Source organism: Colius striatus, chromosome 8 (genome assembly GCF_028858725.1).
Source record: "Colius striatus isolate bColStr4 chromosome 8, bColStr4.1.hap1, whole genome shotgun sequence".
NCBI classification, from domain to species: domain Eukaryota; kingdom Metazoa; phylum Chordata; class Aves; order Coliiformes; family Coliidae; genus Colius; species Colius striatus.
In genome coordinates, this window is record NC_084766.1 from 6447959 (window position 1) to 6509436 (window position 61478).

The window sequence follows — 61478 nt, forward strand, 5'->3', positions numbered from 1 at the left end:
GGAGGTTGATGAAAGGACAGAGAGACAGAAACAGCGTTATGCTGGCTTAAACAAACACATCTGCAGTCATAATGCCTATTTGCAAGAGAGTAATGCATTTTATTTTTGCTTTACAGCTTCAGAGTCTTGACATGGAGGAAATCGTGCTGGAAACAATCCTGGCCCCGTGGGAAATACTGCTGGTCATTGTTGCTGCAGTGCTGATAATGAGCTTTCTGATGTTTCTGCCCCCAGCTGCATTGGTGATCTGGAGAATGAAGCACATGCCACAGATCTCTCTGCATGGCTCAGTGTGAGCCAACCATGGTACAAGGTGTGATACCACCCATCCTTTTAAAGCATGGTTCAGCATGAGAACATCTCTCAGGATCACTCTTACTGCCCAAGATCCATCCAAAGGCAATGGGTTTCACAGACTAGTGCTGCCAAGTTCCTGTGAAAAGAAAATGTGCACAATTTTGCCTTCATGTACTATAGTTCTCAGCACTTTGCCTTTCATTTTTTTGGGCTATGTTGTAATTACTGGTATTGGCTCAGTTTCTAGACTGACTTCTCTTGCATTATGATGGACTGAAAGCAAGACAGAAAGAGAAGCAAGCATAATGCAATTCCCTAAACTAACATCAGGAAAGCCTCCCTTTATAGTTACACTGTAAATATTACCAAGCCTTTAGCTGATATGACTGACAGTTATGCAAGTGGACATCATATCAAAAGCATGCACTATAATTGGGGGATGGGGTGGGGATGGGTAGTGGTTTAGTCTGGTCGTACTGTGAAACCTCAAAAAGAACCACCCAACAGAGAGTGGTACAATAAGTAAACATTTTGTGCTCCTTTTGTGTGATCTTCATTGTCCTAAAATGTTTTTCATTTGTTTCCTTCTATGAGAATTTTCCTCTCTTGGCAAATCCAGAGTACCAGAACACAAAACCCTCCCAGAGTTAGAGCAGAAGCATGAGGGATGGCCTGATGTTCAGACATGCCTGTCCAGACGCTGAATCCAATTTAATGCAAACACAACAACTATTTGCCTGAATTATATGATGCAAATTTACTCTGCAAAATAATGTTGTTGTTATTTTTGTTTTAGTTTTTAACTGTATCATACAGACTTACATTACAGACATACAGTTTCACTTCCCTTTATATATATATATATATATATATGTATAGTAACTTGGATGGTGGGAATAGAACATAACTGCTTCTTTACAAGTTTATGTTAAGAAAACCCCCAATGACCCAGTCTCCAGCTTGATATCCAATTCACGCCACATCAAATTAAAGCTTTCCAGCCTAATTCTTCTACATTAGTAGACAGCCATCAGCAGCACTTCTGATGCACAGATTTAACAGTTTCTGTTAGTTTACAAGAACAATGGGTTTGATTTCCTCATGAAATCCAACACCGGGTTTCTTCTCTTTTGGTGATTAGGTTGGAAAGTCACTAGAATAGGTTAACATAACTCAGAGACAAATCTTTTAGCACCAGTAGGAAAATGATGCTGGCAAGTGCTCAGTGCTTCAGATATTTTATTGAATCTTCAGCAGATAATGAATTGTCTGGAAATGAAAGACTCAAAGACATTATCATTTCATTTGACAGAGGTTATCTTTTTTTGCCAGAAAGAAACAAACCCACCAGTAACTGGAAAAGCATTGCTTTTCTTTAATACTACAGCACTTTTGTCTCCAACACAATGACTGAAGTTACTGCCTCATAGTTTATAAGCAGCCAGCTTATCCCTTTGTTGGGGTAATTGTCTGCTACACTCACAGTCATATGACTGTCTGGTTCTGGGCCCAAAAGCAACTGATGGGATTTTATTGCTTGTAATGACTGGATTCTGAGTCTGAAAGATAGTATGGAATTTTATATATCTGAGGCATTTAGCTCATATAGGTAATTTAACTCAATAAGGTAAAAAACAATTACACATCACAGTCAGTGTCTGAGAGACCCAGGAACAGGGTAAAGGTAAAGAGAAAGGAATCACAAACAGATGAGCTGGCTGTCTTCAGTGTCTGCTCAACAGAAGAAAATGAAAACAAAACCTCAAACATGGATTCCACTGAAAGCCAAGCAAGCAGTAACTAAGCTTTTTGTTTAGATGTTGTAATAATTCACATACACATCTGTTCTACAGCTACAGCTCCACAAATAAACTGGATCATTAGCACTAAGCTGTCTTTTGTCTTCACTCACACTGAGTGCCAGGTAGACAATGGCACAGGTTTTCTGCTCTCCACACTTCTCACTCTGTGCCTTTGGTTTGCCAGATCTTTTCAGATGACATGCCAACTGGCAACATCCAAACCTGCCCCAGCTTAGACCAGGATTAGAAATAGAATGAAGAGAGGAAAAAGTAGGGAGGATAACTACTCAAAACCTGTGGAAATACTGGGCTAGAACCAGCACTGCCCTAGCACTCTTGTGCTGAGACCAAAGCATCTCAGGGCTCAGCCCAGAGCCCTCGAGCTCTACCCTAAATATGGCACATCTCAACTCTATTACCAACCAGACCTATTTGCTTTTGTCCTATTCTTTTGTGGTAACCACAGATCTATTTGCCACATATGCCCAGGATTACAAAGAAGGGTGAACACAGATGAGTACTTGCAGGCCTGGATCCCACAGAGTGGGCATAGCTGTTTTTAGAGCAAAGCAAATATCAATAGGACATTATTTCCAGAACCACCATGGTTTTTCTCCCCAGGGGCTGAACAGAGGAGACTTAAGCTGTTCCCTGGTGTACAACCTAAAGAGCTTCTTGTGCATACTCCTCAATACCCTCCCCTCCTTCCTGGTTTTGGCAGAGAAGACATGACACAAATACCTGCTAGTTTAGGGCAATCCCAGTTCTCACACTTTGCACTGGACCTAGATGTTATATTTCTCCTGCAATTTTGCCTCCTTTCAGCGAGCATACGTGACACTTTCTGACTCCTAGAAGAGCACTGAAGTCTTCCCAAGAGGTGTCCTCAAGATGATAAATACAGGACAAACCTTTGAGGTATCTCACTGCAGCAAGCTGCAGTGCTCCAAGTTTATAGCTCACACAAACCACAATACTCTAAGCAGCTGTAGGTACAGCCTAATTTAACCCCTAGTCAAGTAGGCACATGTGTAAAGAATTATACCCCTACAACCAGTAACTGTTGTGACTTACATTGCTTTAATGGTCACCAGAGCAACAACAGTGATTAATTACCAGCTGTTAAAACAGCTAAAAGTATGTCCTTTTCTCAGTGAAGACAATTTATTATAACAATTATTGTGTTCAAATCTGATGACTGCATCCATTAAACAACTCTAATTCTTTATTTGCAGGTACCAAATTAAAGTCATAAAAATGCTCTGTTTCCTTTGAAACACCTCTGTCATGAGCTGTGTGATTAAGTTGAGCCTATATGTCAGTACCCAAAAGCTGAGGTCAAGTGATAACTGTGATCTCTAGTCATTTAATTAAATAAAAGCTGTATGTTTATGTGTCAGCAATGATTTCACTGCTCCACTTGTTAAAATACTCAGGTCAAATTGCAGGTGGATCGTTGGTCTGTGGCACAAGGCTTCTGGTGCTAGTAACCACAGATGATACAATCAGCCTCCTCATCGTGGTTGGAGATGTCAATGCCTTGCTCGCCAAGCTCTTTGAGGAAGAGGTTCAGCTGCTCTCTCTCAGTCTGGGTGAAGGCTAATGTGTGCAGGCAGGTGCTGTTGGTAGGGAAGTAGGCAGATTTAGCTCCACCAATGGCCATCTCAGAGGCTGGAAAGATCAAAGATGACAACAACAACAAAAAAAAAGCAAATGAAATCACTTCATTTAGATTTGTCCTGATCTTTAAACAAGCACCAGCAATTCCCATTTTGCAGGCTAAAAACTCCAACTTGGAATAAAAGTATCTAGGTGATTGCTTTTGGTTAACCTTGGGAAACAACTGCCCTAGAAACCAAGCACTGTCAATAATAAAATACTTCCCATTAACCACAGGAGAGAGAGGCTGGCCCTTTTGTGTACATGTACACACATTTATTTTTAAACTAAGGCAGTAACAATGGAGTCATCCTGCTTCAGGTCACAGATTACTCACTGAGTGCAATGGAAGCAGTCTTAAACCCTTGGGCTGCCCCATGAAAAAGGCAGCATTGCTGGCTGGGAACCAGCTGCTGGGGTTTACTGTATCATCTGTATTGTGAATAGCACAGGTAGTGGTCAATTTTGCAGAGGTTCTTCAAGTACTGTTAAAAGATAAGCAGCAGTTTTACGTTCAACTGCTGTCTGTCCAGTGGATCACACATCCCTCATGCAACACTGTGTTAAGATGATACCTATTTACTCTTTTACAAAAAACCCACCCCCTTCATCTTCCTACAGACATTACATACCATGTATTTGCTCACCCTGGCTGAAACAGCTTTAAAGCTGACATGGTTTCTGGTTCAGCAGTTTGTCTGCTCTCACAATGTCACACATGCTGAGAAAAGAGAAACTTTTCTTTCCTCCTTCTTTCCCCCCCCCAAACAGATGGAGCCTCCTGACACTGTGACCAGATCTGTGTGAGAAATACTCACGGTTACAAACAGCCAGTGTCCTTCCCCCAACAAACTGCGTTGTCCAGGAAAACCCGGTGGCATTGCCACACACTTCATACAATCTGCTGCTTCGGAGGAACTGAAAGTCATAACCCTTGGGAAACAAAGATCAGGGAGAAAAAAAACAGACAGCGTCTTAGGCTATATCATGATAACCATAAGACAAAGAAACACTCAGCCAGTGAAGATCAAGACAAACACTACAACCTCTCCCAGCCCTAAGGGAGAACAAAAAAAAAAAAGTATAACAAGGAAAATGATGCATGACAATGACACAATAAACACTTTTAAATGAATGAATACATCCAGCAATATAGTAGCAGGAAGCCATGAGTGTTACCTTGTTGCACATGGGTTTGCAGTACTGAGCATTGTCAATGGTGACACACACCAGCCCACCATTTCTAGGGGCTAGTGGGAGTGGGCAGGGAGGCAGCTGCCTGCAAACTTTTGAGTGGATTAAAAAGGAAAAAAAAGAGAGAGCACAAAAACAACATTAGAGTGAGAGTGAGTGTACAAGTGTCCCCCCCTTCCCAAGAAAACCAGAGACACGCTCCTTTACCTGAGTATGAGTGATAACTGCCCCCACTAACTGACTTTTTGTCAAAGTAAGCATTTCTGTTTACTTAAAACCTTTTTGCTGTCTTTTTTGTCAACAACCAGTTTTTGCATCATTTGTTAGCGTGACAGCAAAGTCCGTGTCAGCCCAAGTTACACTTGGAAGTGCCTCAAAGTGCTGTTAACACTCACAGCACTGACCTTCAATACTATCGTGGCCAAAACTATCCAAACGTTTCTTGGAAAAAACACAGCTGATGTGCCCAATCTCCAGCAGTAATGAGGCTCTTGGTGAAGGGCACAGCAACCTTGCTGGCTCTGAGACTCATACTGCTGCTCAGCATGGGAAAGTGGGCTGCAGGAATGGTGGGACGCATTGGTCCTGCCATAGCAGTGCTGGGCTTAAGCACCTTTACTTCTTGGCTTGTTTCCGAGATGCCTTTTATTTCCCTTCCCCCCACTAAGAATTGCAGATATTTAGCTCAGTCTGACTGTAGGCTAAAACCTTTCTTAGTGCTTCCCTCTTGCTACTCTGTTCAACACCCAGCAAAGAGGAGCACAGGGTCAGGAGGGGCCTCACATTTCTCTTGAGCAGGTCGCAGGATGTCCAGTGTTTCTTGCAGTGTCCAGACAACGAAATTGATTGAAGCTTTTTCACCTTTGGCTATCATTTCAGGAAGGCATTTTGAATATTTCTATGGTGGTAAGGGAGAAAAAGGCTGAGCCGAAGAGAAAAGACCTTGGAAGTAATTTATCAAAGCAGTCAAATATTTTTTTCACTATTTTAAAATACAGAACAAAAACCACCTTGAAAATTCCACAGCTTGAAGTAGCACAATGTTACTGATTTCCCCACAATGTTTTTGGAGGAAATCTGGTAACTTTTGTTGAAAGTAGTGGCTAAATAGGGTTTTTCCATTATATTGAGTTCAAGAGAGGGGATTGGTATGAGTTGGGGGTTTGGGGTTTTTTTCTGTGTATGAAAAGCTGCCTTTATAAACAACTGTATGGATCTTCTTATACAAAACATTGTTATTCTTAGCTTCTGAATATTGGCATCTTGCAGACCTCTGTCTATGTGGTGTATGTAAAAAACTATCAATTTATGAGTATGTGTTAACAAAGAAGCTCCTCTGTTTCTCTAGCTATTGCTCTATACCCATTTAAATAGCATTCAATCCTATGCATATATATGAATAGTGCAGAGCTCTGGTAAACTCCACAACCAAAACACAAGTGTGTACAAAGAAAAGAGTATAATTCATATCTCTGGGGAGAAAAAAAACAACCCTTCAAACTCCCAAGAGAATGCCTCCTAAGCAAGTGCTGACCTCAGCTTTTTATTCCCCCCTTTCTGTGTGATCAGAAGGATTTTCCAGGCAGAAGCTCACAGTATGTACTGGTATATGTACCCAACTCCAGTTATTAGTCCCATGGCATTGTTTTAGAGAGGGATATCCTGACAGTGTGTGAAGAAAAAAAAAAAATAGGGTCTGCCCTGGCATTTCTTTTCTGTTTCTGCCATATTCAGAGGTCACAGTCTGACCACTCCCTTACGCTGTGCTTAGCCCATAGAAGACAGGGGCACTAACTCATAAAACATGGACTTGCAGCTGACTGTCTTTACTGGTATTTAAAATACTTCTTTCAAATACTTAGCACTTTATATTTGAAAGTGGAGTTGAAAACAACACTCTGCATGGAAGGCAAAACATAAGTAGTTATGCTTAAGTTCAAGACACTCTATATACCTGGAGCAAAGCAAAACTGGAAAACATAACTACAAGGACTTATTTTTGATCAGCAGTTATCAGGGCCACAACACAATGGGTCAATTGACACTAATTTTCTTCTGCCTCTTCCATCCTTCTCCCTTCCCCAGCATGTACTTCTGTTTTGAGCCAGGTGTTGCCAAAGCAACAGGTAATGCTTGGCCAGCTTGTGCTTTGTGACACAGCCCTGCTCCTCCCTCCACCACAGAAGGGATATGCACAGTGGGTCCTGGATGACCAACACAGACACAACCTCTTACCTCAAGACTTTCCTTCACATCATCTATGGCTGCACTTTTACATTCACTTCGACCATCAAAAGCTCCAATTTCTGTCAAACCTGAAAGACAAACAGAAGCAGAAGCTGGTTGACAATCCCCATTGACACATGAACAAATCCCAAACACAGCACAGAAGTACTTGGTAGTGCCACAATTCTGCAGCTCTAGTGCTGCCTTGTATAGCTAAGGGAATGAGGGCTCCATAAACTATGCAAATACTGATTTATTCCAGACAGCTGGCAATCTGGTCACCTGCTTGTGGCCAACTGGGGCTGGGTTCCCAAGTGGGATGATTCATTTCTCTAAGACAGTCACTATTTAAATAATAGCTAGTTATAGTAAAGAATGGCAATACCTTACCTGCAAGAAGAACTGCTAAACTTATAAAAACCAGCATTTTCCAGAGTGAGCAGGAGCTGAACAGCATTTTTTCTGCAGGAGACCAAGGATTAGTTACTTGTTGCTTGTGGAGCCTATGAGCTGAAACACTGGAGTCAGGGATGAAGCTGCATGTCTTTGGGTCACTGTTTACAGTGTGCTTTGCACAGCATTAGGGTATTGCCCAATTTGCTGGGAAGTCAGTGGAGAGCTGGCCAGCACAGTTTAGGGAGGGCAAGGGGAGGTGTTTCATTATGGTACCGAGGCAGTCTGACTTCCCTGCTGCTGCCAACTCCACCAGGAAGTTTTTAGATGAACTGGTTACTGTAAACATATTCAGTGTGTGCACACTCTTGTATACTCCTGCTCCCTCTCTGCCAACCTCCCCTCCCCAAAAATCTGTTTGTCTGTCACACATACATCCACATTCACATAGAAGACACAGCTCAACCCTGTATCTCATGGTCCAAGGCAAAGCTCAGAACATCAAATGGTGAATAAACTGATGTGGACCAAGAGAAAGTGCACTATATTCTGTAATATCCACATTTTGACTACTTCATAAGGAGAGCAAGTTATGGTTTCCAGCTTTTGGGTTATTAAATACAGATTAAAGAAAGCAACAACAAGAGGGATAAACCAAACCAAACCAAACCAAACCAAACAAACCCAGTCCCAAGACCATGAACCTGATTTCTGTGTGTACGTCATTCCACCAGCTGCACACCTGTTTTCAATGTGCATATCCTATCAGCAACAGCACAGTATTTTTAGTTTGGGGGGGGCCTCTTTTTTAACACAGCCTCAAACCTCATATGCTTGTATCCATTTATAGGAAAAGCTGAACAGCCAGCAGAATTGCCACAAAAGTCCAACGGTCTCACACAAACACACACACACACACACACACACACACACACACACACACACACACACAGGCTGGTTGTCACTGTCACTGCAAGAGCAGGACTGTTTGCTTTGTCTTCAGACAGGGACATTCTGCTTTCATGTGACCTTACACCACATATTTATTCATACAGCACTTGTTCAGGTTTCTTTTGATTGATTTTTCATTCGCTTGCTTCTGCTAGTTGTAGAATAACACATTATGGCCAGGAGATCCAATGGCAAGGACCTCATCACATGAATAAAGACATGATGCCTTATGCCATCTCAGGGACATCTTGATAAACAGACACCTGTAACACTTCCACAAAAGAGTTCTGTGGCAGCATGGATGGTGACTTCTTTACTAGTAGCAAAATGCCTTTGCATTTGTTACTGAAAGGTAAAAATTCATTAGCAAAACAAGTCTTGAATAATGAAGGCCAAGATTTGTGCTTCTAGTCATGCTAATAGGACCTAGCTCCAAACAGTTTACATTTTAGAAGCTGACACATGCAACAATAGTGTTCCTTGCAAGATGAGCAATGTGCAGCTGGAAAAGTAGTCCCTTGTAAATTATTGACAATACAGTCTTTAAGATGCAGGTGCAATTTAAGACATTTTTCCTGCCCAAATGCACCCAGGTGTCCAACAAAGGCCATTGACTAATGCTCTAAGTCCTCGGGAGATCAGGAGCTACACATAAACCTACTACTTGTTCATCTCAATTTACAGAGTACAGATAGCTCATTAGCACAATTAATAAAGTTGAACAGCTTCTGGCTTGAACAGATAGAACTTGTGTTTGTGACATGAGGAGAATGAATGGTAGCTTTTCTTCAACAATCATCACAGTCAGGCATACTTTTTCACCTAAGCTTCTGCCTGGGCAACATTGTACGAAGGGTCTAGTTTGGGGAGAAACACACAGTAGCAGCATTTCTCTGGTGTAGAAGATGTAACAGGATGCTGCTCAAACCACAAAACTGGGATTAAGTCACTCTTGGAGGCTAAACATAGGTAACCCTTGTCTTGCAGGATTAAATTCATCCTTATTGCCTATTGACAAACAAAACTCATCAGAGTGGATAAATGTGCTCTCACAACCTTCCGATCATATGCGACCTGATCTAGGTGAACCTGCTTCTGCAGGAGGGGTTGGACTAGATGATCTCTAAAGGTCCCTTCCAACCCTACCATTCTATGATTCTATGATTAATTCACACTCCTTTGTAGAGTTTGTCACTTTATAAGATGGTACAGCAAATGAGCACAGAAATATCCTTCTTCTCTGTCTAGATCATATCCAACCCTCCGTGCACACCAGCTACCCTGAGCTGTTCCAAGGCGAGCTGTTACTGTCCCCTCCAGCAGTAACAGGGTAAGAGGTGTCCTGCAGATTTGCTTCCACAGCAGTGGGACACACAGCCATCTAGTGGCTTCAGTGAGAGAGACTGCTGGACAGGACAGCAGTCCAAATTTTAACCTCATGCTATATATATCGGTGGATGCTTTGCAGTTCGTTCTATGTGCTTTATTTCACTCCAAAACTACATCAAACCTAGTAAGCCACTCAATAAACCTAACACTTGGCAGCAAAAAATACGAGAGAATATTCTATAGAACAAACCTAAGAGCTACAAATACAAATCTAATACTTTTCCACCATGTTTCTATTAATCACAAGGACTAGACTGTGATCACACGTATAGTGAAGAAATAAATTCATAACACAACTCCAAAATGTAATAAAACTCACTTATGTTGGCAAACTAAAGCACTGCAAGAGTGCAAGAGGTTGAGTTGAGGTGGGTCATTATACTTTAACACTAAAGAAAAATCAGGAAAAAGAGGTACCTTTACATACATGATAGGAAAAAGCTTTTTATTCTATGATTGTTATTCAATAGGAAAAAAACTTATGTTTCAAAAACAGAAGAAACACAACAGTAACAGCACATGTGCAGTGACGGTGATTTAAATATTACATATATGTTAACAAAAGATGCTGAGATACAGTTATATGATATTCAGCCTCCTCCCACCAAAGCAACCCCCAGCTGTATGCAATGCAATTACTCCTGTAAGGAAATTGGACCCCAGAATTTCCCATTGTCTAATCAGAAGCGAGAGATCTGCTGATCCTTAGTCAGAGTCACGAAAAGTCATTTTCGCCTTTGCCTGTGAAAGGTTTGAGGTTCAGCTGTTGGTTTGTGTACCTGAGTCAAACTTTTTGCCTTTAACAAAAGAACCAACAGAGCAGCAATAGAAAGTAAACTGTATTTTGTTGCCTTATGCTGATTAAAAAAAAAAAAAAACAGACTGTCCTTTATCTCTTAGATAATGATAGACACTGAGGGTTAAAAACCGAATCAATTTCCAAGAAAACACCCTTTTCTATCTTTCCATTTAAAAATCTAAAATTCCTTTTGTTCAATACAAAGCTGTCAAATTTGATTTTTGGAAGCATCCTCATAATTAGTGGATTTCTCCTTCTTTCTCTTTTTAGAGGACGACTGCTAGTATCAAAACACAAGTTTTTTAGGCACCTCCCACGAGAATTCATTTCTTCCAAAGTGACCGTAACATGCAGTCTTCTGGTAAATGGGCTTTTTTAGGTCCAAATCCCTGTGTGTATAAAAACAAAGAAGAGAAATTTCCTCGTATTAAGATACTTTATGATAACTACCATTAAAAATCCTGATGTTGCTATCCATTTTACGCTCTTAGTCAAGCAAGCGTGTGCTGGAGCTGCAAGCATACTGGTGAACAAGTCCAATGGAGAACCATAAAAGTGACAACAAAACTGAAATGTGAAGTCCTCTAGAGCTCCAGTAAAGTCCTGATTATAGAGAAATGTTAATTTTAACAGAAAATATGAAATGGCCTCCAATTCCTTTTGTAAAATAAGGAATTTTGTAAAATTCCTTTTTCACAACCAATTAACTTCAGATTACTGCAATACAAAAGTTATTTTATGTGAATTCCACAGACTATATAAGGACAAATACTGAAAGCATCCATTTAATATTAAACTTGAGAGGTACACCTGTTATCTTAAAACAGAGGGCACACTGCTAGATCCATAAAAGGATCAACTTTGAAGACTGACAAAATTATTGTAGTGCGAGGAACAATCCCATCCTCTTTCAGGAGGCAGACTCTTAAATTGTAATATCTAATGCTTCTGCAAGAAATCATTTCTAGGACGTGATCACCAAGATATTTTCCTTTCTGTGTGTTTCTATACCTAACAATGACTCCAGGACGAAGATCAAAGTTTTTGTGCACAATGTCCAGCAGCTCTTTCTCTGTTTTTTGGGAAGTTCCGTAAGTGAACAGGGAAATGGACAGTGGATGAGAAACCCCAATGGCGTAAGAAACCTACATCAAAAAAGACACCAGAGTTAGCAAATAAACAGAAGTATACAACAGAAGAAGGCATTTATTCATGAACAATCTTGGGAAAACTAAGCCCTTTCCTTCACTTCCCATATTTGCACAACCCGTGCTTGTAGAAAAAAGAGAAAACTTTGAAAATGCTGAGGCCTCTGGTTCACTTTCTAAACCATCCAGTCTCCTGCATATTTCCATGACAGTAAGCCCCAGAGGTTTAAGGACTCAGTAAATGTTCAGAAAAACAGACAATAAAATGAAAGCTAAATGAAAAGTTTTAAGAAGCAGGTAATAGGCGATTAATGACAGTACAGTGGTCTTGAACTGAGCACATCAAGGTCTTCCTTTGTCCCAAAGCCCATGGTCCCAAGCCACGGACAAGACTGCTTCTACTACAGCATCTCATATGATGTGTATTGAAGGTAAAGCTGAAAAGGGAATAAATCTTTTTGAAGGTAAAGCCACGTTGATAAAAAAGCATACCTGAACCAGAACACGGCGACAGAGCCCAGCCTTCACCAGAGACTTGGCCACCCACCGGGCTGCATATGCAGCTGAGCGGTCCACCTTTGTGTAGTCTTTGCCAGAAAAGGCTCCACCTCCATGGGCTCCCCAGCCACCGTAGGTATCCACAATGATCTTTCGACCAGTAACACCAGCATCACCCTGAATCAGGAAAGAATTGGTCCATTTTACAATCTAGTTTATTTTACAATCTAGTTTATTCTGAAGGAGGCCACGCATCCTTCAGAAGACTACGACAAGTTCCTTCACTACATATGGATTGCTGAAGGGCAGCTGAAGGAATGAACTTGTCTCATCAAGCTGCAACAGTGGCTACAAATGCTCTTTAAAGTCAGACGCATGAGACAAATCATTCGTGAATAGTGTGTGGCAATCAAGCAAACAGGTTTCCACACACACAACTAGAGTATGCACTGTTTGTTTCAAAAGTAAGCATTCCAGGCAATTTGGGACCTTTGGTTTAGAACTGGCCTACCTACTGCATCCAAACTGAATACAGAATACTGCTAACATACTACATGCCATATAGGAACCATTGAGAGATGTTACACTGTCAAAAAATAATTCATAATAATCAGGCTTCTACATCTTTTGGTCAAAATCTGAAGTTGTGTGAATACTGTTTTTTGTAGTTACCATTATATGTCAGTGCTACCTCAGACATCACTACATGGAAGCTGGCACTCAATACATTACAGAGACTGTCATACAAATATGTACTAAAAAACACAGTTCCAACACCAAAATATTTATAGTCTAAACTATACACACTGTGAAAAAAAGATTAGGAACAGATACTTACAGAAGAATATTCTAAAATACTAAATAAGGAAATGCAGATAACCTTCGAGCTGCCTACACAGCCATCTTGACTGCTCCTCACAAGTACCTGATATTTTCATTTAATCTTGGCTAGCTGATGAGTACCTGAATAAATACCTGACTCCCTCAGTTTACTAAACGCTTAAGCTTTCTGATGTAAAAGGAAACATGGTCCAATTTGAAATTTAGTCTCCATCTGTGTAGGCGGGTTGGAAATTCTTTGTCTACAGAATATGATGTCAGAAAATTCAGCTGCTGGAATGTTTGCATGGCAAGCACAAGTTTTTCTTAGAAAGACTGTGGATATACACAGAAGAAAATCTTTGGCATTGTTCATTCCATTCTGCTAAGAAAGCAGCAAGATTTAATGGTGAAATGCTGATGGCTGAACTTGTCTAAAGGATATGGTCCTCCTGGGCTTCCTCTACTTGACTGAAAACTTCATTTCTGATGGCACAGACAGTTGCAATGAGAACACCTTGTATGCCACCATGACAACTGCAGAACTGAGTGAAAGGAAAGGAAATGGGATAAAAAAACCCACCTCTCATTTTTAAGGCGATGAAAGAGCACAAATGCATTTATAAAGTGTGTGGAAGTCACATTTGTGATGATTTGTAACGTCCTGACAATATCAGTGGGTATTGCTGTTGAGAACATGGTGATAGCAGCAAAACTACTAACTTTTTTACTAAAATTTAGTACTTTTGCTGTAGCCAGAATTCAGGGTAGCACTGTGCTCAAAACCACCACCTGGAAACCCCAGGTGAAATACATGTGTCTTCCTTAGATGAACCAAGCTAGAGATTAATTCAGCCTTCTGTAGCTAGCATCAGAAAGTCCAAGACATGGAAGCCAAGTTATTTTCTGGTTGCTGCAATGCTGTTATAGATTGATTGCACAAGGGGTAATAGCAGTTGTAAGGCCATAGACACACAGGCAGATTGACCCACACTAAATAAACCTAGCCCAGGTTTAAAAAGCTGCAAACAGATACAGCAATGTGCCTGGTGGTTGCCTGTGCAAATCTAAGCTATACAGTTCCATCACAAGGGCAGAAAAGGTGTTTCTGACTGGCTTACCAAATGTAATTATACTACACCTTTGAGGGGTGCAGTTCAGTGCACACCTGATAATTTTCCTGTGTGCAGCCTTCTTTTTGCATGTAGCTATGATTGATGCACTGGTTCATTTGCTCCAAGTTACAGTTCAAGTTTGCCCATCCATTCTACATCTATAGTTCCATAGTCTATGATGTCAATGTACACAAAATTACTGCTTAATAATCATTATGATAATAGTTAATCTCAACACTTTCCTATCTTTTCCACGGCACTGATGTAAAAAAGACACAGCACTTGAGAAATCATTCTGGCTTATTCCAGGAAAGGAATGAATTTGAGCAGCAAAGAAACAATGTCTGCTTGGATTTGTTGTAAAACCAGACTTAATTTCAGGAAGAGGTTTTGAAATTTTGCTGTGATAATTCTGGAGGGAACTGAAGACTAAAACATTAGGAAAGGACTAAACTATTGGGGAAGGTGAATTTGTTTTCAAAACCTACATCTCAGAAGTCCTGATCCAAAAGAGTGTGGAATTTCTGCCTGACTTCTGTGAGCACAGGATCAAGTGCTAAACCCCAGCTGCTGCACTGCAGAGATAAACAAAAAGCAATATTTATTTGCTCACCGGGAGAAGCCTATCAGGGGCTGATTTTCAGAATAGATTAACAGCTTCAGCTCTCGTTGGTTTCAGGAAAACACTGTGAGCTATACAGATCTGAAAATCAGGTTCATTGTAAGAGAAGTACACCTCCTCTTTTCTAACTCCCTGTAAGGAGTGCTTTCCATGAGAAAGCATTTAAGACACACACCCAGTGACAAAGGCAAGCTGATAAAAGCACTGAAACAACGCAACACAAACCTGAGGCCCTCCAATAACAAAACGTCCACTAGGTTGAAGGTGATAAACAGTTTTCTCATCCAAGTATTTTGCAGGGACAACAGCTTTGATGACACGATCCTTCAGAGTCCTGCGCATGCTCTCCAGCGAAACGCTTTCATCATGCTGCACAGATATCACGATGGTGTGAACACGCACAGGGATAACTGCTCCATTCTCCTGGATATACTGAACTGTGACCTGAATAGAACAGGGAGAAAGAGGAACCCCAACAAAGAAAAGAAGTTACTCTAAAATAATAAGTTTGATATAAACTGAACATGAGCCAGCAATGTGCCCTCGTGGCCAAGAAGGCCAATGGCATCCTGGGATGCATCAAGAAGAGTGTGGCCAGCAGGTCAAGGGAGGTTCTTCTCCCTCTCTACTCTGCCCTGGTGAGGCCTCATCTGGAGTCCTGTGTCCAGTTCTGGGCTCCTCAGCTCAAGAGGGACAGAGAACTTCTGGAGAGAGTCCAGCACAGGGCCACCAAGATGATCAGGGGACTGGAACATCTTTCATATGAGGAAAGGTTGCGGGAACTGGGGCTGTTTAGTCTGGAGGAGACTGAGAGGGGATCTTATTAACATTTATAAATATCTAAAGGGTGGGTGTCAGGAGGTTGGGGCATCCCTTTTTTCAGTGGTATCTAGCAATAGGACAAGGGGTAATGGGATGAAGCTGGAACACGGAAAGTTCCATTTACACATAAGAAAAACCTATTTCACTGTTGAGGTGAGGGAGCCCTGGCACAGGCTGCCCAGAGGGGCTGTGGAGGCTCCTTCCTTGGAGGTCTTCAAGACCCGCCTGGACATGTTCCTATGCGACCTGATCTAGGTGACCCTGCTTCTGCAGGGGGGTTGGACTAGATGATCTCTAAAGGTCCCTTCTAACCCCTACCATTCTGTGATTCTATGATTCTATAAAATATATTACTGTCTACAGTAAATGTCATGCTACATTATTTTAGTAGCAAAACTGTAGCAAAAATGTCAAAGCTGACATTATAATGATCACTGCTCACATTGTTGCCAAGGTATCAGAAATTAAACCTATTTTTGAATGCTTAATTTTTGCTATGCTGAGAAAAAATAAAAAGGTCATCTGATTTTCTACCAAACTGTCCAAAATGTGTCCAAATGGTTGAGATTTCCAGCAAAACCCACAAGCCTCAGAAATTTCTGTTCTGCATCTTCAAAAAGGCCAGTTCAAACCCCAAAATACAAAAATATTCCCAAATCCTTTTGATCTCCTGGCCCTTTTTCAACAAGCACAGACCACTTAGGTCTGAAGGGTTAAATGTTTCTGTACTGGTAGGTGGTTAAGTGCTCCTAGTACTCTGATACAGGTTAATCATTTTCCAACGGTCAAGGAGACAGTCAAGTAAGCAGTGGAAAGGCTTTATTAGCAACTTGTAGGTTATCCTGATACTCTGAACACCATCAATTGCTGCTTTGACAAATATTTAAGATTTCTAGAAAGAAAAAGTGTTAGTTTTCAATTATCTGGACTATCCAAAGTAGTATTTACCTGTGTCTTAGAGTCAGGCCTCAGCCAAGGAAGCTCTCCGTTACGCCTCAGCTCTGCTAACCTGGCATTCAGTTTATGGGCAAGAATAATCGTTAGAGGCATGCATTCTTCTGTCTCATCTGTTGCATAACCAAACATCAAACCCTACAGGAGGAGAAGACAGACTTCAATCACAGTTAAAAGCACCACAACTAAAGGCAACAAGATTTCTTCTGAAGCAAAGAGCAAACAGTACCCTTAGGTTTACATTACAGTGCAAGAGCCTAAACTCAGATCAGGCTCTGACATGTTACAGTAGAATAAGAACAAAACCACGTTCCTAGAACCATTCACTAGAGCTGGAAATCTGGACAAAAATGGAGACGTTTCTGGGGAAAAAAAAAAGATTTATTTTCTCAGGAAAAGAAAAAAACAACTATCAGAGCAAAACATTTTCAGGACTATTCTGTCATAGGAAAGGTGTTAACGTTAGCTCTAAAGAGGTTGCAGAGGTTTTTATGTATGAATACAGTCAGACTTATACAGCAGCTTGCACATGAAATTTCAGTGGCAAGGGATGTGAAAACTCCATGAAGGACACGCCATTCCACCTGCCTCAGATTTTCAAAGCCACATGCTTCTAGTCACAGTTTCTACTGTTATTTAATTGTGTTCCTTGCATCAGATTAACATTTGTTACATAGAATTAGGAGCATTTTCTTTCACCTCATCCAGTGCACGTTGTGATAACAAAAAAGAAAAGAAAATCAAGAGGAAGGTACTTTGATATAACGGGAAAGGAAGTCATCAAAGTGTCAAAGAAAGTTAGATATCTTTTCATCTCATGTAGTATTATGTCCCCATGACAACATAAAAGCATCTTAATTTAGTCCTCAGTGGGGTTTTAAGCAATATTAGCTTGGCTCCTGTACTCTGATATCTCTAGTTATGGTTCTCAACAGCATTTTTATAAACTAGATATTGCTACTAACGATAACTACTGTAAATGTTAAACCCGTTCATATTGGCATCACTCAAATTATAGAGCTTTTATGTTAGCATCTTTCTCTTGAGAATACACCATAATTACCTACATGTGTTATTTGGCTCATAGAAATGCAGCCCGGACAGCCTTAATTATGTGGAACACCTATTACAGTAGCTGCCTCTGGGAAATAAGTGGGAATTAAAAGTAGTCTGGTGTATTTGCCTTTGTGGTAGAAGACAGTTGAAACATTGCCTGATTTTTCTGCTGTGTAAAATCTCAAGAGCTCTGTGAAAGTTAAAAGATCCTTTGTTTATTCCATCTTACAAGACAAGCCCGGATGTAAGATGAATGGTCAAATGAATCTAAAGATATTCAACTAAAACATGAAATACAATAAGTAAAAAACCTTTACCAAGTACTAAAGGACACATCTTCACCTACTACAAACTGCCAGACCTCTCCTGACTTGCATGGAGTGCTACAATAAACACCCATTTAAGTCTGCCCTCAGAGAAATTCCCCCTGTTTTAATAGAAATACGGGCTTTTATTCTGAGGTAGCCCAAGATGGAAGCATGGAAGTCTTCACATGGGTTTTGATACAGAAAACAGGGTAATAAGATAGGGTAAACTTTTTCCATTCAAACAGCTTTGATGTTTTAGACATGATGGTCTGTCTACCTGATCTCCAGCACCAACATCCTCTTCATCCCTGTGTAAATGAACCCCTTGGGCAATATCAGGTGACTGCTGTTCCAGTGCCACTAAGACATTACAAGTCTTGTAGTCAAAGCCTATTTGGAAAAAGAATAGTAGTGAATTAGCTTTTCCTGTCACAATTAAGGAAAGCAACGTGGAACCATGACATATTTTTCATTCTGAAGGATACCACATTCGCATCTCAAAGCCTAACTGCTATTATTTTGTCAATACAACACTTGAAACCTTTTTTGGGGGGGAGGGAGTAGGGTCTATAGAGTTGCCTTTATTGCTTGTTACTGCTTGCTTTCTCTTGCATTGGCACCCACCTGTGCCAAACCAATCCAGATTATGAATTGTTAACTGCAGAAAACTAGTCAAAAAAGTAAATAGTGAGCTTCTCCCAAATAAATACTGTTAAAAACCTCTATATAGATATCTGGGAGCTGATGTTTTCAGCAACCGAAGGCTCTAGTCTCTGAAACATTCTTTGTTATACATGTAATGTAATGTCTATACCTAAATCTCTTGTGGGAGTTTATGTGAGAGCCACAGAGGAAGAAACAGATTCAACTGTCACAGCAAATCTGGAAGTGGGAATTCACATTAGTTTTAAAGATCAAAAGGAAAGTTTTTAAAAGACTCACAGAAGATTGTGGTAAAATTTTCCACCTGTTCTTAGGTATATTAATAGCAACTTGCTCCTCTCCAAATCCGACCTTTCCTAGAAATGTAGCTACAGGCAGCTGCTGACCAAACCCATGTTCAGCCAATACAACATATATATGTGTCCATATACATTTGATCCACTTGAAGAATGCTCTTCACCCTCTCTTAAGTAGGCTACATAGAGAAGAAAGTCCTATTTCTGTGTGCAGTTGCTTGATTTAGCTTTTTTCTTCTGCATAGAAATGGGTTTTTACTCAATCACTGCATCTCTCCTCATCATTTCTGTCAGTTAGGATAAAAAGATTTATGACCTACTAGATTTGCCAACATTTTCTGAAAGCAGTGTTGTTACATGGTGTAAGTAACCTGCAGATGTGCTGCTATAGCATTCTCCCACCACAGGCTCCCTGTGAATTCAATGGCAATTAAAGGACTGGAGGAAACAACTTATTCTTTTAAAAACAAAAGCTCTTAAAGACACACTTTGCCGTAACAGTGTACTTGGAATATTTGTAATGTATAAACAGACACATTGGCAAATCAAAAAGTGAAATGTGTCTGCTATATAAAACACTTTGTCTTTTTCCCCCTTTGCACATTACACAAACTGTACTTGGACTGCACACTCCTCAGCGTAGGAGGAGTTGTTCAGAGCTAACAGAGCACCTTTCACAGTGAGAACCTGCATCACACCTGGGAATTCTAGATGCTACCACAGCACAAACAGATAATGGTACAACAACACGAACTGTTTCTTCTTCCCTCTCCTTTGCACCAGACGCATTGATGGGCTTGCCAAATGAATAACCAAGATTCGAGTTCTCGCAAGTCTGGAGGAGTGGTAGATTCTGTGGCTTAAGTTGAACTTAACTATTCTGGCCTAATAACACAGTTCAAAGCATATTCTGCCCACTCCCTTTCACTTTTATCTAAGATGCAATGGGTTTTCTACTTACTGGGATAAAGCCAGAAATTGTATCACGTGGCACCATGTAAGCAGCTTTCACACAGGATGTTGAGTTTTTATCAGGCTTGCTAAAGCCCAAATATGGAGGTGGTGACAGACCTGTTTTGCTGTTGCCTATTGCTTGATCTTCAAGGACTTAACAGTTTTTCCACCAACCTTTAGCTGAATCATCATAGCCAATATGTCTAATTGCATCTCGGACAACTCGTTGGTAATCCACAATAGCACGAGATGTGATCTCCCCACAGAGCAACACCATTCCTGTCTTACACACTGTCTCTGAAAGAAGAGATGGAAACAAGATTATAACAGCAGAATAACCCAGCCTACAAAGACAAATAGCTTCATCATTATTAGCTCCTTCTGTAACAAACTCTTTGCATATCCATCATGTTTCTGAAAGCAAGAAAAAGACTAATGTGTCCAATTTACAACTGGCAAAGTCAAAACACTGGGAATGCATGATTCAGTGATATGCAAAGACTTGGGAGAAATTTAGCATTAAGGTGTGATTTCAAAATCCACATAATCTCAGAATGTAAGACTGAGGCTAACTGAAACTCAACAGCTACTTCAAAAACTGGCCTCCAGTCCCAGGAGGAAAAATTTGAAGGTGAGTTTTAGTCATATAATACATGAACTGAGTTAATGACCCGAGAACTGATGTTCCAACTCTTTCTGAAAAGATCTCAAAAAGTCAAGCAGTTATGGGGACTTGGACTGAAAAAATAGTACTTCATTAAACACAGTAAATGAACTTTTCAACAAAACATTCAAATATTCTTTCAAAAATCTACAGTAGTTAAGCCAGACCCATTTCTCCAGGGAAAATTCAGTCCACACACAACATGAACCATTCCACCCTTCTACAGCCTACAATCTTCATAAAAACTGTAACTGTTCTCAACTTTCCTTCTCTTGAGGACTGTAATGACCTTGTAATATTTTGAGAGTAAAATGAGTTAGCAAATGACAGCATCAGAGCAAAGAGCTTGCTCTTTGCAAATATCATAAAAAAAAGAGAATAGTGACTGGGTCATGAGTTAAAGTAAAGCAGCCAACAACTTACCACAAGCAACCTTGGCATTTGGGTCCTGTTTGAGATGGGCATCTAGTACAGCATCGCTGATCTGATCACAGATTTTATCTGCAAGACACCGAAGATGGAATTCAAACACCATAGCACTCAATACAAAACGTGAACTGTTTGCATCACTTTGAATAGGTAGGCATTTCAGTAAGGAATTCTTTTATTGCCAATATCTGGAGCATTTAACCCAGCTAAACAGAAAGACATATGAAATATCCTAGAAGCAAAGTCAGTAGATGCAATGGAGAATTTACTTACAGGTGTAACCTGACTACAACTTTATCTTACTGCACTCCAGTGTGGAGTAAGTATAGAACTATTAAAACATTTTGGTTGGAAAAGACCTTTGAGATCATCAGGAGTAACCACTCACCTCTCACTGCCAAGCCCACCATTAATCCACATTCCTCAGCACCTCAGCTACATGGCTTTTACATATCTCCAGGAATGAGGACTCTACCACCTTCCAATGTTTAATAACACTCTGGGTAGAAAAAGTTCATCCTAATCTCCAATTTAAACCTCCCCTGGTGCAACTTGAGCCCATTTCCTCATGTCCTATCATTCCTTACTGGAGAGAAGGGACTGACCTCCATCTCACCACAACCTCCTCTCAGATAGAGAGTGACGATGTCTCCCCTCAGCCTCCTCCTCTCTACGCTAAACACCTCCAGCTCTCTCAGCTGCTCTCTATCAGATCCTTCCCCAACTCTGGTGCCTGTCTCTGGACACACTCCATCCCCTCAGTGTCTTTCTTGTTGTGAGGGGCCCAACACTGAACACAATCTTCAAGGTGCAGCCTCACCGGGGCCCAGTACAGTAGGTCAATCACTTCCTTGGCTCTTGCGGGTCACACTAATTAAGACACAAGCCAGGATGCCATTGGCCAGCTTCTCAATTGGCTTGCTTCCTATCATCTTGCAATGTCATGTCCTAAATAATCCCTGCATTCCACCTAAGGTAAAGAAGCAGCACACACAGAAGCAAGAAGGGGTTACCAACAGAAGCTTGCCTGAGGTAATCTTGAGTTTTATCTTCAGTTACATGCCAAATTCAAAGGCTTCAGCCTCAGGTTTATTGTAGTAAGAGTCTTTCTTTCTTTCTTTCTTTCTCTCTCTTCTTTCTCTCTTTCTTTCTTTCTCTCTCTTCTTTCTCTCTTTCTCTGTTTCTTCTTTCTCTCTTCTTCTTTCATCTTTCTTTCTTTCTCTTTTCTTCTTTCTTTGTCTTTCTTTTTCTCTCTCTCTTTCTCCTTTCTTTCTTCCTTCCCTTTTTCTCTCTCTCTTCCTCCCTTCCTTCCTTCCCTCCCTCTTTCTTTCTTTTCTCTTCATCTTTCTCTCTCTTTCATTTGTTCTGTGTTTGTCCTTCTCTCTTTTTCTGTTTTTCTTTATTTATTTTCTTACTTATGAATAACGAATCTTAATGATATTACATAGTCAATCTAACAAACACAATAGGGCAACACCCATAACAACATCTCCCCCATTAAAAGGGTATTTTTGCTCACATATCTGTAAGCCTAGTGTTGCACACCATGTTTAGATATGGCCATTACATTCTGTGTGGCACAACAAATTTATCTGCTGCTGCCTTGCCATTCACAACACAATCTGTTGGAAAGCAATGTTTTGAAAGAGTATGTCATCAGAGACTATTAACCTCAAGTGAAAACGGATTCTAATTTATTTTTGTAAGGAAGGTGCACATTTAGCCAAGAGGGACAAATCAAAGACTAGAGAAAAAAAAATGGGATTCTGACACTTTTATTTTAAATTAATCTCATGTTAAGCACCTCAACACAAAAAGAACTAACACAAAAGACAATTAGCAAACATAGGTTGTATTAGAACTTTCAGCCTTGCCAGAACTATACATGGATTGCAAAATTTGGGACAATTATTACCAAACAGGATTCAGGCACCATTCCAAATTAACAGAATTCCAAATTAACCTTGTTTAGCAAGACTGGGACAAAGGTGGCAGAAGTGATTAAAACTTATCTCTGCTTTCTCTCTGCAGAGTTTCCATTTTTATAGGGACATATAACCAAAATTTCAACCATAAAAGCAACAATTATTGATGAAAATACATAATCTTTACTACCTGTGTGAGATAAAAGAGCAACTGGAATAGGATAACCTTCTTAGTGCAGGTCCAATGCCCTGCAGGAAACTTCTAGTAACTGGGACTGTTTCATATTCTTCTTTTCTCTGCCAGGAGCAACCTTTATCCCTTCCTTTGCTCACATGAAGCATGCCTCACCTTCATTAGCTATCAGCGTCCCATGTTTGTCTAAGTTCCCTGTGTGGCATATACAGGGATAATATATGCATTCTTTACATAACATTCAAGAAGAATACAGGTGATCCCACATGGCTAATGCATCCTTATTTCTCCTCGGAGAACCTCATTTTGGTTTTGTATAATGTGACTGAAATTAATTTATGAAGTAAAACTTTAATGAAATGTCTCAAGGGAGCATTAGCCATAATAGGCAGTGAAATCAATAACTGGAGATTTAACAAGAGTGTTTTCATGGTTGTTTTTTTGCATTAGCTGTATCATTAGTATACACAGCATTTCATGGATATTGGTAGATAGAAAATAGTTCTTTTGCGTCCCTCTCAGAGAAATAACGCAGTAAACACTCGTGAACAAAAAGCATACTCCACATTTACAGGAGAGGCTGTCCTAAAAAACTGCTACTCTGAAAAGATCATGATAGGAAAGCAGATGAACAGCCACCCATTGAAATGAAATTATCTCCATACAATAGCATTAGGGAGACTGCTACAGAAACACTAGGTTTTGGTGATAGTACTCCAAAGATGATGTTAAGAAGCTGTGGGAAGGTTTAGGACAGACTGAGAATGTCTCAAAATCAGACAAGTCTGTCTTGCAGGATGAAATCAATCAAACTCACTCTAGTGTTGAAAGGCTGAAGGAGAGGCAACTTCCCAGAGGAAATCCTTATAGGCAATGGGATCAAGGGCTAAGAATCTAAAAATAACACCGTGGAAGACAAACCTTTATCTGATGGACAATCATGTAACTACAACTGATAGATGACAATGAAAGAGACATGAAGATTCCAAAAGGAAAAGCTTAAAAGGGTGAGAGACACTGAAAAGATTCATTTAGAGGTATGCATGTATTTTTAACAGTAAGAATGAAATTCAACCATCATTTACTAGCAACTTGGAAGAAGTCTTGAATGAAACATTATTACCTGTGTAAGGTCAGATCAGAGTATAAATCAGAGGTCCCTTCTGGCCTTTAAAATCTATGTGAAAATTCAATCCATTAAAATAATAAGCTACAATAATTTAATATATTGTGCTGATAGCTACCTTCAGATTAAGAAAGGCTGAAACAAGTCAGTTTGACAATCCATGTCATATCTGATTGTTGGTGAAACAACCAGCAGTTCCAGTACAACTAGCTCCAAATCCAGATACAGATACATCTATTAAAATTGGACAGAAAAATCTATCTGGATAATTGGCTGATTAATGCATTAAACTAAAGGCATGTCTACTAGTAAAGGCCTCTGGTGTAAAACAAAACCAGGCATTCTATTTTTGGCAATGCTTAGGAGGCTTTGTGCACCCTTCACTGTATTATTTAGACTTCCCAACCACCCTGTTCCTCTTATTAGCTGCTAAGTGTGACAGGATATGTTTTTCCATTATTTCCTTCCTTTTTTTGTTCCTTCTGTTTTAGAAACAGGGAAAGCATAATAGACAGCCTCTGGTGAGGCACTACCATCTGAAAAAAATGCTGTAAGAGGTAAGAACTCAGTTCATGCATATCTTCATGTAGGGAATTACCACCCAATAGGATATATATTGCAAAAGGGCTATCTAGGCTGAGGATTTCTTGACCTGAGCAGGAAAGTATTAGAACAATTCTTTTCTTGAAATCCAGCCATCCCACAGACTCAGACTTATGGAAGAGATGTCAATTAGCTGTAAAATAGCTCTTGGTAACTGTGAAATGAATGAATGAGTCCAGGGAAGCTGGTGATAAATTCTACTCAAATCCCCACTTGTCAAATGATGAAGTAAAGGAGGCATTCAAGAACAAAAGTAATCTCCAAGAATTAAAAGGATCTTCACAGTTTTCCAGATAGTTGGACATAAGTTTGTTATGGGGATCTAGACTATGTAACAGTCTAACACAAGCTGTGACATGTGCAAGTTGTCAGGACCACCACAAGAATTCATTTTCATGGATTCACTCCCCATACACACAAACACAAAATAAATATCTACAAAGAGCAGTGACAACTGAAAATTTCATTTCAAAAAGCTCTGCCTGTACAGCAAATGGGCATGAACACACTTCTAGCTTTGATCAGGTAGTAAATAAAATAAACATTGAACATTTCAAAAGGTAAGGTTGACTTTCTTAAAAACCTGTGATCAAAATAAAATTCAGTACTTTAATGAGATCTTATTTATATTGACCAAACAAAACAAACACTTTAAACTAAAACATGAAATTATATCTTAAAAATACGATAAACTGAGCAATGCTATTTTTCTGGTAAAAAATTAAACCAGTGAAGAAGCACAGATATCAGGAGCATCTCATCAAAAAATGTGCTTTCCACCCAAACAAGTTTCACTATAGTGATTTCAAATAGCTGAATTGTCCTGCATTTCATTTTTTTCCTATTTAAAAGAGTTTTAAGCTAACTAACTAACATGCTAACAGCAGTGGTATTCCAATACTAACATTACACTGTTTAAGTATCTTGTACCTCTGTTCTCTTTGTTCAAGATACAGTTTACTGATGTATTAGGTATATCATTAAGTATATAAAATGTTAGATACTGTTAAGTTTATCTAATGTTAGATAAAAGACCTGCAAGCATCAGCTTGCTGGAAAGATCTGTATTTTCTGTTTGGGGTTTGGTTGTTTTTCTTGTGATTGTTTTTTCAGTCAATAACCAGAAGATAAACACATGGTTGTGATATGGCTGAAAATCTGAGGGTGCTTCTCTCTTAGATTTTTAAAGAAATTCTTTGATACTTAGTGGAAAACTGACCCTCTGTTTGTAGGAAATTGCAAGAGAAGGGGAGGGAATTATTCCTAAGTGGTTTGGCACATGTAAGACACTGTGTGTCAAAGAAACACGAGGCCTTTCAAAGCACGGTGAAATCATTGTGCAGCACAAACATACGCTACTGGACAATGCAAAACGAGGCAGTGACAAAAAACAGCTACCTAAAAAACCCCTCATTCTCTTCCCCATGCTACCATCTATGTGCTTTTGTTACATGGATATGAAGAAGTCACACATAAGTCTTCAAAATGTTTGGTATTTCCCCACTAAATGCCAAGATTAAAGACCTGGAAGCCAGTCTCAAACTTTATACCCATGTGATTTTAACAAATGTGGACTGAGAAGATGGGATAAACGGAGTCTTCTATAAAGTGTTTGGGGAGCATAGGTAATACCTGTATGTTAATTATTGCCAGCTATTGCTTGCTTCTGTGGAATTTGGGCTTCTTGGTGATACACAACTCTTAGGCTTTGCACAGCTATAAGGCTGTGTACCCAAATAAATAAGCATGTAATTTCTCTTGCTTTGTTTATTAAGATAGAAGCCTCCATTAAACCATTCAATCCCCAGCTAATATAATCAGAACAATTCAAATTTCCACCAGGCAAAGGTCTGTTTCAGGATCTTTACTTAACATAACACCCTCTAGCAAAATTATACTATCACATATAGAAGAGAAATAATTGAGAACACATAAATCATCCATTTGGTACCAAAGAGAGCAACTCAAAACTCACTATAAAATTCTAGTGCTACTGATAATGTCAGAAGCACAACTACAGCCTCAGACATCAGGTCCCACTTTAGGAACTAGCCAAGATTTTCCTGGGTGATAAAAAATCGAATAGCATGTCTACATCTCTCGTGTAAAACCACAGACAAGGAAAATAGGAGTTGGCCAGGATGTCAGGGTAAATTTGCTTCCAGAGACTAAAATTAGTGCTGGGATCGTTGAGATCTATTGCTGAGCTGTGTTCTGGAACAAGAATTTGCAGGCCCTCCACAGTTACTTACTGTCAGCCTGTCCTCCCTCCATCTGGAACATCTGTATCTTTCCTTTGTCACAGATGTTTGGTGTTTCAGTACCTTACACAAAGACCTAGGCTGTTTAAGAAAATATAAGCACCAGAGTCTTGAAAACATCAACAGTTTTCTCCTCCCTCTACAAGAAGCCTCTCTGTTGCCTCTTTGTATCTGACATCACCCAGAGATCTGGCAACCTGTGTCAGATGATAAGCTGCACACAAATGTTAACAGCTGCTAAAATTGTTTCTCAAAGGCTTGCCCAGTATTTCAGGAGGAAAATAATGCTCCTGGGGTCTAAAAGAAAGTCTACTGACAGTCAACAGAGTTTTGGGAAGTAAAGAAGTGAACAAGAACTGAAAAATAGGCTAAATCATAAAACAAGAAATCACACAATGACAACTGATAACGGAGGGAAACCAGGGGACAAAGCTAAACCCAAGGACTCGGTTGAACTCTCCCTGTCCTGCCACTTACCTTCTATTGCCCCAAAAGGATTAAAAATAATGATTACAGTAGCATAAGTTGTGACTGGTCATCTTTGGAAATACCACCATCACTTTAAAATTACCATAGTGCATAATTCTATTTTTCCTATGACACTATGTTGCTGTAATGCCATTATATTTAAATTTGAGATGGGACCTATGTCCCAAGGACCAAATGTGGTGTCATTTTCAATTGTGTTACATCAGATGGAACTCCAACTGGCTTAACCTGATGTAGCTACCTTGACATTGACAGAGAGGTGCTCAGTTGCATCAGCCATGAATTTGATCTGCAGTAATAAGTTAATATTACAGAAGAGGATCAGAGTTGTAGACATAAAATTGTCACTGTTGACCTTTTTATTCTTTGCTATGTCACTCCACGCATTTATGATTTGCTCACAGAACATGAGTACAGACCTGAAAAAGCCTTATTGCAGCAAAAGGTACAGGATGCCAAATCAGCTTCTAGAATAAATACACTGTTTCAGGACATCAAACAGTCTTCTGTTCCTTACCTCATTTGGGGGAACACTCGCTGTTGACATAAGGTACAAGTTTATGGCAGGTGTACATTTGTTTTCAATAACATTGAACTAAACTCTGCTGACCATACATAAAGTTTAGCAAATAACTCTCCACTAGGTGCTTAAGCAATTCCATATATTGCATCAGATGATGAACTGGGGAGTGAAAAAAAAACAGCAACTTTGCCATGTACAGCTGCTGGGACCATTGATTTTTAAAGGCTTTAAAATAGCCTGCTTAGAGATATTCCTGTCGTGGGTGACAGTTTTAGAGCATAGCACGTATGCTGGACAGTTTCACAGGGCCCATAAAGATATGGAACTTGAGAAGCAAGCTATGCATTCTCATTCATATGTGAAACCTGAGTCTATCACAGATATAGTAGTGTCTCCACAGTCATGCTGAAAGAAATTCAGATGAAAAGGAAGGAGCAGCAACCATAAACCCCACTGCACTTCTCTGTGAAACACACACCCTGCAAAAGCACGCCAGCTCCTGCTGGAAGGACCCTGGTGATAGCGGTTCTAGAGTGTGTGTGGACAAGGTCCAACCAAAGTAAAGTTAAAAGTGCCCTGTTAAAAACAACTTCTGTAATAAGATTAAGAGCAGATTAATTCTTCTTCGGGCTTTTCAAACATTTTAAAATGGAAATATTACTCTTTTTATGCATTATTCTGATCTGGTTTCTTACCTGGATGTCCTTCTCCCACCGACTCCGATGTGAACATGAAAGCCCCTTCACCATCCAGCGTGTAATCGCATAAACCATCCACCGGCCCATTCATGATTGATGCTTTTCCTGATGGATTCTTGGAGAGCTCTACCTTCAGTGCCTTCTCTTAAAGCAGAAGGTCTTTTATCAGCAGGATTGTCTCTGTCTTCACTTACTACCTCTTACACAAACTTGAACTTCAGTGTGTGAAGCCAGCATGCGCTTGCATCTGTGCGTGCATGCAAGGAGTATGCATGTGCCTGAAGTCTGTATCCCTACCTAGCCTGATCTGTCAGTCCCTGAGCAGCTCCTATATATGGAAAAGTGAAAGTGCCTAGAGAATCATGTGAGGAAAATGGAAGAGCCCATTTCTTGGCAGGGGAGTTAGCTAACTTTAGGATTTTTCACTAATTAACTCAGCTTTTGGAAACACACTGGATTCAACCCCTGCAAAATTGATTCTCTTAGCAACTCAGCTGAGCATGGAATAATACAGGAGGGCTGGTGACAGTTCAGGTCAGCTGCTTCTTCCGTTTGTCTCTCCCCTAATTCCGGGAGCTATGTTGTGCTCCCATGTGTGGTGATTTTACAGGGATAGGTAAAAAATAATATGCAAATACATATCCTTCCTAGCAAAAGACTGAGAGAAGTTTGCTCTGTATCATATGACTATATTTACTTCTTACTTTTTCATCTCCTAAAAAGTAGAATTCTCTCCTGACTTTTTTCATCTTCATTTCATCCTCATGCACGTTTGAGAGACAAGGCATCTGATAAGAGCCAGCATGAGAAAGGCTTCTCATTCATGCAGACCTTTTCCTTCAGCCTTTGCTTTGCTTCTCCTCTGTCCTCTCTTTTCATTCAGATCCATCTTAATTCTCTTTTTGTATCATATTCTCATATTATATTCCATAACCCTTAAAAGTACAGTAACTGCCACTTCTGAGTACTCAGTGCTCAGTTCTGCTACTGAAAATTTCTTCTTGTCAGATGGCTCATGTCTGGAATAGGCTGATGGTATGACAGGTATGAAGACAGATGACATTTTGTGGGTACACGTGTCTTTAAGTTAATATACAAAAAAAAGAAGAAAACATACGCATGGGGCAGATCCAAGAAATGCACAGTACTACTGCATCACTATAACAAAAGTGCAACTCATAGAATCATAGAATGGTGGGGGTTGGAAGGGACCTTTAGAGATCATCTAGTCCAACCCCCCTGCAGAAGCAGGTTCACCTAGATCAGGTTGCATAGGAACATGTCCAGGCGGGTCTTGAAGACCTCCAAGGAAGGAGTGTCACAACCCCTCTGGGCAGCCTGTGCCAGGGCTCCCTCACCCTCACAGTGAAATCCTTTTTCCTTATATTTAAGTGGAACTTTTTGTGTTCCAGCTTCATCCCATTACCCCTTGTCCTGTTGCTAGCTACTATAGAAAAAAAGGGATGTCCCAACCTCCTGACACCCACCATTTAGATACTTGTAAATGTTAATAAGATCTCCCCTCAGTCTCCTCTTTTCTAGACTAAACAGCTCCAGTTCCCGCAAACTTTCCTAAATTCCTTTACACAAACCATCCTAGTCTCCATCTTGGACCAAATCATTGGTCTACCACAATTAAAATTTCCTTTTAGTTCAATGAACACTGCATCAGACTCTCTTAATCATTCAAAGTGTACCTGATGCTTGGATTGGAGTGAATAACACACTGTTTGTTCTATAGCACTTGAAATTTTGACAGCAATGAATCCTTATTTGAGTTTAAAAGCTGACAGTTTACTTCAAATCTTTGGTCAGCATTATTTTAAAAGACCACTTTATATGGCCTTGTAGATTCAAATTTCAGCATTGCTACACATTTATGTAAGAATTTTCCCTTTCTGCCTACATTCCTGAAAACAAACAATAACCAATGTCTGTGAATGAATGTTCACCATTAATGTGCTGTATCATTGGCCCCTCTGTAATGTGGAATGGTTCATTTCAAAGACATTTTCTTGGTTTTCTGTTGTGCAGAATTCATTTCATGGAATGAAGAATGCTGGTTGCACTTAAAAATGCAGAACTCACACCTCAGATACACATTCTGAGGCATAGCTTTCTCTGGAGGAAACTATCATCACCCCACTGACACGAAGATTCTATTCCAGCCTGAATGAATTACGCATTACCACCACCTAGAAGTGGAGAGTTTCTAAAAAATATAGGAGACCAAAGAGTAACTAATTACATTAACCCCAGTTAATGGGTAACATTCAAAAGTCATATTAACTTTTAGAGTAAAATAACACCGGTGATAAGCATTCATTCTTAAATGCAAGCATTCTATGGAAGCACAGAAAGACATGATGGGAATGGATGAAAGACCTCTGGCAAAAACTCTGTGTACGTAGGAGGTTTCATTCAAATTCTACAAACAATACACCAGCAGAGGCAGGCAAGACTCAACATTGTCTGAGCCTGGGAATTCCACTCTCTCTTACTTCTGGTTTTGCTTTTTCTTGGTTTTCAGTGCAAGTTAAGGACAAAATTTGGGAATCAGCATTCTTGTTTTTCAGGTAACGAGTAGAATGCAGAAACAGGCCTTTCACATAATCCTCTTATCCCACAGAAAAATTAAAACCAAGCTCTTAAAATGCTAAAGAATACAAGTCATTTGACAAACATGAGCACTGAGCTTGGAGTTCTTTTTGGACTCACTTCTAGCTAGTTAAATGCATTGATCCTTGAGACTTTTGGTGGGTCACCCTTCATTAAAAATATCCTCTCTGGTATTCTAGAAATGCTGCACAGCTAACTTACATAAACCTTACATTTCATCTAACTTACATAAAACCTCCAGTCTATGCTACTTCCAGTTGTGGTTTTACTATGAAGAGCAACACATTTGCTCTATGGCCATGAAGCATCTCGGCGTGTTCTAGAACATCTGTGACCAACTCAATAGGGTTAGGTAATATTTAATTTGGCTCCTCTTCCCAGACAATTTGACTTGTTAAATATTTGTAAAAACATAAGCTAGTCCTCTACTATCAAGTCTTTTTGGCACAGGTCTTCTGCCTATGCAAAAGGGAAAAAAAAAAGAGATGATGGTACAATGATTGCCATAGCACTTCTCCCTGTTCCATGTTATTGATAATGACTCAGCAGGCAATGTAACGGGCTTCCCACTTTTCTCTTAACTTTATTGCCATACTCAACAGCCTTGTGGGATTCAGCCCTAAGAAAGTTGGTTTCTCTGCATATCTCTTTATAATTTGTATATTGCCCATCATCGTAATATCTTTTGACTACATTCTATGACCTTCACTTAGAAGATACCTAATGGCAAAATCCTCTCAATGGGTATGACTCCTGTGCTTTGAAATGAGGCTAAAGACAGGAAAACCACAATGTAAAAGTAATAGATTCCTTTTGTATTACTCTAAGTATTTGTTCATATTGATGATAATGTCCATCCCAACCACTGGAATAGCAACACAAATCTTTCTGTTAACTCTAAGAGTCTTCATATTTTTCTACTTTTACTCATAGTGGCTCTACAAAATTATTCCCTTTCTAGTTCATGTAACACTTAACAGCTGCCAGAAGGCATGGTTTTACTGCAGCCTTGAGAAAGCCCTGAAAATAAAGATGTGAACAAGATCTAACTGAGAAAATAATTTTGTAAAGGATTGCTACTGATTCTGCTGATTCTCTTAATCATTCAAAGTGTGTCTGATGCTTGGATTGGAATGAATTACACACTGCTTGTTCCATTTTGACATCAATGAATCCTTATTTCAGTTTTCTATATCAGATTTGATCAATAAATTGTCTTGACCCTAGACCTCTCATGATATATTCTCACCAGATTTATTTGCTTGCTCACGTTCTCCTTTCCTATCATTATCTTCTCTTCTTCTCTAGTGTCCTTTCCTCATTTTGTCTTGCATATACCCTTTTGGCTAAAACACATTTCCCTTTCTTTGTTTTTATCCCTTTACTTCCTAACTCTACTGATATCCCATTTATGTAAGAAACCACTGAGAATGGAGCCTACATAGATGAATGATCTCTGTAGAAATGAAAAAATGAGTCTTAACAAATTGCTTACTGATAAAAGACTTCTAGCTATCACAGAAGAAGAGGAAGGAAGAAAGTAGGTGTCCTTAAGACCTTGTCGTCGTCACTTCAGCTGCAGAAGAATCACGTTTTCACTGGAAGCAGTACAGGTTTTGACACATTCACTCATATTGTTTCACCACTACAGTAATTTTCAGATGACTTCTTTAAAGGGAGAAGGAAATTGTATCAAGAACTCTGAGGAACTTCTGCTTGACTAGAATCAGTTGTGGTAAAACCATTTTTTAAGCTATGTAATTTGTCTCACCACAACTTTCAAATGCAAGGGGCAATGACCTGACTTGTAGACACCTCACACTTCACAGCAACTTAAAACTACAATGCCATTATCACCAAAGGGCCCAAAAAGGCTTACTTTTAACATTTACTAGGAGTGGTTCATAAAATACAAATAGTGTGTTTTCAAGAAGTTACCGCAGCTCACCTTTTTTGCTATTGGAAATCAGCACTAAAGAATGCAAGCTTCACAGGGATGTCTTCCAGGGCTTTTTGGTTTGTTTGTGAAGAGACTTGATTTAGCCTGTACATTTTGGTTTGGGGGAGGTGGATGTTTTGTTTTTGAAGTTAACATAAGGAAGATTGGTTTAGCTGTGTTTATTTTACATGAAGAATGACAAGCCTGGTCAGAACCAATAGAGCTTGAACATCAGGAGCTCAAGACAGAACTCCCACCTGCTTCATAATTCTCACCTCTATCTATTATTACCTGAAAATGAGAGTGGCTCAAGGCCTCTCAGATGTGCAGGTGTAGAATTTCACTGGCCCATAAACATCCAGGGAAAAATAAATATTGTGAGACAGAAAAAACAGTTTTTTCCTTCCTTGTAGAAGGAAAGGAGGTTGTGTGTGCTCTGAGATGAGTGTTTATCACCCAGCATTCGTTCTTTCCTTTCACCTTTCTCCTTCTCTGGAGCACAAGATCTCGTGCAACCTCTGCATACTACTGTGATTCACCTCTTGCATTCTTGAATTTCCTTATAATTTTTTGAGTGAACACCAGTTCCACTCACAGCAATTCCTTGATGTGCATTCTATGTAACTTACTCCACAGTCCCTTCAACTTCACAGAGATCTTCTGCCATGCCATGTCTTCCATCTGCCTTCCCTTCCATTCCCTAAGAAGTCTTTCCAGGTTCTTCCACTGCTAACATCAAAGCAAACAATTAATTTTGCTCCTCTCCCATGCGCTTGTCCTTTGCATCTGTTTGACCTCACATTCTCTATTCTGACATATCACTTACTCACAGAGTGTCTGAGGCTGGACAGTCTCTAGTCCCACCCTCTGCTCAAGGCAGAACCATCTTGAACAGGTTGCTTATGGCTATACCATGAAAAACCATGTGCTAGGGCCTTATACATAAAGTAGTAACTTTGAGTTGCTGCTTAGCAAATATTTAAAGCTACTTTTGGGATGATATTCTGCTTTCATTAAAGTTAGCTGCAGTGTTGGTACTAATTTCACAGGGAGCATTATTTCCTCAGAACTGGGACTCTAAGTAGAATGGAATACAACTTAATTTTCTGTTTAGTTGCTTAATACAAGTCCTGCCTGTTTATGGCTCAATCCTGAGATCATTCCTCAAGACTCTGTAAACTAAACCCCTGTTTACAAACACAGGCATCACCTCAGTGTCCTGCATAATAACGATAAACAAAGAAGTCTCTGTTTTTGAATCAGACATCATAAATTAGCATCCTTGTACCAGAAATGGGTAGTAAGATTAGTTAAAGTTTAAGGTTTTCTTTACAATGATTGTTTTTTATTGCTTCATTTAGACAGCATTAAACCATACTGGTATATAATTAGTTCTGCCTTTAGTCTCTGGCATTTTTTTCTTGTTTAAGTTATAATCTCTACACAGAAATGTACAAGTATTTGTTTGTGTTATGTCCTTCTGGGGAGCCCTGTTACAACAGAATCACAAATTCTCTGGTTCCTCCATAAATGATGAGGGGGCAGATGAGAAAGAATGGAGCCCCATTCCATCTTTGCCTCAGTTTTCAAACATAACAGTGCATATCTTACAGATTGAGCACTCTGCTCATAAGCTGTTGTGCTGAATTTAATAAATTAACCCATTCATTGTTAAAGTTATGTCTTTGGCAGGAGAGGAAAAGACTTCAAGTAGAGATGATCTCCCTTTAACCTTAAGAAAGCCATGTAAGTGTTTTCCCTTGATGCTTTTCTGGCAGTTGCTATGGTCAGTTGTTTGGCTAAGGAAAGATTGGCATCTGACACGTAACAAAGCAGAATCCTTAATTTCGGTTGTGTGGGATGTGACTGAAGGTTGGATACACACAGAGACACAGTTCCTTCCTAGGGGAATAGTTAATGTATAATAATAGTATAGTATTAGTGTACTATACTATAGTATAGTATACTATAATAATAGTATAATAATAGTTATTATAATAGTTAATTGCTGTTAATGACAGGTCTGATCGCCTGTCCAGACTAAACCCCATTACAGCCATAGATCTATATCTCAGAAACAATTTGGCTAGGGAACTTGAGCTGTCTGCCAGCAGCTTGAGATTTGTACCATCATCTGCTTTCACGTGCCTTGTGACATTATTGGTTTATACATGTAAACCATTAGGATTTCCTCAGTCCCTGAGGAAACAGACTGATGCATTTAAACAGCCATTACCCAAGAATTTTTGCTGCAGTGTGTCTCAGATGTTTACAGTACAGGTGGTCTTTGGACTTCGAAACAAATATTTACTCTAGTACATGAAGTCGGGTTTCAGGAACCTGTCTGCAAGAACAGTTGTGGCATGTGGAACTTCTGGCCTCCTGACAAAGAACGTTAGGTTAAATTCAGACACTTTTGACTTTTTCTAGATATCTAATGCCAGAAGACATTTTTCTTTCATGTGGTATAGGACTGTAAAATGCTCTTGTGAAAAGTTTAATGATCAAAAACCTTTGTAAGTCTACCCCACATAATAGTGTTTGTGAAACAATAACCAATATTTGCAGATGTGCTACTTCTACGCTCACAAGAACATATTTACATACTTGAACTGCTTGATACAGGCAAACACATCTATTTACACACTCAGTACTAATCTAGTAAATAATGCACAGCAGGATTTTACATTCATTTTGCATCTCTGAAAATTACTGAACAATACTGTGAGCTCCACAATTGGGCTTGCATGACTATCTAGAGAAAAAGAGCATAAACCTAGCAACTTTTCCACTCATGATTTCTATTCATAGGTTATTCCCAGCCTTTTCAGAAATGGTCCCACCATCATTGCTACAGAGATCAAATACACTGCTGCTAATTGGAGGCCTGCAGGAAACTGAGTAATCTGATTGGTCACATCTTTTAGAAATCCCTCAACCTGACTTTATTATCAGAGTTGGTTCAGCCAGAGAAGGTTGCCATTAAAGTAGCAATTTCAAATACTTCACCTGGGCAAATATATTAGCAAACAGCAAACATCATTATCTTTCAGCTATGTCTGAAATATTTCACTGCAGCTAGTCATTTAGCAGTTTCAGATAAACAAGTCTGAAATAAACCACAGTCAAAAATACTTACACATCTCTAAATAGGGGACATCAGACAATGGATGAAGGGTATGTAGCATCAACCAACAGAAGTCTATAAATGGTGCTAGACAAAAATGCAGACATTAACCATAACTCACAAACATTTCTACAGATTCCCATTCATAGATTAAATATGGAAAGAAACTTTCCATCTCATCAAAGGATCTCCAGGCTTATAGACACAGTCACAACCCAACAGTTTAATTAGAATACTTCTTTTTTCCAAAATCTCTTACTGTGTGCTATGGACATTTTAAATAACATTCCACAAGTGATGCCTTGCAATTTTTCTAATTAGTTTTGAAACTTTGTGTTCAGAGGAAACTCTGGGGAGTATCAGCAAAAGCTCACAAGGTGTGCAGTGCAGGATATCACTATACATGCACACACTCCCTTCCCCAGCACTTCTGCTAGAAGTAGATGTGTCAGAACCTTTTCTTTTCTGTGAGACCAAATTTATTCCCTTCTGCCAAATGGCACTAGGTCTAGCTGAGAAGTGGGATTTGTGAAGTGTGATGATCTCATTTTGACTCTCAGCAGAAAGAACCCTTTTAGCAAAAAGAAATGTCCAGACTAAGAATGTCACACCTTACCTGTTGTACTGAAACATGCAAAAAGGGATAAAAGTAACAAAACCCACCTCCTGAATATGATCTGATGTCACTGTTTGCAATGTCAGTTAAGACCATAAAAATGAAAATGTGGTTCTTAAGGATTAAGATCAATCATTGTTTTCATTTCTGCAATGCAGAGTATTTAAGTTGTGCTCATCACAAAATTCACAGTCAGGAAACAGACCAGCAACTCTAGATCTTCTCAAGGAAGCAGACCCAGGTTTGGTCCTGTAAAGTGAAACAAGCCTTTAGCTCTACTAGGCACAAAAGGACAAAGACAGAGCCACCAACTATTTTCTTTAATATCCTAAACCCTATCCTACATGGGTACAAAGGGTACCCACAGGTAGTAGCTCATAGTTGAATTTTTCCAAGAGCTGGCCTTAGGGTATATCTCTTTTCCTTTGATATCTTCTCATCCTTTGGTTCTTTATCCCTCTTCCAGCTTTTCCTACTAGTGGGTTTAAGAAATGCCTTAATTTCCTAAATCCATACCAACCATTGACTCCACTTTCCAGGCAAAGGACTGTTTCCTCTTTCTGAGACTGACAAACTTACAGGGTTCACGTTGCCTTTGGCCTCTCAACAAGAAGTCAACCAGAAAATAGAGAGCAGAGCACACTTGCCGTAACCGAAGCCTATTAACTATTCTGATCAACTCTGTATAGTTTTAAAATACAATCAAACACAGTAACATTTAACAATTGAGAAACAAAACCATGGTGCACTTTTTCTCCACGGTGCATATAGGCTCCACTTAGATACATATGCCCACTAAAAAAATGTTGAAGAACAGCTGTCTCAGAACTACACAGCAGTTCTACCCCTAGAAAATTTCAGCTGTCAGTGCTGACGGGTAACTTTTCAGCACAGCTATGTTTACAATGAAACAAACAACAGATCCCGTTGCCAGGGTTACAATTATCAGCTAAATAAATAGCATTTTTTTAAACTTATCTATTAAACACATCAGTGGCAAAACCGCAATTGCTTAAGATAATAATGAACCAAATACAGGTGTGTCTGCATCCAGCCAGTCATTGCTGGAAGAAAGTACATTCAGGAGGTGGAGTAGAAATGAAGCAGAATGATTGGAGAAGCCCGACACACTCCCAGGAATGTGACTGGAAACTGAGCAAAAGGGAGCTGCAGTGTCCCTTTGCTGCAGCGGGAATGATTAATTATCTGAATGTTCTCTCTCACCCTCCCTGCAACAATTAATCTCTTTTTATTTCTGCAGTATCTTTCCCTACATGCAGCTTGAGTCAATCAATTCTCTCATGTTTTAATACTAAGTATATTAAAAGTTTGATAGGAGATGGCATCTCAAAGGAAGAACTCATGCTCATGTTAGTAAAGTGATCTTAGGATTTGAACTCCAACTTTTTCAGCAATTTCAATAAGAACAAAACTGAGATCCTTGGAAGACTGCTTCCTCAGTGCACCAAAAAATGTTTTGCTTCAAGTTGTTTTTTTGGACACAAAGCAACAACAACAATCAGCTCTATTATAGAGACGTAAATGAGATTTACCCCATTGAGAAAAACCAGCTAGCCAAGATACTGATCGAGCCTAGACATACTTCCTTCTCCTTCCCCAGAAAAAGCTAATTTCTTTATCTGGAATCTGCTAGACTACATCTAAATTATAGAGGAACCATCAAGTAAAACTCAAATACCAACGGGTTCTTGCATCAAACTAAAACCACACCTTTTTCACCCTTCCTTTCCCATGATTATGGGAAAAAAACCAATCCTTTATAATATCAGCCTCTGTTGAGATCCATGAATTACTATATGCACCCTTGGAGAATTTGTTAAAAGATTTCTAAACCTCCTAAATACTCTTCAGAGGAGAAGATCATTCAGAAAACATTGGTATGATATTCCTAAATAGAAGTGTTTTTTCTAAATCAAACCCACACTTATCATTGTTAGAAGTACACTGAAATTTTCAATTATGCCTGATGGGAAACAATGGGGAAGAGTTTTGATTTTTACTGAAGTATATATTTGTGTCAGTACAGAGACATCAATGCAGCCTCTGTAATAGATAACAACCCAAATAAGATTAACCAACAAGAAGCAAATGGCAGCTATCTCTGCTTATTCCTTGACTTGCTTGTGGACGCACTCTCATGTGATTATATAAACATGCTTGGTATTAATTATTAAATGGTTTAACATATGAACTTTTTTTTTTAACCTCATCCTTAATTAACTCATGCCCATATAATCAAAAGACCAACCTGTGGAACTGGTGACCTCATTTTCTTTCAGAATGGACACTGATTTTGGCTGTCTTTCCAAATAAAGATAACATGGAAGCACTCAGCCTCTCCACACAAGCCCCAGTGAAGGTAATTTTTTCATTATGTAGCATCTTCTAGAGTAACTTAGTTCAAAGAAAAGCCAGTAGTATAAATCATAGAATCATAGAATCATAGAATGGTAGGGGTTGGAAGGGACCTTTAGAGATCATCTAGTCTACCCCCCCTGCAGAAGCAGGTTCACCTAGATCAGGTCACACAGAAACATGTCCAGCAGGGTCTTGAAGACCTCCAAGGAAGGAGACTCCACAACCCCTCTGGGCAGCCTGTGCCACTGCTCCCTCACCTGAACAGTGAAATAGTTTTTTCTTATGTTTAAATGGAACTTTTTGTGTTCCAGCTTTATGCCATTACCCCTGGTCCTGTTGCTAGCTACTATAGAAAAAAGGGAAGTCTCAACCTCCTGACACCCACCATTTAGATATTTATAAATGTTAATAAGATCTCCCCTCAATCTTCTCTTCTGCAGACTAAACAGCCCCAGTTCCCACAGCCTCTCCTCATATGAAAGATGTTCCGGTCCCCTGATCATCTTGGTGGCCCTGCACTGGACTGTCTCCAGCACTTCCCCGTCCCTCCTGAGCTGAGGAGCCCAGAACTGGACACAGGACTCCAGATGAGGCCTCACCAGGGCAGAGTAGAGAGGGAGAAGAAGCTCCCTTGACCTGCTGCCCACACTCTTCTTGATGCATCCCAGGATGTCATTGGCCTTCTTGGCCACAAGGGCACATTGCTGGCTCATATTTAGCTTATTATTAACCAGGACTCCCAGGTCTCTCTCTGCAGAGCTGCTCTTCAGCAGTTCGACCCCCAGCCTGTACTAGTGCAGGGGGTTGTTCCTTCCCAGATGCACTTGTCCTTGTTGAACCTCATGAGGTTCCTCTCTGCCCAACTCTCAAGCTGGTTGAGATCCCACTGAATGGCAGCACAGCCTTCTGGGGAATCAGCCAGTCCTCCCAGTTTGGTGTCATCAGTGAACTTGCTGAGGGTACACTCTGTCCCCTCATCCAGGTCATTGATGAAGATGTTGAACAAGACTGGCCCCAGAACCGATCCCTGTGGAACTCCACTGGCCACAGGCCTCCAACTCAATTCTGTGCCATTGATCACGACCCTCTGGGCTCTGTCATTCAGCCAGCTCTCGATCCACCTCACTGTCCACTCATCCAAGCCACACTGCCTGAGCTTTCTGATGAGGATGTTATGGGAGACAGTGTTAAAAGCCTTGCTGAAGTCAAGGTAGATGACATCCACTGCTCTCCATCTAGCCAGCCAGTTATGCACTCATAGAAGGATATCAGGTTGGTCAAACAGGATTTTCCCTTGGTGAAGCCATGTTGACTCCCCTTGATAACCATCTTATCCTTCATATGTTCAGTGATAACATTCAGGATGAGTTGTTCCATCACTTTTCCAGGGAAATGACAACCATTCTGATCTTCGATCCAAGTTAAACACAGAGTTTGGTTTCTAATAATGATTCTACAAGGTGCAGGTTAACAGGGAAGATCCACAGCAAGTTGGATATGCATCTGACAGCTCTCAGATTCCATGAATCAGTCTTTTTCTGCTGGACAGCTCGATTAAATGGCACATTCCTCCACCTTGCCTTTCTTCCACTACTAGTAGCCTGCCAATAGCTATAGAAATGTTTATAATGGAATAGCTTCCTCCATCATATGAATCTAAACAAATACACAAGTATAAACTACAAAGACTGCATAAGGGTTTATAACAGTAATGCCATAAAGCAAACTAAAGTAAAAAAACCAAACCATCAAACAAATGCACTGGTAAGATATTTTAAAAAGTAAATCAGTCCTTATCAGCAAATAACAGATTTAGACTCTTTTCTAGCTGTAGTCAATAGAGAACACTGTTCTTTGTCAAATCTAAGTACAAGAAAAACTTAACAGAAGTAAAGAGATAAATAGCTGACCTCAAATATGAGTAAACTGTATTAGCAAAGTTCAGAGGAATTCAGTTTTGCATTTAATCCAGACTAATTCATCTGACATTCATTACTATTAGCAAATTACTGTATAAGGCATTTGCTTAGAAAAGCATAATTTAGTTCCTTTAGGCTATGAAGTAAAATCAGCCATCATAAGGAAAGGGGATACAGATTTAATAAAACCCATTCTGTTAAAAGGTAACGTTAAAATGTGCTTGCTGCAATGTGTATTTCTCCTTGCAGGAGGAAAGCCTCTCACATTGCAGAGCTGAGTTTCCATCTTTGTGAGTAGGCTGATAGTTAATCTGATTAATTTTGTCCTATTCTGGGCTTCATATCTCTTTTCATCCTTGTGCTTCAGTATTGCTGGAATGAGAACAGCTGTGAATGGGCACATTACTATTGACACGTTCTTTGGAGGATCTGTGCATGAGCTCTGATAGCAGCCTAAATAAGTCTGTTCTGTCCTGAAGAGAGGAAAAAACAATTTTATAAATCTTCTGTCAGTATTTAGCATCTTATTTCCAGCAACATTTTCCACCTTCTGCTTCTGAATTCCATCCCCTTCATTGCACAGTGTACTCAAAGGGAACATAAGCTATAGCCGAAGTTGTATTAGGTAATGTCATTTGTTTTCAATATATGACTTTAGATTTTATGCAGAGGTTAAATTGTATTAACACTCCTGAAATCACACCATGTGCAGTAACAATAAAACAATATCTTCTCCTCTGTCCTTTCCCTGTTCCAGGCTCTAGCTAGCTATACTCCAAAGAAGGCTAAAGTTCAGAAGGAGGCAAAGATGATTTTAAGCTGCCTTAAATTCCCCCCAGGCTTAGATATCCATCTTTGTTGTGAACTACATTTCCATGTTACATACAAGCTGCTTTGAACCTTAAGAAAGCACTGTTGACCCTCTGGTGCCAATATAAGAATTCTTATAAAGCTGTAGAAGGTGATCAATGAATGAGGCCTATGCGCATCAAATCCTGAAAAAGGCATTCCTATAAATAACATTGCAACAACTTAAGTCTTCTGCACACAATATAACAGCAAAGGAGTAGGTAAACTGGAATCCATTTTATTTTGACCCTTGCCAAGCAATTTTCTGATAAAAGTTGCCATCAAAAAATTCAATTACTATCTAGAAAGAAAATGAGGAATATGAACTGCAAGATCAAAGAAATCAACACAGCTAAAGACAAGCTGAAACAAAATGACAAACAAATGCTGTAGTTTTCATGGGTTGTAAGTGACAGAACTACCAGTGTGTTTATTTAGGATGCACTCTAGCGGACACACATGTAACAAAATCAAACAGTGAGAGACAAATGACAGCCACACGTTGCAAGTAGAGACTAGAATTATTGACTAGCATGTTTTTAAATACTATTTTATAATGTGAACACATTCCCTAATTCAATATGAAGGATGTATGAAGGTTGAAATTTTCATAGTCAATTTCACTGGACATAAGCATAAATGGACATGTTACTTATCAATTTTTGAAAATGTTAATCTAAATAACAAGATTCAGCTCAAAAGAGAAACTCTATGTATTTATCCAGTTACTCCATCCCTCTGAAACTTGCACAAGAAGCTGCTACACATAAGTGTTAGATGTATTTAGAACTGTAGTCTCTTAAAATGTGGGGTTTTGTTTTGATTTTTGCATCTAGTCTGATGTGGAGAACTCTCTCTCCACCTTCTAATCTGTAGGGCATTCCCTCTTTCTATCAAACCACATTCAAATCCTTGGAAAAACCTTTTTCAAGAAACAGTTATTCTTTCACATGGATTCCGATTATCATATTGTAGCTTCTACTCAAAAATAATCTTGATACGTTAATTATAGATTTTAATTATTAATTATAGGTATAATTCTTACAGTTACACTTCAAGCATCAATGGGCAATAAATAGAAAATATATTTACTGCTTTCATCTGAATTGCAGTTTTCTTCCTCTGAGTCAGCCATGTGGTTTAAGAAAAAAAGCAAGCATCAGATGTCAGAATTAACAGACTTTTACACAAACACACAGAAAGCACAGAAACTGAAACAACAGGTAGGTAAAACAGTTCCATATATAAAATGCATGAATTAAGATATTACAATTCAGGATCAGCAAGTAGTGAATAGAAACTGTATTTACAGCTTTCATATTGGTTAGGAACTTTCTCGTTCTCCTTCTGACATGGCTTCTGTTATACTCTAGAAAAACAAACCAAAAAAGGGGAATTCTATTAGTTGCCAGCACTACCTGAGCTTTGTAGAATGGAAAAAAAACAGAAAAAAGCCACATGACAGATAAGACAGTATTCACCAATATAATTACCTAGTCTTCCGTTCAGTGAAACATGACGGAGTTTATCACCAGACTTAATCCAGTGAGTCTGGATGAAGTATTACAATTCTGAAGAGTACAGTTTCACTAGTCCAAGCCTATATATTTTCATTTTATTTATCTGTTCTTAATTTGTAGTTTCATTCAACAAACATGTTACTGTAAAATCTGAAATAACATCACCAAAGGCCAACGTAATCCAACTTTAACCAACTCCAAGCATGAAAACTTCAGTGGACAGCAAGTGCAAGAAGCAGCAGGTAAGTTTACCACTCGCTTTCACTTTTGCAGTTCACTTATTTAAGAACATAAAACATGCCTGAAGCCTCACGATCATTTTTTAACACATAATTATCAGAAAGTGCAAAAAATTTTGGCTGTATGAAATCTTGAGAACTCATCTGGTTTACTGTAGTGAAAAAAACACTGTGGAAACATGACCCTAAGGACAGTCATAAGCATGTTCATAAATGTATTTAGAGAACACTTATCAAGCAGGTTGTCATGAAAGTAACATTAAGCATAATGCATATTAATATCATAATATAAATTCTGAGCTGGTATTACACTACTGGCACCAGAAATTAAGTGAGCAAATTACTAAAGCTAATAAAGGAGAAATGGTTCTGATAATGATGTACTGGATCTAGTATATAAATGCCTCAAATCATACCACTTGGAATACTCTACCTGGAAAAAAATCAGACAGCTATCAATATCTTTATGACCAGTGAATACTCATAAAGCTGAATGCTTTCAAATGAGTTGGCATCACCTGTTAAATGTATTGTCATGCCTTACAATAAATTAAGGCTGATTCATGTTCATGTCCTCTCATTTCCCTGGACTGTTAAGTATTCAAAGGGGAAAAAAAAAGCCAGGCTGGGCATAGAAGGTGTCTGAGGATTACAAGATAGAGCCATGGATGTAGTAGTGAAAGAAGTACATTCATGTTGGCACACTTGATTCTCAGCAGGTCCTACCCTTAATGAGCAGTGTGTCCTTAATATCTGGTGTTGTAAGTTAAATGTTTGCTCAGATATCTCTGCACATGACTACATTCTGTAGCACCAAATATATACTTCATACCAACCAGAAAAATACAAATAACTTCAATCACTCAAAACAGAATCAACTTTTGTGATGTTGTACATGTTGTATATGACTATCCATTCACATGGCAAAGTAAGGCTGCTCCCTCTCTGAGGATATTCATACTGTCATTCATAAAGTATTTGAATAGGAAGAAAAAAAGGCATTTCCAGTCTTGAGGACTTAGTCAGTTAATGCCACCCAGTCTTTTAGAATGGCTTAACATTTACCAGAGAATTGGCAATGGGTGGTTTGGAGGTTGAGACCAAAATACCATCTCTTAAAACCATAGGAGAGAACCAGCACAGTCTTAACTACAACAGTTTTAGCCATTGATACATCAGCAAAGAAAAACAAATCTGTAAGAGTCAATCATTTTTTAACTCCCTGTTCCTTCCAAACACCTACCTCAAACCGTTCCTCCTCATCTAGCTCCTCAACTCTGGTCAAATCAGGCGCTCCAGGTCTATCTGTAAGTTCAGCTATCGTCTTTTCATTTTCCTACAGCAATGAAAACCAGTTTTCAGTTAAAAGCCTTCCATGTCATGAATAATTAACTATTGAGAATATTTCTGAGGTGTTAAAATAGCATTATGTATTAAAATGAAGGGAATCATTCAGATGCATGCTATACAAATGTGTTAGTATGTGACTATGGTCTTTGTATGTGTGTTGAGACTATTTATATCGGTTGTTCTTAAATAACTGGAATTTGTGTTTAAGTTTTTGCATAGTCATTTTTTCTGTCATTTTCATACTGTCATCTTCCTACAGTTATGCTCTGTCAGTATTTCAACAGAGTGATCTAAAAATATGCCTACTTCTACCATATGACACATTCCATGTAAAATTTAAGGGATGCTCACATTTAAAAGCTTTATTGAGACAAATATACCAATTAGCAGTAAGATTTTTACTGAAACAGTATTAAAAGACCATGCATTTACATGGGCATTTGTATACACACTCTCCTGTTAGTATAAATTCCCATGCACAAGGAGGATCACAGAATCAAGATCCTTCCCAATTCCAAGTCACAGTTCCATTTCCAGATACAGCAAATGGACTTTGTGCTGACATATTGTAAAATGTCACTGCCTCAACACTTCAATTAAATGTCACTATAAATGTTCACTATAAATATGGTCATATTGTAGTAACTACTTTTCAAATTCCTTTTTGGTACATATAATCAAAACAAGCCTGGGCATACAACTAGAGCCAAAATTGAGAGCTAGGTTAACAAAAATATATCTAATGTGAGTAGTATTCAACATATTTCCCATAGTTTACATGAAGTAATTTATCTATGAACTAGCTCTAGACACAATCTCATACCTTTGGACTCATTTTCTATTTTAAACAGCTCATGGAAACCTTCAGCACATAACTTCTGGTCTGCAAATTTGTAAATTACAGAAGTACAGAATCTTAAGGGTTGGAAGGGATCTCAAAAGATCATCCGGTCCAATCCCCCTGCCAGAGCAGGATCACCTAGAGTAGATCACAGAGGAACTTGTCCAGGTGGGTTTCAAAGGTCTCTAGAGGAGCAGCAGCCTGTTCCAGTGTTCCCTCATCTGAACAGGGAATAAATTCTTCCTTGTATTTCTTTAGAACCTCTTATTTCCCAGTTTACACCCATTGCCCCTTGTCCTATCATTGGCCATCATTGAGAAGAGCCTGGTTCCAAAAAGTTCCAGTGAGATAGAATGAACTCATCTTACACTAGAACTGGGCTTATCAAGATCAACACAGACTTGAAGTTACACTTATAGAGAGCTACAAGATGCCACAGCATCATATACTATTTATAATTACCTATGATTAAGTACTACTAACCTGATGTTGTTCTTCAAGTTTCTGTTGGATCATTATCTCTTCTTCCTTCATTTTTCTTAAGTTTTTGAGTTCTATCAGGGCTGCCTCCCGTTCTTGCTCCAGCTCAGTCCTCTCCAACATTCTCTATTTCAGATATAACACAGAATTAACTTCTTAAAAATAGGTATTAAATAGCATCAATTATATTATCATGTTGGATTTTTTTTCCCCCAAGATGTATCCACCTGCTTTTCTTCAACTAAGATTCTTCTATAATTGTAGATCCAATGTGCCAGATACTGTATTGGATCAGCTGGCCGATGCTCTACAACCTCCGCGAGTCCCTTTTTCAAGCAACTTCCCACGCATTTCTTCAGATACTGAGACTCCATTCACACCTGCTAACAAACAGACGTTAACCATCAATGTCAGGATTAAATTTGGGGTTTTAAGTATTATTGCTTCAGGCACCAAATACTGGAAATGGTGTAGCTCTTTTTATTAATGTAACAATTAATAAAGTTATTTAAATGTAACACTGGTTTAGTTCTTAAAAGCTCCAGTGACAGATCAGTTGTGTTGATCACTGCAGGGTTAAAAAAAAAAAAAAAGCTTAAATTCTCCCCTATTTTTTAGGCATGCATAATTCAGAAACTGCTTGGAAAGATGCTGGTGACTCTGGGTCAGCATGACAGCAAAACAGCCTCAAAAGCACAAGAGAACACCAAAAACTTCTATACAAATCTTTGAGCAACAGGGACGATGCTCTGTGAATGAGGAATGGCAGCATTTAGTTTGAACCTACAAAGCTATCTTTAGGATATGTGTGCCAGCCGGCGAACACCACCTCTGGAACCCCACTGCTTCAGCACCCTCCGCTTGCTGTCAACAGAACTGACCGCGTCCCGCGCGGCCGCAGACCCCGCGAGAGCCCCGGCCCCTCGCCCTGCCCCGGGCGGACAAAACCGCTCTCACCCTGCGTGTTCGCTCCGGCAGTGACAGACTCGGAGCTCGCTGTCAGAGCCCGAAGAGTACAAGTACGACCTTAATTGTACCCCACCATCTTCACCTGGAGCCTCCACCCACGTCCCCCGCTCCTGGGCTCCGTTTAAGCACAGGCTCGGGCCTTTACCCTCCCCGAAGCCGCAGGCTGGTCGGGTCTGCTCCGTAGCCCTGCTCCGGGGGTGCCGTTCGGATTTCCGGGGGGACCTGCCATCTTATCCCGCGTCTCCCGCTGCTGCCACCACCCCACGTCCCGCGTCGTGCGGTTCCCTCTCTCTCGTGTTCCCCCAGAGCAGCCCCTAGAGCGCCGAGACCTTAGCCTCCCCGCGCCTCAACCCGCTCCTACTGACCGCTTGCCTCCGTCTCGCCGGCCGCCTCTCGTTCCGCTCCAGCGCCAGAGAGGCCGCAGACGGGACGCGCCGGGTCGCTAAGCAACGCCAAGCAACGCCTCTCGCCAGCGCCCGCCGTGGGAATACGGGCGCGGGGCCGGGGCCCAGCATTTGCCGCCATCCTCGAAGGCCTGCGAAGCCCAGACACGGCCGCTCCGTGGGACAACCCCATTCCCAATGCGTTTAACGTCATTTCTCCACGAATGGGTTCCTTTCATAAGAGGAGGGGTTTCTACAAAGGATGAAAAACATCTTCAGGCATGGCAATGCACTGTGTGTCTGTATGAATACAAATGTATACGTGTGTGTGTAGAAATACATATACATGCATAGGTGAAGACTATAATGCAATTTATGGAATGAGAAAATACTGTAATTTCAGTATAAGAGCAAAGAAGATTATTGTAGGCAAATACAAGGTATCTTTTTATGTAAAATGCTGATCTCCTATGCCTGAAGTTAGGCTTCCAGCAGTAAAGCAGAGGGAGCTTTTTCTCCTCACTGCCAAACGTCTTGGCTGACATTCACCTTAAATTTGGAGAGCTGTTGGCTTTACTGGTATCTTTCAATCAAGCGTTAAAAAACCAGCAGTTGCAGCTAAAATAATGCATTTGGTGTTTGTATTCATTCTGAAGCTCAACTTCACAGACATTGCTTGGTCCTTCCCCAGCAGCAATGTAAGGTGGCAGAATGTATCCTTTCCAGAATGACAGGCAATGAAATGCAGCTGAGGAAACTGACCTCAGAAAGGTAAGAGGCTGGCTTCGGTGTTTCTTCTACATCATAGGTATGTTACCCAAAACTGGTTCAGAAGAGACTCCCCAATGCTCGATTTAGTATTTGAAAGTTGCATTTCTTTATTACAGAGCTGGGTGCACAGGGGATCGCTCCTCCTAATGCCTGCACACCGACAAACAAAAGAACACACCTCATATACATTTCAGAAAATAAACTTACCTGTTACAGACTGTTTATCACATATATAGTACAGGGTGACATTTAGTATGTTTTGGATGGAGACTCGAGGATTACGGCCATATACGATTAGGATGTTTTCCTTTTAGCTCATTATCATACTTAGGAGCATCAAAGGAGTGTTAACCATAATGTTAATTTCTCAGTTGATGACACAAAGGTCTCACTCTGGACGCTGTGGCCTTGCTGAAATTGTTTTCAAGTTGTTTATCTGCACTGTCCCACGATTTATAGCCAAAACCTGTCCTGTCGCCCTAATGCTCCCTCGGGCCCTTCTCATGCTGATTCTGCAGCCTCCCACTCGAGGCTGGCCACAAAACAGACCAGCGGCACTGCCACTTTCGATACTTTAAACTCTTTGCTTGCAATTGTCTCACCTTTCATCACTCAACTCAAAGTCCAAATCGTGCCTGTAAATGCGGAAGGCTCTGAAGTCTTTGCAGTCTAGTATCATCGAAGCAAAGAAGAAGATACATGTTTCCTCTCTCCCTCTAACAGATAGCATAAAACACGTGTGGAGAGGGAAACTTACGCCAGGAATTGGTACTGCCCTCCTGGTCGGAGGATGCCGCTGCCGTTCAGCGTTTTTGAGGGCGGTTGAGGAGCTTCAACGCGCCCGGCTGGCCCCGCGCCTGCGCGGCGTCCCGCGGCCGTTCTGCGCCTGCGCGGCCATGGCGGCGGCCGAGGACTGCGTGGGGCAGGTCGTGCTGCCCGGCGACGTGCTGCTTCTCCCTTCGCACCCCGACGAGGATGGGGAGCGGCTGCGGCTTGGCGCCGGCGTGCTCCCCCGGGGCCGGCTGCTGTGCGGGCCGGGGCTGCGGCGGTGTGCGGCCGGGCTCCTGGTGACCAAGTGCGGCCTGCTGCGGCACCGGCCGGCTGGCGGCGGTGCGGCGGGGGCGGGCGGCGCGTACTGGGTAGACTCGCAACAGAAGCGGGTATGGGGACCGGCCGTATGCGGGGCAGGGGGGAGAGCGAACAAGCCCTCGTCCGTACTTCCCTGACCCGTTTGTCCCCTAACCTCCTTTGCAGTATGTTCCTGTCAAGGGCGACCACGTAATAGGAATAGTGACGGCCAAAGCGGGGGACGTGTTTAAGCTGGACGTCGGTGGGAGCGAGCAGGCATCTCTGTCCTACTTGGCCTTTGAAGGTGCTACGAAGAGGAACAGGCCAAATGTGCAGGTGAATGCTCTTGTTTGTTGTCCATAATGCTTTAGCTGTGTTCTTTCCTAGTGCTTCTGTTATGTTTTAGTAGGTTTTTAGTAGAAGTATATTTATAAACTACATGTAAGAGCAGAAGTGCAGATTTGTTTGTAGTGATTTGCCTGAGAGGGTTTTCAGGGTTAGGCAGTGGGCTTTCTGAGTTTTCTCAAGAGAACATGTAACCAGTGTGGTTTGCTACCTGTCAGGTGTCAGACTAACTTTCCCATAATACTACCAGAAACAGATGCAACTCATGAGTAATGTGCATCCCACGAGGCACTCTGAAGTTAAGGTTTTAAATTAAGCTTTTGCAACACCTGATATGGGTAGAATGCATTTTTTTAAATGACACTTTGTAAACAGCTGTTTGGAAAGTGCTGAAATACTGTCATCAGAATGTAAAAAAGGACTGTAAAGTAAAGCAAAGAGGTTTGTACGATTTTGTTGTTGTCCTGAAAAATGCTTACAAGAACAGATTGCTTAGACTTTTAACACCCTTAAAGTCTGAACACAAAGGAATTTGTTTGGTATTAAAAGGAGAAATACTTCATGACATAAAATTACATGCTTTTCAGTGTCTTTCAAGTTCCAGCTATCTTTCAAATCCCAGTACTGATATAAGATAATTGTTCCTGGAGGATGTTGCCTTTTGTAGAAGAAGAAAAAATGGAAATTCCTATTACATCAGTTTATATTTCTGTCACTACTATTTTAAAACTATTTTGTAGCCTCATGAGAAGTTCTTTATCAACTGAGTATTTATTTAAAATGAGTATTTATTTCAAATGTGCAGTATGATCCTGACTACTTTTGCTTTTTGACACTGCTTTGTTTAGGTGGGAGATCTTATTTATGGGCAATTCCTTGTAGCAAACAAAGACATGGAACCAGAGATGGTCTGTATAGACAGCAGTGGGAGATCAAGTGGAATGGGAATAATTGGACAAGATGGCTTCATGATTAAAGTTTCCTTAGGTCTAATAAGAAAGTAAGTATTAAAGAAAAGTAAGTCATAAGTAATGTAATATGGTGGGTAGGATTCACTCATCTGTTTTCTCTGAGCAATGTGTTTCTTGATTCTGTTGCTTTTTGTAAAAACAATCTGGAGATGCAGAGCAGCTATTTCATACCTGGGGGTTTTTAACTAATGGTTTGTCTGGTTTACATATCTCAACAGTGTGAACCAATTCAAGTATTTTTGAAGCCACTCTGCTTATTTTTCAAATGTTGTCTGTATGCAAGCAGTGTTTTACAAGTAAACTGTTAAATCCTGCTATGTTTGTTTCTTCTTTGAGAAAGCCTGTTGAAGCTTGATTTTAATCCTAAATCTTGACACTTTTATTTTTTAGTATGCTATCACCTAATAAAACCAGTGTTCTGTTTACTGCTGTTAATATTGTCTCCTGAGGAACAAAAGTAGTGTGGTGAAAGTCACATCTTCAACTGTGATGTCAAATTTGTAAACAGAAGCACTTCAAAAACATCACTTTATCAAACAGTATAGTTTTGGAATTTCTTAAGTCATAGTATTGTTATGAAAGCATCAATTCGGTTTCAATTTGTTATGTATTTTTTCTGAATCTAACCAGAAAGCAACTAGATTCACAAGCTCTGTATTTTTTAGGAGCATATCTTTCATGAAAGGAGAATTAAAATCTGATACTACATTGCTATTTCAGATGCATATGAAATCTGGTCATCTTACCTCGTGGTGTTGCTTTAATAGCTCCCACAACACCAGTTCTGCAGCGTAGTTGTTTATTGATAGTAATGTGGTGTCTGTGGAATAAGAGCATTTCTTCCTCTGACTTTTTGAAATCTTGTTTACAGACTCTTGGCTCCCAAATGTGAAATAATTCAGGAATTGTCACAGTTGTACCCGTTTGAGCTGGTACTGGGAATGAATGGAAGAATATGGGTAAAAGCAAAAACAGTTCAACAGACTTTAATTATAGTAAATATTTTGGAAGCCTGTGAGTATATGACTGCAGAACAGAGACAACAAGCTCTTGCCAAACTGTCAGGGAATTGATTGAAAGAAGACCTGGAGGATTTTTTTTGAGGTGACTGGAGTTTTTGGTTATTTTTTTGTATTCATATTTATATTAAAAATCATTTTTTTAAATGAAGTACTAGACTTTGGTGGTTGTTCTTGGGTTCTCTTCTTTGTCCACTCAGATTATTCATGTCTTGTTTAGGAGCTTTGGAGTCTTTTCACTTTTGTGATTATGAAACCCTATCCATGAATTTTCTGACTGATGTGGAGACAGTTCTTAAAAGCTTCCATCAGCTCTGAGTGTTGAGGTGGAACTATTGAAGCCTTCAGTAAGAAAAATGGTCAATTTGTAAGCAGCATATATTTGCTTTTTCAGTCAGTATTAAAACTTGAAAGGATATGTGTTTACTTGGACTAGTGAAAGTCCTGCAGGTCATTCTTTCTGGTCAGGTGTTCTAGGGAAAAGAAGTGATTATTTAATATTTTACAAAATTGAGGTGTAGAAATGCAGATGGAGAATATCAGAAAATAATTACAGGGCACAGCATAAAATAATAATAGAGTGGTGAAGAAAGTGATCAGATAAGACCCAATATGTGGTTACAGCAGCTTTACCCCACTTTCCCTAAAACATAACCTGGCTAGTAGTTATAAGGAAATAGTGATAAGGACACAACAACAGTATGAATATTCAGGAAACTTGATGGCTCATTGGAGCTAAAAAAAATATAAACACTTAACAGCAATGCTTTTGGAAGTCACTTGCAACTTTTTTTAAGTGCATTTATCTAGAGATTAGGTAAAGACCACTGCAGCAATAGCCATGTATTTCTTAACCCTAGACATTTTAGATGTTTTTTTCTTCAGTTACAGCACAGATTCCATGTAGCTTTGCTTCATGTTTGACATTGCTGAAAAAAGCTGTATTAGGCTTTGTTGTGTGTTTAGTTCTTCACATGCACAGAGAGGAAATGCTTATCCTCCCTAGGACAGCCATCAGTCTGTTTTAGTATGTGTTTTAGTATGTGAATAGTTTGCTACCGCTCTTTGGAGAGAAAGGACCCCTGGAGTAAAGGAGGGGGACTTCCTGATGCATGTTTTCTATGGGTGAAAAGTTTGACTGTACCCAGTGAATTGCCTCAGACCTCTTTAGGCAGTTATTTAGATCTGTGATGTTTTGTGGCTCTTCAGCAGAACAGTTTGATAGCAATACTTTAAAAGAAATTAGAAAAATGTCTAATTAGAGTAATCCTGAATACCATCTTAATTCCATGTGGAACCAGAATTCTCCCTGTTTGTTCTGTATTTAATCCGAAGTTCAGCCTGTTATGATTTTCTTTGGCATCACATTTAGAAATTGCTTCAATTAAGAGCCACCCCTCTGAGTCATCTTTAATATGCTTACCTAGGGCTTCCCCTAATTCAATAAAAACAACTCCAGTGGTTTCCATGAGTCTAATGACTGCAGTTCCGAATTCTTTCTGGGTTTCACTGGCCTCCCTGTTCAGCATTTAGTGTATTGCTCATCTGGCTTGCTAGATCTTTAGTCATCTTTTTTTCACCTGTCTTCTCACAGCTGAAGTGACTTCCATTCACATCCCATTAATCTTTTAGGCCATCTTACTACCCATGCACAACTGTAATAAAGATTTTACTAACTCTTCTCCAGTGTTTTTTCAGCTTTACTAACCAGAGCCCTTGCAGTCTGTTATTAGAACAATAGCTGGCATAAACAGAAAAGCACTTGCCAAATGACCTCAGGGTGTTAACTTTTTTTGTGAGTGGTCTTGGATCATAATAGTAAAACCACAGGAATGGGGAATGACATGGATCATTTCCTGAACAATTGTGGCTTGAAATGTGATTGGCCTTACCACTCCCCTTTTACCTGTCTGAGCAACCTCCTTTCCCTTGTCCTGAGTTTTAAGCCTAACCTGCAAGGTCTCCGAAACAATCCCTGAATTTAAAAAGCTCTCTTGGTAGTGCAGCATAGCTAATGCTGACCTTGAAAGTTGTCAACATCATCAGTGCCCTATTTCACTCCACCCATTATTCTGTCCCACTGTCAGCTGCTTATCACCCAAATAGAACCTTAATTAAATCAAGAGCGGGAAGCAAAATGTATTAAAATACTTGGGTTTGATTTAACAAAATGATATTTTCACAAAGTACTTGAGGTTTCCTCCCTGCACAATCATTTTAAGTAGGTGCATTTGAAAGCACATGCATTTTAAACACATTACTAAAATAAGGTAATATTTACATGTTGGTGAGTTTTTTCCAAGTGAGAAAAACCCCACAGCATTCCTTAAATCTTTGATAGGCTTTGTCTAATGAACAAAATATTCAGGCAAAGTCTGTATGATGTCTTTGAACTTGTAGTTGTGGTTCAGTGACTAAACCAGGATTAATAAAATGTGACACAATTTGGTTCTAGGAAGAAAGACTGACAATGAGTTACTTCTGTATGCTGCTGGAAATGTCCTTCACATTCCCATTAAGGCACATAAAGACATAATGCTTCAGGAAATGAAACTTGCAGGAGTAATATTGTAGACTTGAAATGCACTTTCCTTACTAGAATGTCTTGCTGTTGCATTTACCTGATCCATCTGTACACCCTTGTCAGTTTAAGTCATTATTTAGAGTTGTTCATTTTGGATCCTTGGTGCTTTGTTATATTGACTTTCTTTCAAGTTTTTGTGGTGAAAGTTAAGAACTGAGGAGTGTAGATGTTGGCATGGACATAGTCTGTATCCCCAGAGATGAGCACAACGCCTCGAAAAGAAAGCTCACAAATAACCATACATTGAAAATACTGTGGCCTTTCATTGTTTAAAGACCAACAATAAATACTAACAGAGTACAGGTAAGCTAGTGGTGAAGCTGTGATAGCAAAACGTTTCTGTTTTGCTGTAGCAGAAGAAAGTTGCACAGACAAGTAGTTTAATGTAATAAGAGGATTAAGTGCTAAACTCTAAGGCTATGGTTAGAGTGTGGCTGCAGCTCTGCTACATGAGGAGTTTACTGTGTCCAACTACTTGTTACCACCTTACCACCAGAAGCTGCAACTGAGGTTTGCTGGCATATGGATTTAATTCCTAGCCAAGTTCTGACAAAATGACCCAAATTGGCATCAACACTTTTAATAGCAGGACCATTTTGTTTGTCCAAGCCAGATGTTGCTCTAGAAAAAGAGATCACTGAATTTTTCTCTCAGATTTTAAATATTAAGAGCAGCTCATCTACTATTGGAGAAGCTCAAATCTGTTAGGGACAGCCCAGTTTTCTTCCTTGCTTGGTGCTTGAACAAATAATTCCAAGTGACAGCGAAATGAAGAGGTTATTTTAAACCTTACAAATTGGTCACCTCCAAGCTTTACATAATTGCATGAAAAATAATTATAGCAGTTTTCTAGCTACATACAGCCATCTTTGTGAGATATGTTATTTGGCTGAGTATAGAATCTAGCTGTCAGAAGGACAACATAAGACACTTTAGTTGTATTAGTAACACAAGCAGCCTTGTCCTCACTAGTGACTTGTGTAGATTGCAAGATGCACAACTGCTATTGAAATCTATAGTAAGAAACTTAACATACCAGTTTTGCCCCAATAAATTGGAAGACAAATAGCCAAGAAGCAGGATCAGTGCCTGAATTGTCATAGAAATTATGTGTAGTTGTGGGCAGTTAACTAGGACTGTTACAGAAAGACTTTTTTCTCAGATGTCTTGGTCCTGCAGAAGTACAGTTACTGCCTTCTCTGTGCTATCAAGTGTAGATATTTTGGGATGTTCAGGAGCCTGGTTTTGCTTATAGAACCTGCAGCTTGCTCACCATTCTAGTAGCCTGAGGAGTCATTAAAAATAACTCTTTTTGCAAAGCCTCAATATCCTACCTAGTATGAGAAAACAAAAAAAAGTTGGAACAGAACAGTATAAATAGCCCTGCAGTAAATAGGACAAAGGAAAACTATAGGCCACCAAGACTCAATCTTGCTTTAATTATGCTTAACTGATGTAAGGGTATTAAAGACCAAAGGACAGATAGAGGACTGATGACCTCACCTGCACTTTGCAGAGGCTTTGGTTATCTACTGTGGCATTGTAAATGGTAGGCTTTTCTGTGGTTCAGTGTTCTTTAGGCTATTGCCAAAAGAGATGTGTGTAAAGCATCTGTATACCTGTTCAAAAGCCTTGCTAATTGTTCCTGGTCTTGTCCAGAAGGAGAGTGTTGCACTGATCTCTTCTTAGTGTTCCACTCTGAACTGCTCATGTAGGCAAAACTGATTTCAAAAAACCTGTAGGTCCTTTGGTTTCTTCTTCTGCACCCTCATCTTAAGCAAGGTAAGATCCTGTGTCCAGACTGTCTGTAGAGAGACTGGTGCTTTTATTTCATGAGAATCAGTGTGAGGTTGAAAACACCACTACATGAGTACATACCAACACAACCTCCAAACGTGGGATGGCTTTTGCCTGGTGTAGCTGAAACCCATGTCAGTCTGCATCTGTGTGACTATGCCTTTAGAAACAAAATGTTCAAGCTGTATGTTTTATATATATTTGCATCCAATCTTATTAGCTTATTATTGAAAATCCTAATTAGTCTGGAAATCCCACAGCCATAGGGCTGAGATCCTGCCTTAGCCTACCACTGCCCATGTCATTGTTGCTCTTTCTTGCTAGAAAAGGCAGATTGTTTAATACAAGTCATTTGTCTACCAACGCCCTTGGTCTAAAGTTGATCTATACAAGCATGATCCAACAAGAAACAGAAATAATTAACTCTGAAATAATGCACAGCTTTGTCATTCTGTAAGTGAATTGAAAGTTTTGTAATGCTGGATCATGTTTTAGCATAGATACTGATAAAATGGGTGCTGGGTGACTTATGCACAGGCATGCTAAGGAAATTTAATTAACAAGCAGTTTGCAGACTGATACTCTTAATTCAATTTAACTGCTATAAAACAAATATGAAACCAGGAAGAGAAAGGCTCAGTGTGCTTTTTAAGAATGCTATTCAAAACCCAAGAACTTGAAGATTAAATGGTGGTGCTTGTTGATCTGTGAAATGTTCTTTCCCTGTGTCTTAGGGACCTCTTATTTTACTTGTTTTAGCAGGAAAAAAATCTGTGAATAACATCTGAATAGGTGTAGGGAGAAACTAAACTCTTACAGATCAGTCATAATATGGTTTTATCAAGAGGGAAAACCCAGAAAAACAAAGAAGTCGAATTCCTGTTCAGCTTTCCTGCCAAAATAGCACTACCTTTCTAAACCAATGAAGGCAAAGGTAGTCTGATAAGGAAGTGTAATAAGGACAAAGTAGTTGTTGCTGCAACTCCACTTATGCAACACAGTACCTTTTATGAGAAACAAGCCTTTCTGGAGCTGTAGGCAGAGAGGTTAGAGTCCAGTATTTTCATGACACCATTTGTCTTCGAGTTCTGTGTCTACTAGAAGTGTACATGCATTCAAGGGATTGCAAGGAAGATATTCATGGATGGAATCCAGATGTGTGGGCTCAGATTTTTCTGCTTTTTCCCTTTTACAATAGGGACAAATGAAGTCAGTGACACTTCTGTGATTAACTGCATATTGTTCTTGCCTGATGCCTTGTCACGAACTCCTACTCAGAGCAAAGAATAAATAAAAAGATGTTTTCATCTTGTGATAGATGATTTTTCCCCATTCAGGGAAAAGAGTTACCTTTGAACTGTGAAGGCCAGCTGCCAGATTGAGAGGTGTAATGTGCAGAAGTATCGTTAAGACAAAAAAAAGTTTGGGGTTTTTTGTGTGCTTACCATAGCAACTAAAATAATGGAGTTGCAATTCTGCCACTGCCAAATGTTGACAGCTGAAGCCCCAACCATTATAAAATTCAGAAGAAAGGAATGTTGACAGCCTGCAGAAATTAGGGGTTTAATTATATGATGATGGTTGGTCAAATTTATCAATCATTTTTTTGTCATGCTGTTTTTCCAAAGAGCGCTCTCAGTGGCAGAGACACGTATATGTGAATGCTGATTGCATTTCAGAAACAGTGAGAAAGCCACTTGAGCATATTCTGTTTGGTGGCAACAGAGAACCTTCCCACACCTCGTTAAGGAGAGAAAAAAAAAAGATTATTTGGTTTCATGTATTTCCAAGGGAGAAAAAACTAGCCCCAAACCCTACGGTCCTCCCAGATTCCCCAGCTCTTTCAGATAGCCTGGTGATTCTGTTTCTGAAGTTCTCTTAGGTTATATCTTGATTGCCAGAAAGTCTGAGTGACTTTAGTGCATTTTAGAACCCATTTTATTTCTAAAAGCACATGTATAGATAAAAGCACAGTTAATACCATTTGGGCAAAAAAATCCAAATCTTTTCCATGCAGCTGCCTGAGACTGTGCCATCCTGATGTGTGCTAAGCACCATGATGCCAGGCTGGCTATGTGGTCCTGTACACAGAGGGCTCAGCCAGGGTGCCAGGAAGGTTTCCAGGTGATGTTTTCTGGTGCCTCCCAGGACACCTGGCATGCTGCCTCCAGTTTGAGCTGTGCTAGATCAGAAATGTCACCCTGTGTTGTTTCCAGTTAAGCGGAGAACTTGTTTTGTAGCAAGGTTCCTTAAAAAAACGAGCTCTGCACTAAAGATAAAATAGAAACTGTAAAGGGGCAAAATGAAGCAGGTCCAGCCAGAGTGACTAGTGAGTCCCAGCTAGAGATAGGAAAAGGCCCATTTGGTCTAGATAAATTTGGGACATGCTGAAAAACAGTGGCGTTCAGCTGTCTGGAAGGTAGGCTTGCCAGTACCATCAGAGGTTATTACAATCATTCACCTGTGCTTCTGTTGTGTTGCTGACCAGACTGTGGTGTTGTTGCTCATACCTTTTTTTTTTTGGTTTGGATTTTGGTATTTTAAGTGCCAGGTTAATGGGGTGACCTCAGGAAATAGCCTCAAAGTAGTGAAGACAAGTCTTTGAGTTTCTGGCTGGAGCGATGCCTCCATGAACATAAGCAACTGAAAAGCACGTTCCTTCAATGGTGTTGTGACACGTTATTGGCTGGCTTATCTGAGCAAGTATATTCTTGAATGCAATATATATGTAAGCATTTTTTAAGTGCCCCATTAATCAGACTTCTTGACTGATAACATCACTACATTCTCGGACCTAAGTAGTCACGGGGAGAGGGGGGGTTGCCTTAAATATATTTAAGCACTGTATCTTATATCTTGTTTAGTATAGCTGGAAGATAAAATATATCCGAGCGAGGGGAAAATGGGTATCGGGGGGAACTGAAAGTCCCCGAGGCCGAGATAATCCCGCTTGGCGCAGCAGCGGAGCGGCGCCCGGCGCAGAAGCGCGGAGGGCAGCGGGGGAGGTGCCTGCGGCGGCAGCGGGCCGGGAGCAGCGGTGCGGGGCGGCAGTGTGAGTGCGGGCCGGCGGGAGGGGACTGTGGCTGAACCGGCTGCGGGCGGGACGGGGGGAGGCAAGAGAGGATCTGGCTGCCCCAGCCCGGGCCGCTCGTCTGCCGTGTCCCCGCCGCAGCGTGTGCCGGCGGGGCTTGCCGTGCGAATGCAGCGGGGGAGAGGCCCGCAGCCATTGCTAACGAGAGAAAGGAGAGGCTGCAGTAGCCATGCGAGGGGCGGGATTGCTGCGGGGGAAGCCCCATCCCGCTCCTCGTGGACGGCCGACTTGGCTTTTGGGCTGCAGAGCTGCTCAGCTGCCCCCGCGGCGTTTTGAGGCCTGCCCTTGAGGTTTATTTTTTTCGATTGACCTCTGCTTTCTTACCTAACTTGGCCTGGATGTAAGCAGGCACGGGTAGATGGGTGACAGAGGCTGCGTGCTTCGTTTCTCATGTCATTCCAAACGCGTTGATTTGGGCTGAGGTGCGATCGCACTACTCGGACTTCAGAAGTCCACCGAGTTCACCTTCAGGCTGCTTGAGGTCCCAGTGTTGAGTCCTCCCTCCTTGCCTTCTCTTCCAGAAGCACAGTTTCCCCAGCAGACCTGGTTCAGAGCAGAAGCATAAAGAGAAAATTAGGTTGTGGGGAATTTCTTCTCAGATGGGTGTATCTACTGAGATGAACATATTGCAACCTAAGTTCTGTATAGAGCCCCCCTACTCAATTCGTTGAGAGTTGGAATATATATTGTATTTTTGCTTTTAGTTACAAATAATTTGGCTTGTCTGAATTGTATAAATTGAAGAATGTGAAAATTAAAACACAAGCAGGGCCTGAGAATCCCAAAAGGTGGAAAAATATTTCTTAATTTAAGCTTCAGTCTGCAGGAGTTATGGCTGGGTTGGAACAGGAGGGAGCACTGGCTGCCTAGCAGTTGCTGAGTTTTTGGTGACCACTCCTTTGCACTATTAGTGGGTCTCCCACCAGCTCTGCAGAGTGCCATAGTGTGCAGCTTTCCAGCTCTGGATCCTCAGCAGCCCCAGCAGTCAGTTTAGCCTCTGCTGTCTTCACATAGGTACTTTTTGTAGTTCTATGCTCCAAATACTTCCTCCCATCTCTACAGGATATCCATTCAGGTGTTTGAGCAGAGATTTGAATCTCTGCACAGTGTCAAGCTGCCTGTTCCTTCTGAATCCACCCAGGGAGCTGGAAGATTCACAAAGTGTGCCAGAGCTCTTTGCTCTCCCTTGCTCAAATGAAAAGGGTTGTTGAGATGTTTGGTTTCTTAAAATCAGTCTCAGAATGGGGTAGGGTGTTTTTTTTTTTTGTCTGGCAGGTTAACTTCCTTTCAAAGGAAGGCTTTGAAGGCTTGGTTGACACAGCAGCTTTCTCTTCAGCTAGAGCCAAGTGCAGAGTTGTGCCGAATTCAGTCACGAAACACACACAGGCTGGGAAGGAACCCAAAAAGGTGGCTCTCAACACAAGGATTGGTTTGTTATGAGATCTTTGTAAGTGACAAAAAGAAACTAAAAGGAAAAATCTTTCATGTTGTGAAAATTCCTTATGTTCATGCCATCAGAAATGATGGGACACTGCTTTGTGCATTGATTTTTGGCATTTAAATGACATTCTAAGGTTGGAAGGGATTTCTGAATTTTCTCTGGTCAAATTCCCACTGAAACAGGGCCGATTTTGAAGGTTGGTCAGGATGCTGGATTTTCTAATAAATACTTAATGGTATTTAAAAAACTCCTGAAATCTTGATGAGCATGTTACCACGTTATTGT

The 61478-nt window shown here is 40.1% G+C and overlaps 4 protein-coding genes across 4 annotated transcripts; 1 reads left to right on the forward strand and 3 right to left on the reverse strand.

The window, feature by feature from the left end:
• Positions 1–3062: 3062 nt before the first annotated feature.
• On the reverse strand, positions 3063–7721 carry LOC133625963 (uncharacterized). The gene is made up of 6 exons (XM_062001542.1): positions 7569–7721; positions 7188–7267; positions 5736–5850; positions 4938–5044; positions 4577–4691; positions 3063–3770 (listed from the first exon to the last, which is right to left on the reverse strand). The coding sequence occupies exons 1-6, from the start codon at positions 7633–7635 to the stop codon at positions 3583–3585; spliced, it is 672 nt and encodes a 223-aa protein (XP_061857526.1). The 5' UTR covers positions 7636–7721; the 3' UTR covers positions 3063–3582.
• A 3275-nt stretch (positions 7722–10996) lies between these two features.
• On the reverse strand, positions 10997–29053 carry MAT1A (methionine adenosyltransferase 1A). Its single transcript, XM_010209231.2, has 9 exons — positions 28874–29053; positions 21053–21130; positions 20140–20262; positions 18330–18442; positions 16683–16826; positions 15138–15356; positions 12351–12533; positions 11722–11855; positions 10997–11099 (listed from the first exon to the last, which is right to left on the reverse strand). Exons 1-9 carry the CDS (start codon positions 28965–28967, stop codon positions 10997–10999), a joined length of 1191 nt encoding a protein of 396 aa, XP_010207533.1. The 5' UTR covers positions 28968–29053.
• An 8297-nt stretch (positions 29054–37350) lies between these two features.
• Positions 37351–47128, reverse strand: DYDC1 (DPY30 domain containing 1). Its single transcript, XM_062001871.1, has 4 exons — positions 46982–47128; positions 46758–46880; positions 45327–45419; positions 37351–37426 (listed from the first exon to the last, which is right to left on the reverse strand). Exons 1-4 carry the CDS (start codon positions 47126–47128, stop codon positions 37391–37393), a joined length of 399 nt encoding a protein of 132 aa, XP_061857855.1. The 3' UTR covers positions 37351–37390.
• A 2639-nt stretch (positions 47129–49767) lies between these two features.
• Positions 49768–52431, forward strand: EXOSC3 (exosome component 3). The gene is made up of 4 exons (XM_010205934.2): positions 49768–50037; positions 50132–50281; positions 51139–51290; positions 52133–52431. The coding sequence occupies exons 1-4, from the start codon at positions 49774–49776 to the stop codon at positions 52332–52334; spliced, it is 768 nt and encodes a 255-aa protein (XP_010204236.2). The 5' UTR covers positions 49768–49773; the 3' UTR covers positions 52335–52431.
• Positions 52432–61478: the final 9047 nt, after the last annotated feature.

What these genes read in the sequence shown, in the direction of transcription:
- LOC133625963 (XM_062001542.1), bottom strand. Translation starts at nt 7,635, where the DNA reads ATGCTGTTCAGCTCCTGCTCACTCTGGAAAATGCTGGTTTTTATAAGT. An exon ending in GCGACCTGCTCAAGAGAAAT is followed by an intron (nt 5,045 to 5,735) that starts GTGAGGCCCCTC and finishes TCCACTCAAAAG; the next exon opens with TTTGCAGGCAGCTGCCTCCC. An exon ending in GACACTGGCTGTTTGTAACC is followed by an intron (nt 3,771 to 4,576) that starts GTGAGTATTTCT and finishes TGATCTTTCCAG; the next exon opens with CCTCTGAGATGGCCATTGGT.
- MAT1A (XM_010209231.2), bottom strand. Translation starts at nt 28,967, where the DNA reads ATGAATGGGCCGGTGGATGGTTTATGCGATTACACGCTGGATGGTGAA. An exon ending in GGCCTGACTCTAAGACACAG is followed by an intron (nt 15,357 to 16,682) that starts GTAAATACTACT and finishes TGTTCTATTCAG; the next exon opens with GTCACAGTTCAGTATATCCA. An exon ending in CGTCCTGGAGTCATTGTTAG is followed by an intron (nt 11,100 to 11,721) that starts GTATAGAAACAC and finishes TTATACACACAG; the next exon opens with GGATTTGGACCTAAAAAAGC.
- DYDC1 (XM_062001871.1), bottom strand. Translation starts at nt 47,128, where the DNA reads ATGGAGTCTCAGTATCTGAAGAAATGCGTGGGAAGTTGCTTGAAAAAG. An exon ending in TCTTAGTTGAAGAAAAGCAG is followed by an intron (nt 46,881 to 46,981) that starts GTGGATACATCT and finishes TATCTGAAATAG; the next exon opens with AGAATGTTGGAGAGGACTGA. An exon ending in ATGAGGAGGAACGGTTTGAG is followed by an intron (nt 37,427 to 45,326) that starts GTAGGTGTTTGG and finishes TTCACTTTACAG; the next exon opens with GACCAAACCTGGGTCTGCTT.
- EXOSC3 (XM_010205934.2), top strand. Translation starts at nt 49,774, where the DNA reads ATGGCGGCGGCCGAGGACTGCGTGGGGCAGGTCGTGCTGCCCGGCGAC. An exon ending in GGAACAGGCCAAATGTGCAG is followed by an intron (nt 50,282 to 51,138) that starts GTGAATGCTCTT and finishes TGCTTTGTTTAG; the next exon opens with GTGGGAGATCTTATTTATGG. An exon ending in TCCTTAGGTCTAATAAGAAA is followed by an intron (nt 51,291 to 52,132) that starts GTAAGTATTAAA and finishes TCTTGTTTACAG; the next exon opens with ACTCTTGGCTCCCAAATGTG.